The following is a 60,948-nucleotide window of genomic DNA, read 5'->3' on the forward strand; positions in this document are numbered from 1 at the left end:
CACCTGACTTGGATCACCTCTAGTCTTTGGAGTGTCTTGGTAGGCTGAGGCCCCCTGCTATCCTGTGTCCTCCCTGTAATCCCACTGTGAGGATTACATCAAAGGTTTCTGCATTTGAAACTTTGGTTTCAATAGGATCTTGGCCTCCGTGTCCTCAGAGTTCCCGTCAAAGTGAGCTCTCCACCCAGCCAGTGTCAATCTCCCCCAGAGGAATGGGGACCGTGGGTGCAGAGGGTCACCATCTCATCTCAGGAAACACATCATCTCAGTGTTTCCCTGAGCTGTGCCCATCACAAAGTGGTACCCCATGTCTCTTTAATACTGACAGTTCGTGGTCTTTGACGCAGTTGTGGCCTGGTGACGCTCTTCAGCTGCTCATTGGTGCTCAGAAACCAGCGAGCGGTGGTGTTCCCTGGCCTTGGTGCTCTGAGTCCAGCTCACAAACGCTGATAAAAATAGTTGGTGAATAAGAACTCCGAGTGGGCTGTGAGCCAGCAGCCAGAGACTGGCACAGGATCAGGAGAGCCTGCGTCTTCTCAAACATCATGGGACCACTGGCCACCTTCATCTCGCAGTCCGGCGTGGCCCCTCATCATCCCACATGGTCCCTGGGGCTCAGGGTGGCCCCGCGCGCCCCTTTAGGCATGAGCAGATCATTCCAGATCCAGCTTCCCCAGGCCTGGAAGGGTTTTCCTGTTTGTCTCAACCTCCCCGGAACCCAAGCCTCTCCCGGGTCACAAGGGCACTCCTGCTAGGGTTTCCCAGGATGTCTGCGGCCAGTCCCTTCCCGAGGCACAACTATTCTTTCTCTTCCGGAACCTCCCAGGCATCCACAATGCCTACGTTACCATTATTCAAATACAAAGGTTGTAAGTTTTCTCTTTTTCCTTTTTAAAGAAATTACATCCTGAGATTGCAAAATGAGGGGGAAAAGTTTGATCAGAAATGAACTCCCCGTGGCCTTGGCAATGCCTCTGTTAGTCCTCAGTGTGTCATTCCGCTCCAGTGATTTCACATTAACTGTTGAATAATTTAAGAAGGGGGGGGGGTAGCTGTGATGGTTGCCATGGGACAGATAGGACCTTGAACACAGAAGTTTGCAACGTTCTCAAGGCAACGGATGGGAGCTGCTGGGGTTTGAAATTCCCTGGCTCAGGATGACGCTAACCAGCAAGCTGAAGACACCATTTGCCTCATGGGTGTTTCTGTCTGGGAACAGCTGTGGCTCAGAGAGGTCAGGTGACTTGAGCAAAGACACACAGTTGGGGCATGGGATGAAGACTGGAGCTTAAGTCTGTCATGATTTAAGATGGTGCTCATTACTAGCCTAGGTGCCCAGCCCTTAGGAATGACAATTTATTTTAATTGCGTGGCCATAGGCTATCTGGTCATCTGTGGAGTTTTTCCTAGGAGCTCTGCAAATTCTTTCATTTCCACTTGTGTAGGGGCTGTGGTCTGTGCCCCTCTCCTTAAAGCTGATCAGACTCTGTGGTTTCAGCAACCTCGGAGAGAGGCATACCGCCAACCCCAGGTCCTCAGAGGCCTCCCAAGCCACCTGGTCCTCCAGGACGCTTGCGTTAGAGGCGGCTAGGCACCGTGGGAAAAGTGTGATCATCTGGCACTGTCCACTGGAAAGGCTGGATGGAGCCACTACAGCCAGCAGCCCAGCTGGGTTCCTCCCACCCTCCAGCCAGTTTCCAATGCCATTGTCAGTGTCTAGCCCCAGCCAACAGCTGACTGCAGCTAAGGAAGGGCCCTAAGGACAGACCCAACTGCACCTTCCCAGGTTCCCCCACCTAATACAGAATAGGCAAAAAAAAAAAAAAATGGGACTGTTAAAGATGTCGTGTGTGTGTCATAATCATAATGCTGGGTCAAAACATGTATATATGAATACAAACACACATCATTAACAACAAATAACCACTATATAACTGGAGCACCCCTAGCCAAATCACTATAATATAGGACAATTTGTTACACAGAAGTACTACCTGTGACATTCCATTTGAGAAATTTGTTTAGCTTCCCTGATGTTTTAACAAGAAATAAAATAGTTCTGAAGTACCCAATGTGCTCATCTTGTATAAAATCAGGGTCTCTAAATCTGCTCCAGCCACTTAGAGGCCAAAGTCAAGGACTGTCCCGGTCCATTTGGACTTCTAGAACAAAACACTGCTGGCTGAAGGGGTTGCACACAGTGGAGCTTGGGAAGTGAGGCTACCAAAGGCTGTTTCTCTGTTCATAGATGGTCTTTCCCTGTGCCCCCACAAGGTGGAGAAAGAAAAGGAGTTCTCCAGTCCTCTGTATAAGTCTGTGGGGATCTCACCACATCACAGCTCTGTCCCCATATCTTCTCTGGGTAAAACACTAAGACATTGTTGGGGCTCTAGCACAGGGTGCCTGGGTTGGGGTGCCAGCCCCACAAATGGACAACCAAGTGTGCTGTGGAAAAACCTTTGTACACTGTAAATATGTATTGCTCCCCTTGGTAATAAAGAGCTGATTGGCAGATAGCTAGGACATTCAGAACAGAGAGAATGCTGGGAAGAAGAAGGGCAGAGTCTCAGGAGATGCCAACCATGCACCGAGGAATTGGGACGTGTAGAAAATGAGGTGTCAAGTCACATAGCAAAGCATAGATAAGCGGGCTAATTTAGGTTCTAAGAGCTAGTTAGTAATAAGCCTGAGCCATCAGGTGAGCATTTGTAATTAATATAAGCCTCAAAGTGGTTATTTGGAAGCAGCTTGTGAGACAGAAACTTCTGCCTACACTTGACCTTCTACCTTCATTGACATGTCCCCCAGTGTCCCTATCTGTAAGCAGAGTTCCATTTTCCATTGGGCTGTGAGAAGTTGACCAGAAGCTGCCCTTGAAATTCCTGTGCATAGCTCCTGACACACAGAAAATGATTTGGAGTGAAGAAAGGAGAAGAAAGGGGGCAGGTTGGGAGAGAAGGCCAGAGGGAAGGGAAAAGGGAAACTGAGGGAGAACAGGAGGGAGAGCTGAAGGTTCTGGAGCTGGTGCAGGGATAGGCATGCCGAGGAAGACTTAGCATGGCAATCTGACCTGAAGATGACAGGCTTGTAGAATTCTTGGGTGGGGAGGGGTGTCCCAAGGACCATGCTATGCCATCAAGAAACCTTGCAAAGTTGCCATGAAAAGCACCAGGAGGGAGGTGGGGTGGGGCCACTAGAGCCTGGGACTTCTAATTGTTAACAAGCCCCTCCCACCCAAATGTTGAGCCTCCAGTGGAACCCTATCCTTCATTACTTCCGGTTCCTGGGTGGGTATGGATCTAGGTCCCAGTTTATCCTGTTCCCCTGCACCCAAGGCTTAATGGTCACAGGCAATGGCGACAGAATGGGCATAAGCACAGAGGCCCATGACTCAGGAATGTGCCCAGGGATCTCTGTGCCGGTCAGTCCCTTCATTCGGTAAAATGGGGATGTGGGCAGCAGCACCAGTGTCTGAGGATGGTCAGGCTCGGGTCCTCAACACCTGACTCCTCGGCAGCACTGACTCCTCTGGTGCTTGGAAGAGAGCCCAGCACGTAGCAGCAGGTGCTTACCTGCTTACTGGGTGCGTGAGTGTGGCTCAGACCATGATGCTCCCAAAACTGGGAGCAGAAAGGAAGGAAATTAAAAAGAAAAAGAAAAAAGGTGCAGGGTGGTGATGCCTCATGCCTTTAATCCCAGCACTTGGGAGGCAGAGGCAGCAGATTTCTGTGAATTCAAGGCCAGCCTGATCTATAGAGAGAGTTCCAGGACAACCAGGGGCACACAGAGAAACCCTGTCTCGAAAAACAAAACAAAATGAAAAAGAAAGAAAAGAAAGATAGTAACGTACATCTGAATTTATTGGCAAGGGGACCAATGCCAGCCTCTTAGTGGGTGGGTGGTCTTTTCCAACCCCACTTTAAGTGACTGAGAGTGGTCTAGGTGTCTCTTAGCTCTTTTGACACAATTTCCTCACTTGCCCTTAAGGGTTTGGGAGTCAACCACACCTAATTTCCCGGATTCTGACCTCTGGATACTTGCCCCAGGTAGGTGCCAAATGCCCTGAGGCACATGGTACTAAGCTTGTTGGAACCCGCTCGGGGGTTCCCGAAGAAGCAGGCATCCTCTCCACACGAAGTGGGATGCTGCCTGCTCCCTGTATTGCTGGGAACCTGGAGATCCTGTGTTTCCATTTCTTAACCTGGGAACCGGCAGTGGCGGATAAATCCGCACACCCGGGCTCTGCACATGCCTCTCGGTGGTCTGTCCCGTCCTCCACTTGAGTGGCAGAGCCGGGTGGGGTCTTTGGGCCACGTGTCCAGCCTGCTGCGCACAGTAAGCACTCAATGAAAACGACTTTTATGGTCACGGCTAGGGGCCGCGCTCTCCTTGAGCACTGTGGTCCTCAGCGCCTCCTCCCGCCCGAAGGCAGCAGGGCGGGGCGGGGCCGGCGCGGCGAAGCCCAATCAGTGCTGCCCGTGGGCTTGGGGGCGTGGCCCAAGGAGCTCCAAGCAGCTACTAGGGGCAGCGCGCCTAGTGCGGGACCCACTCGCAGCGCCCAGCATCCGCAGGGTCCCAGCGCCGCAATCTGCTCGCCCAGCTCCGCTCAGGTTGAGACCAGAGTCCTGCTCAGGTGAGAGGGACTCGGTCCCACTGCTCTTTTGTTTGTATGAGAACAAGTCTCTCCGCGAGCCCAGGCTGTCATCGAACTCTGGACTATTCCACTGTCTCAGCTGCGATGTACCCTCTTTCTGTCTTTTGCGACTCTCTTTCCCTGACTAGGGCAGATGCGGTGCTTCAGGGCTGCATGCCGCGGCACTCTGCCTGTTCGGGTGAAGGAACGGAAGCTCAGTTACGAAGCCTTTTGGCAGGGACTGACTAACAGTTAGGAAACTGAAGAACTGGGACCCCCAGCCTGATTGCAGGCAGCTCCGCGCTCCAGCGGAGGCGCGCGCTCTTTTGCTATCTCAGTGCTGTTTGCCATTATTTGGGGAGGGGTAGTGTGTTGTCAGTGGGCGTCGATAACTGGAACGCTGATGGCATGGTTGCATTAGAGGGGTGTTTCACCCTGTGCGAACAGGGTCCAGGTGATCACAGGGGCAAGTTCCTTTTGTCCCAAGTTACAGAGCCACGCCCCTTTCCAGTTTCATTGGCAACAGCCTGCAGTGAGGAGGTCTCCTCCCCGTTTCAGTTAAAAGTACTGAGGGTCAGAGTGGTAAAGTGATCTGTACTAGCAGGACGGGACTGGAACTTCTGACTGCTTCCAAAGCTTCCCATAGTTGTGTCCAGGTATAACACAGTCTGGCCTCCAAATCAAGTTAATCCTCCTGTCTCCGTTTCACCAATGTGTTGGGATTACAGTTATTTTAGAGAATATTTTAGGAAACATATTCCAGACTTTTTTTTTTTTTGTTAGAGTGGGCACCTTGAATAACTCCTCCTGTCAGGAGACTCGGCCCCAGGAACTTAGGAGGTTGGCTGCCCCATATGAGGAAAGCCAAGACCAGTTCCTTAAGGGGTGTGGGCAGACTCGGCGCTTTGGCGCCAGATGCCTGCTTCTGCAGTCCAGTTTGAACTGGCTATCTTTCCTGGGAAAGGTGAGTTGCTAGGGCAACTAAGACTGTGTGAGAGGCTGTCTGGATGCCTGGGTCTTCTGAGCCAAGAGTGGTCAGGTCACTGTTGGTCCTGGACTCCTTGCCCTGCTCAAGTAGGGTGAGTCCCTTTTTCCAGATGATCCCACACTCCACACATCAGGTCTGGAGTCCGACAGCTGTATAGAACAAGTCTGGACCGTACCCCCTGCCCCAAACAGACTGAGGGGTGTGCTAGAGTCTTGTGTAGCATGCATCTGACATCCTGCTTCTGCCACCATCTCCACCACCTCTCACCCCAGGAGGAATAGCAGGTGTGGGTGGGGCTATATTGCTTGTGCTGGGGTCTGCACCTGGGGACCTGGGTCAGCGCTAGCTCAGAGTCCTGCTTCCCGGCTCAAGGTGCAGTGTGGCTTGTGGTATTACCCCTCCCCCTCCCCCCAGACCTGGATCTAGATGTGAACACTCATGACTTATAGGTCCTGCCTTTTTTTAAAAAAAAAAATTGTTTTTATTGAGCAATATATTTTTCTCCACTTCCCCTCCTTCCTCTCCCCTCCCCTTCTACCCTCCTCCCATAATCCCCACACTCCCAATTTACTCAGGAGATCTTGTCTTAGGTCCTGCCTTTTTAAAGACAGCTCTCTGTCCCTTGCTGCCTCTGCTCCTCGACCTGACCTTCGCAGGGGACTTTATTTAAGGGGTCCAGGAAAAACAGCCAGACAAGAGAGGAGAAACACAGAGGGAGGTGCTGATTCTTAGAGGGAACGGCAATGACAGTTACCATAAGGCTGGCACCTGGCACTTCTCTGGAACATCTTGTGACCCACTATGTCCAGGGTTTCCTCGAGCAATACATCTCAGCCTGCCCTGTGAGTGGGCGCGCCCCATCCCCTGCTGCTTAAAGTGCATGCATGTGCAGAACACAAAACAGCTGAGCCTAGGGAGTGCTTCGCCTCTAGCTGGGCTCCCCCGACTCCCGGGTTCAGAGGAAGTTGCTTTGCCTGGTACAAACATGACTGTCACTGCTTCCCTCACTCTGCCATAAGGGTGCTTTTAGCATCTCCAAGCACTTGGCCCCAGGTCGGGGGTGGGTGTGGGGGAGTAGGGAATGAAGGGGCTAGACCGACAGGGCTCTTCCCCAGGGTGTGGTCAGCACACTAAAAGCCTTGCCTGGTGACCTGGGTCAGCGATGCTCCCAGATCCTGCAGAAGGGTGGGGTCGGTCTGCAGGAGCAGGGGGAGGACCTAGGTGGACAAAGGAGAGCGTGGGGACCTTCAGAGCTCCCACATGGCACCCGTCTTGCATGGACGACACTGGAAATGTCTACGGGCACGACCCTGGTGCTGACCATGGCATTGTGGGAGCTGGCGTGAGGCTCTTCTCTGTCACCAGTGTAATTTGTGCGTAGGGGAGGTGCCTCTGTGTCTGCTACTCTGGGAACTGGAAGCTTAATTTTTTTTTTAACTCACTGCATTTGATGAGTCCCAGATGTGCAGAGCCCGTGTCAGTCAAGAGGGCTGATGGCTCGGTGGTTTTTCAGGAAGGGAGGCTGCAGTGCAGCCAGGCGCCGTCATTTCACTGAATGGAGAGTTAGCACACGCAGCGATGTCCCCAATAGAGCACCCTGCCCCAGAGCAGGCCAGGACTTTTCTGAACCAGCCATGCTCTGTTTTCTTGAAAAAGTATAAAATATACATATACATAAAATCTGTCATTTTTATTTTTTTAATTTAAAAATCGTATTTTTTATTAAGTGTGTGTGTGTGTGCATGTATGTAGGTATGTACATGCTAGGGTGTATGTGCAGAAGTCAGAGGACAACCTGTGGGACTCCATCTTTCCTTTTATCTTTGTAGATCCAGGCATGTGATTGCATTTAGGTTTTCAGACTTGGCACAAACACCTTTCCCCATGGAGTCATCTCACTGCCCCATAATGAACCACTTTTGTTTGTTTGTTTGTTTTTTGAGACAGGACTTCTCTGTGTAGCTTTGAAGCCTATCCTGTAACTTGCTCTGTAGACCAGGCTGGCTTCAAACTCACAGAGATCCGCCTGCCTCTGCTCCCAAGTACTGGGATTAAAGGCATGCACCACCACCACCCGGCTCAGAATGTCCTACTTAAAAAAAAATACTTATTTAGTTATTTTTATGTGTATGTATTTGCATGTGGGTTTGTGCCCATGACAGTATTATTGCCCAAGGAGGGCAGAGAAGCCTCAGATCTGCAGAACTGGAGTTACAGATGGTTGTGCATCCTGCAATGAAGGTGCTGGGAACCGAACTCGGGTCCTCTGCAAGAGCAGCAAGTGTTCTTTCTTAACTGCCGAGCCATCTCTCCAGCCCTCCAAACATTACCACCTTAAAGTGCACAGCATTTCGTGTATTGGTAGTGTTGTGTGGCCAGTGCAACAATCTAATTCCAGAACATTCTCAACATTCTGTGTCCACGAGCAGTTACGCCTCAGGCTTCTCCTCCAGGACTTATCCCTGCTCGTCTTCTTAGTGTCTTTGGACATTCTCTCATCCTGGACATTTCTCACAGGTAGAGTCCTGCAGCCATGTAGTGTTTGTGCCTGGGCATTGTCAAGATCCATCCATTTGGTAGCATATATGTGAATATATTTACTGCATTTTTTTGAGACAATGATTTACAACGCAGCCTTGGACGACCTAAAATGTGCTCTATAGACCAGGCTGGCCTTGAACTCAGAGATCACCTGTCTCTGCCTCCCAAGTGCTGAGATTAAAGCCATGTACCAACATACCCGATTTTACTACTATTTTTTCCGTGTGCAAAGTGAAGGTTTCTCTATAGCATTTTCTTTCTTTTTGGTTTTGAGATGGGCCTCACTGTGTAGGCCTGGCTGGCCTGGAACTCACAATGTATCCCAGGCTGGTCAACCCTCTTATTGCTTGGATTACAGGTGTGCCATCACCATGACTCATTTTTGTGCTGGGGTTGGAAAAAGGCATACAAGACCAGTGTTCTGCTAGTGAGCTACATCCCAGCCCCTCACTGAGGGATTCTAGGCTGGCAGCTGCTCTACCTCTGGGTTGTATATCCCATCCTCCGTCGAGCGTATTTTTCTTCTCATACTTCTGCAAATGCCCTGCTTAGTATTCTGGCAACACTATGCACATGGTTCTGTAGATGTGTGTGCAGAGGAGACAGCAGGTCACATGCCCATTGGTGAGAAAGCTGACTCCTTCATCCACTGTGAGTAAGCACCATCAGTTTGGCTGCTCTCACCCAGATGGCAGTGAGCTCTTCCGTGGTGGGTACAGACAGACACTGTGGCCGGGAGCTCTGTGGCAGGGCTGACGTCTTGGCCTGAGTCACAGCAACCCACTGAGAGTCCTGTCTGAAACATTGCCCTGGGGGAGCCCTGCTCTGTTTCCCACCCCCAGATTGCAACTATGGTATTTTCGGGCAGACACCCCCCTTTCCAGGCCATGGGGACATGATGATCCAGCCAGAAGGAAGGTTGCTTGGCCTCTAGTGCTGTGTCAGCTTAGGAAAAACCCACAAAATTGGGAGCCGGGGAGGCCTAATGAGAGATTTTGCAACTTTTGGACCATCAAAAAAAAAAAAAAAAAAAAAACCCCTTGCAAACTATGAAAACCCGCATTTTCAGTCCAATTTCTGGAATGTGTCATGTTTGAATGCTGAATGGCAAAATTCCAGAAGAAATGGCAGCCACAGTTCCATTTTGCTTGTAGGCCAGAGGTCCCAGTGCTAACCCTGCCCCAAAATTCTCTCAGGCGGGACGAATCGCACTTGCTCTCGAGGACCGGGGCTGGCATCAAGCCTGTGTCTTCTGACCCTTCGTGGACTGGGCCCGGGACTGGGCCCGGGACACCAGGCCAAAGAGACCATGTTTCAGCTGCAGGGAAAGGGACTGGGCTGAGGGGAGCCGCTGACCACACTAGGCTGAGCTCCGTATAGGTCCACAGACCTGGGACGGGGATGGCCAGGGTGTAGGATCAGCTCAAACGAGGGTAGCCCAGGGTCTATCTTGCCACCATGGGTTGTACCACTGAGCAGCCACTACCTAGGAGCAAGTCCTTTGCCTGGGGATGTAGCTTTTTCTAAAACAAGTTCTGCTGCCACAGTCAGGGTACCCCAAGGACTCTGGGAATATGGGGTTTTCTGGAGCCCTGTGCTTATGGGGGAAGGGGTAAAAGCATCAGGAGGAGCCATCTGTGCATCGCGCCATGCCATGCCCTGACCTCCTTTGCCAACACCTCTGGCTTGTGCTGTGCCCAGCTGGCCAGTGGCCACTGTATGTTTGCTCTGATCTGATTTTATCCCTGAGCAAAATTCATCAGTCTTCCTGAGCGGTAGGAATATGAAATGACTTGAAAATATAAATCTCTTCAAACACTCAAAGCAATCCTTCCTGCATGAAATAGGAAGTACGTTCTAGGATTGGGCAGGTGGTAGAGGGATCAGCCGAACTCTGGAAATGTTGGGGTAAGGTGGGGTAAGGTGGACTGGGGAGGTAATGACTCAGTTGGGAGAGCGCTTGCCTAGAATGTACCGAGCCCTGGGTTCCATTCCCTGTACTCCATAAATAAGGGCATGGTGGCACACACCTCTAACCTTAGTGCTAGAGACGGAAGCAGGAGGATCATGGATTCAACGTCATCCTCCACTACATAATGAGTTTGAGGCTAGCCTGGGCTATGTGAAGATCCTGTCTGAAGCAAACAAATAACAGAACAAAGCCAAAGGTGGGGAAGGAGGAGACAGTCAGGCTCTCTAGAACAGCGATTCCCACAGTGGGTTCCCCAGACCAACAGCAACCCTTGTGACCTCAATAGAAACATAGGTGACCAGGTCCCACCCCAGACTGAACCAGGGAGTGCAGTTGGCATCTGTTCTTGTCTTTGAAACGGGTACTGCTATGTAGCCCAGGCTGGCTACATAGCAGGCTGGCTAATCCTCCTGCCTCTGGAGGAGCTTGATTCTTGAAATCTTCTCATGACCCCAAACCAAGGAGAAGGGTGTTTGGGGCTGGGGTTCCCTTAGCATTTCAGCATGTGGGAGGCCTGCTTTAGTAGCAAGCAATAAGCCAAAACCAAAACCTTTCTTGGGAAGCATGCCCCGCATGGTGGCGCTCCATGTGCAGAGCTGATTCCAGATGCTCTGGAACCCCGGCAAGTGTCACAAGGACCTTGGCATCCTTCCAGAGCATGCGTGTGCCGGGGACCTTGCTGGGTGCATCTACTTACCTGCTCTGAAGCCATCCTTGCACCAGCCAAGCGCTGCTCCAGCTGCAGGGTTGTGGAGACGGCTAAGTCGGCAAAGTGCTTGCTGCACAAGCCCAAGAACCCGAGTTCAGTCCCTAGAACCCGTGTAATGATGCTGAGTGTGGTGGCGTGTGCCTGCAATCCTAGCACTGTGGCTTGCTGGCCAGTTAGCCTAGGTGAATCTGCAAGTCACAGGCCAGTGAGAAACTGTGTTTCAAAAATGTAAATAAACAAATAAGGTATATGACTCCTGAAGAGCATCCACACATGCGCACGCACACACGCACACACACTAGGCCTATCTGCAACAAGTAGCATCGTCACCACACACACGCACAGCTTCCCCACACGTCCTGGCGGTCCTCCACAGCTGAACACGCTATTTATTTCCAGGACCTTGGCAGCCTGGTGAGCACCAAGAGATATTTTCATCAGGGCCTTGGCCATGTGGGACAAAGTGCCCTGCCAGCTAGGAGGTGAACCCAGCCCTGTCTGGGTGAGGTTCTGTGCTGCCTGGCGGACCCTTATCTGGACTCCTTCCTTTCCGTTTACTTTTCAGGGCTGTCGGGGTCAGTCCCAGCCTAGAGACCCTTGAGGGCCCAGGCGAGGGTGGGTGCGATTCTCCTCTGTGTGCTGGTGAGGTTTTTGAGTGGCTGTTCATGCCTCTTGTAATTCGTCTTTCAAACAGTCTGAGCAAACTTAAACAAACCTGGCTTTCATTGAAGCTCAACATCTAAGAAACGATGGGTCATTACTCATCCGCTGCCAGGTAAATCTCCTCCCAGATGAGGCCACAGAGCCCAGCCAGCCTACAGAGGTCTCCCGGAGCCCTCCTGTCACCCCACCCCCAGGGTAACCATATCCAGACTTCTAATGGTGCAGGCCAGGTTTGAACTTCACATGAAGGAACTGTGTGTGTGTTTAATCCTCAGAGTCTGGCTGGCTCTGTGCCACACGCAAAGGTGAGGCGTTGCTGGTCTGCTGCACACGGACAGGCTTTCAAAGTTAAGCCAGACCTCAGCCAGACCTGCAGCACTTACTTCCTGCAGAGGTTCCTCTCTACATTAGGCAGAAAGCAGGACTCCTCACAATGGCCTTCAAAGCTCCCGGCTGCCGGGCCCTGGCTGCCTATAACCTCACTTCTTTTCTGTGTTTGACTTTGGTCCATGCAGGTAGCATCGCCTCCACGCCTTCATCCTTCCTCCACCCCAATGACAGGGGCCACCGCCCTACGTCTTCAGGGCCTTTTCCAGCCTAGATCCTGGTACCAGTGTCGGCTGCATGTTACCTCCCTTCCTGTGGAGCCCTACAGAGGAGACTCCATGTCCCGGTCCTTGCCCTGCCCTGCTGAAGTTGTTCTGCCTTCCTAGGGGCATTGCAGTTCTAGGGGCTGTGTGGCTAGTCCAGGTTGTAGCCTGTCTCTCCGAATAAGGTCCATTTGGGATTCAGGTTCACCAAGAAGGAACACAGAAAGAGATATGGTGGGCACTGACCAAACAGACATTGATTCGTGTGGCCTTTGCACGCATCCTGGCCCAGTTTAGCTTTATTCCTAAGGAATAGAGTTGTGGAAAAGACCCTCTGGGAGGGTGGGATTTGAACCCAGGCCTGACTCAGACGTGTTTCTCGCACTGCCCATGACTCTGGCGCTAGTCATTTCCCTTTCCTTGGGGATGGAGGGCTCTTTTTCTTTATCCAGAGTTTGATATGAAGTCTTGTTGTCAGGGAGACCGTCACACATCAGCAGGAGGAAGTCAGACCTAGGAGTTACGCATGGGTTATTATTTTAAGAATACCCTAATTTATTATCTGGGCGCTTAATTTGGCTTTTTTTTTTCTGCGTTGATCATGCTTGGCTTCAGTACAAAATGGCTTAAACATTTGTTGGCTGAGTCTTATTTATGTCCAGAATTAGTCCAGAATAATGTTTTAGGCCTTGAATCCCAATTACTGGACAGACTGAGGGAGGAGGATTACGAGTTCAAGGCCAGCCTAGATGTCTTATTGAGAGCCTGGTTCAAAATGAAGAGTGAAGAGAAGGCCAGGGATGTAGCTCCACGGGAGAGTGCCTGACGACCACGAGAGAGGCCGTGAGCTTGTTTCCCAACACCACACAGATACTCCATCAAGTTGGCTTAGTATCTTGTGTCTATTAAGCATCCAGATTCATTCCACGAATCCGCTAAGGACTGTTTTCTTGCTGGGGGCACAGAGGACAGTATGTTGTGAGGCATTGTGCACTGCAGGCCGGTACCTGGCTGTGGAGAGTTCGGGTGGTGTCGGGGGTGGCCAGCAGGGCCGGAGCCAGCCTGCCATCTCCCTTGAGTCTGACCTTGATCCTGTCAAAAAGCAGACAGGATCCAGTGAGGAGGGGGAGACACCGCAGCCTGCTGTCTGCTGCTCACCCAGGCATCTGTAACGGGATGTTCTCTGCTTAGCCCTGGGATCACTGCTTGGAAGTGGGGCTGAGTGTCCCTCCTCCCAGCCACATTTCATTCCCGGGATTTCTGGGTGGTTTGTGGGTATGACTCTGATCCATCGTTGGCGTCCCCCTCAGATGGAAGCTCTCTCTTTGTTAGAGTTGAGGAGGCGCAGAGCCGGGGAAGCCCCGTGGCGTGGGCTCAGTGGCTGTCCAGTGAGCAGGGCTCTGGGCTGAGGCACCACATCCATGTGGGGCAGTGGGACAGAGCCGCTGCCTGGGTGAGACGGATAGATGGGAGGCTTGAGTATAAGGAATACATTGGCCCTGCTCCTCAGGCCTCTCTATGACCGTGGCCGGGCTGTTTGCTATCCTTATTTACTGACTTTAGCTTCCTCCTTTGTGAAATGGGCTTGTAAAATCAGTGACCCTGTCCTTTGTGGCAATGATGACACATGAGATTCCAGAAATGAAGGAGCGTGCACCACTGGGCCATCCCCACCCATCACACCTTGGCCAGGTCATCACTGTGGACATGGACTCACCCATCTTTGGAGTGCCAGGACTGGCCCATCAGTTCATGGGAGCTGACAGCTCAATTTCCCGATAGTTTGCAAATCAGATAACAGAACCTCCATGAAGGCGAATTCACACAGACTTGAAGAAGGCACATTTGAACCGAAGGCAGCAGAGTCTTCTGGCTCAGACTGTTTGGGTTGCATCTCACTGTCTGTGTCCTGAGCTGGCGGATGGCCAGTGGGCAACTGCGGTGGTTTTTCCTACAGACACTGTCTTCAGTGATGTCACACGGATGGGGAGCTTGAGATTGGCCACAGTGGCACCTATGCACCAAAGGGATGGGTGAGCGCCACAGAACAGGCCATTCGCTTGAGTGTCTAACACATAAGAAGCTTGCTGTAGTCAGCTAGCGGGAGAGGTGCACAGTGCAGGTCCAGTACTGGGGACCCAGCTCCCAGACAGACACAGGAGGGGGCTCCCAGATGATAAGCTTCACATCTGTGCACAGTTGTCTGGGTGGTTCCCAGCCAGGGGGTGACACTGAGCCTCCGGCCCGATGTCCTGGGACCCTTTTCCCCAGAGAGCCAAGTAGCTCAGACTAACGGCCATCCTGAGTCAAGAGTACTGGGGCTTCATTTCTCTCAAGCATGAGATGTTTAACAGGATTTTAAGGCTCCGTTTGGCTAAGGCAAAGGGGAGACTTTGAAATAACAGTTACAGGAAGACCTGTCTCCCTCTTAGCCCTTGGTCCCAACTGCCCTCTTTTGTTTGTTTGTTTGAGAATGGGTCTCATGTAGCCTAGGTTAGTCTCAAATTTACTATGTGGCCGAGGACGGCCTTGAACGTCTGATCTTCCTGCCTCTACCTCCTGAGTTGGGGGTGGAACCAAGAGGCTAGGCACGCTATTGGCTGAGTTGAGTCCCAAGCCCCAGTCTAAGCCTTTGAAAGCCTGTTGCATTCTATTTCCACTAGGACTAACTCATGTCTATCACTCGAAGATGTGGGACTTAGAGAGCCCCCCCCCCCGTATATGCAGATGAAGCCCCGAGAAGCTGATGCTTTGCCTGAGGCCACACAGCTGGTGGGGGGCAACATCAGGATTGAACCCAGGTTCTGTTTTCCTGGAAGCCCAGGATGCAGCCAACAGAGTCCACCGTGGACCACAGTCCTTATATGGCTCCTCTGATCCAGAACAGAGGAGGCATGCCCCTCCCCATTCATTCCATAAATATTTATTGAGCAGAGATGTGTCAGACAGGCTCTGGGACTCGGTGGTGAGAAGGCTGACAGGTCCATGGAGTGATTAATTCCCACAAGGCTTTCCAGGAAGGGGAGCCCATGGTGAGCAGAAGTTTACTGGCGGGCTTGGCAGCGGGCACGTTGGGGTCAGGGGCTGGGCTGAAGGAACAGCGTGTGCAGAGACCGGGCCAGCAGCTGGTGTCTTAGCTCTGACATCTTCTTGGCAGGCTTTCCCAAACACAGAGCAGCTGGGCCGCATGATGCAACCACCTTCCCCGTCGGCCCCTCGTTTCTGGATCAGGGGCTTTGCTGGCTTTCCATCAAAACCTCTTTTAGAGCTCTGAATGGCATCAAGTGCCATCCGGGACTGGTGGGGTCACTGGAGGGCTAATATGACGGCAGCTGCGTTGTCCTCAAGGCTTCAAGGAGCTGGGTTTCCAGCCTTGGTTCCCCCTCCAGCTGGCCACCCAGACTCCCAGACCTGATAATGTGTACAGGACTCAGCTTTGTCTGCTGTAAAATGGGGCTGCAAACCTTCCGTCCGCAATCATGGCCCAATGCATGCCCAGCCCTAGGAATGTAGGCATTCCAGCAGAGTTGATTTCACAACCCGAGTCTCACCATTGGCCCTGGAATCCTAAAGTATGGTCTAAGCTTCCTGTATCCCTCTTGCCTTGTTATTGTGGGAACTGGATGCTTTAGCTCCCTGGGGTCTTCTGAGTTCTGTTCTGTAACTCTGGCAAAAGAGAGTGAGATCATGCAGAAACCTTCTTGGCTGTGTGGGCCTGCAGCCCCCGGGGGGCAGTCTGAGTTGGTGAGCAATAGAGTGTCAGAAGGTTGGTAGGGGGAGGCTCCTCTAGAAATGGTGTTGAGAGTAAGAGGGATGGCTCAGTGTGTAAACAGATCCCTGTGCAAGCGTCAGAACCAGCGTTCGGATCACTAGGACCACTGTAAAATCTGGGCAGGTGTGGCAGCTACCTGTAATACCAGCACACAGGAGACAGAGGTGGAATCCCAGGAGCAAGCTGGCTTCACAGACTAGATGAAACAGCAAGAGCCTCTGCCTCAACAGATAAGGTGCAGAGGGATTGAGGAAGACCTCTGACATCAACCTTGGCACATGCGTGGATACCTGTGGGTATGCATGCAAACATGTGGGGACATACACACCCACCCATGCACACTGTATGCAGAAAAGGAAAGAAGAGAAAAGAAACGAGGCGAGGGTATTGAATTTGGTGAGGCCAGGGAGAAGCAGGTGAGAGAGAAGATACCGGGAACGTGAACCTTATCCCGGATGCTGGGGGAGCTGGGGCCCAGGGCCTCACTGCGTCCAGCTGAAAGACCGAGGGAATGAGGATGTGGCTGCAGCTGGAGAGGGAAGCTCACAGTGTATCAAGGACACAGCACAGATGGTACTGCGTGTGTGTCTGCCAAGGAGGGGCATGTCCTGGGCAAGTATCCCAGAGGCTTTCTTCATCTCCCCGGGGTGACACATTAGGAGTCTTTGGCTACAGAGTCACCACGTGCGCAGCTTCCCAGCGTCCTTCCTAGGAGGCAGGATGGAATGCCAGAGCCCCAGAGCCAGGCCTTGCTGCTATGCTTTTGGGTGTCCGTGTCCCTGATAGGATACATTGGTATTCTCCACTCAAAGAAGAGCCCTTCTGGAGAGTGTCATGAAACAGGGTGACCACCCCTGTAGCCCCAGCTCCTGTCTCTGGCTGTCCAGTGTTGGACAACCATCTTAACTCAAGCTCTGTCCCATTTGTAGAATGGGAGCCATAGGACCACAACTCTGGATAATGGAGAGCCATGGCAGCCAGGTGCTCACACGGCAACTAGAGAAGGGCAGGGCTCCTTCTAGAAGCCGCCAAGATTCCTTGTCAGGATCAGCTCAGTCGTTGCTCAGTTCTGGTGATCCAGGACAGCATGTGGGCCTACTTCACAAAAGGTTTTGGGGCCCGTGCGAAGACTTAATAAGTGGGTAACGGTGCTTGCTTCCCAGCCTGATGACCTGTGTTTGATTCCTGGGGCCCACACTGACTATAGCAAGTTGTCATCTAACCTCTCTGTGCACCCCATGACAAGCACATATGACACACAGATGAAAATGGTAGAAAAGGCAGATATACATATGTAGTACCGAGGAATGGGCAGCAAGTGGTCTTAACTATGGAGTCATTTCTCCAGCCTCTTAATTTTTTTATTTTGATACAAGATCTTGTCAAGCAGTGTAGGTTGGCCTTGACCTCAACATGTACTCCAGGCTGGCCTTGACCTCGTGAGCTTCTGGCCTTAGGCTTAGAATGCAGGAATATGCTACCACATCTGGCCCTGGTGCTAGTTTTGATGCGGCTGTTTGGGTAGTGCATGGGGAATGGTCCCCACAGGCTGGGATGCTGGGCACGTCCCTGTGTCCCATGCTTGTGGCTTACTGCTTTGACACCATGCACCAGGTCGTGGGGGTCTCTTGTCTTTCTCCCCCCCTCTTGTTCCTTACAGCTACAGCCCAACAACACCTGAGACACACCTCTTCCTGCTTCTGTATTGCCTGGTGTGTAATGGTCTGCTGTGGCCTGGTCCCACAGTTCACATGTCAGTCATGATGCCTGAAGCCAGGAGGCAGAGACGGAGCTGTGGGTGAATCTGGCTCCTCCCGGGGTCCTCCTTGGCTTGCAGGTGGTACTATCTCTCTGTGTCCTTCCACGCTTGTCCCTCTACTTGTGTTTGTGTCCTGATCGCTTCTTTTTTTATTTATTTTATTCTGGTTTTTCAAGATAGGGTTTCTCTGTGTAACAGTCCTGGCTGTTCTGGAATTCACTCTACAGACCAGGCTGGCCTCGAACTCACAGAGATCCACCTGCTTCTGCCTCCTGAGTGCTGGGATTAAAGGCGTGCGCCACCACCACCTGACTCCATGCTGTATTTATTAAGACCAAAGCATAATCCTAGCGGCTCCTTTTACCTGCTGTGTAATTCTCCACCCCGTTTTCCCTTCCTTGTCACTAGTCTATTTACCATTCCCCTTACTGATTGTACCTTGATTGTGCATGCCTCAGTTAGCCCTAGGTTTTCATCTGGTTGAGCAGAGTAGTGTCACCTGGCAATGGATGCTTTGGGCCTCTGGGCCCTGCCCTTTACGCTACCCGAGTGCAAAGCAACACAGGTGGGGCATTGCCACGGTCCCAGGCTGGACAGACAGTGACATGTCACTTTGACCCGACTCTGTGCAGGTGGAGATGCACCTATATAGTAGTGATTGACCTGAGAGGGCTTGGGCCCTCTGAATGGTCTACATTCTTGGTGGTTGGGCCATTGCACCCAGTGGGCCTTTCCTGGTCCCCTGGGTGAGCAGGGCAGACAGGCTTGACTCTGGCATACTAGAGAGCAGCTGATGGGACCCTGGAGAGTTTCCAGGGTGGGAGGTGAGGACTGTGCCTGTCAGGGCACCCTGACTCTGCCCTGCCTCCTGGGACAGCAGCAGCTCTCTCAGGAACTCTAGTTCATCTTCCATCCCCTCCCCGCCTCTGTTTACCCTGCCCCTGACAAGTCCCAAGCCCACGGGACAGGTGCATACCAGGCGTTTCTGTGTGAGCAAAGACTTTGGCCAAAGGGACGGAGCCCTTCCTATGCTGGTTTGGTGGTGTTGGGCAGAGCTGACTTAGTTCTAACTCGCTGTCTCCTGTTTCCTCTTTTCTTTCTAGAACTTTCTGGTACCCAGCCCTGCCTCAGGAGCCCAGGCTACCCTGTCCCCTTAGCGTGGCTGCAAGCGTGGGGGCCATGAGCTGTCTTCTAAGTACTGTGGTCCCAATGGGGCTGGCTCTGCTGGTCTGTGGAGCACAGGCCTTTTTTCTCCCCAACACCACGAGCCTGGAGAAGCTGCTGAGCAAATACCAGCAGGCCGAGCCACACTCCCGGGCACGCAGGGCCATCCCCTGGTCCGACCGCCAGGAGATCCTCATGCTGCACAACAAGCTGCGAGGTCAGGTATATCCCTCTGCCTCCAACATGGAGTATATGGTGAGTGCCCACAGGAATGATGGCCAGCTAAGGCCGGCGCGGTATCTCATGATTTCTTGAGAGGTCTCATGTACTTACTATGTGGTTGAAGATGACTCAACTTCTGATTGGTCCACATCCAGCTCCTTAAGTATCGGGGTTACTGGTGTGCATGGCTCCCTTTCTGACAGCTTAGGCTGCCTCCAAACTCAATGTGTAGTCAAGGATGACCTTGAACTTGACCTCCACCTCTCAAGTGCTAGGGTTGCAGGTGTCCGTCCACCAGCATGCCCAGTTTCTGCATGGATGGAGCCCAGGGTTTTGTGCATGCTAAGCAAGCACTCTACCGACCAGCTCGGCTACAAGCACGCTACCTCCCGGACCACACCCCACCTCAACTGTGCTGTATGTCTCGTTTCTCTCTTTGCTTCAGTGGTGTCGAGGCCTGGCTTCTCTCCCTCTCCAGCCCTGTCTCTGTCTTTGTCCCCCAGGTCACAGTCCCACATCCTCCATCAAGCAGCCAGTGACTTTCCTTTAGAGACCACTCTGGTACTGATGGGTCCTTCATGGTCCCATGGTCTGGAATGAGTGGATAGCTCTGTGGGCCCTGAGCAAGGCTACCTTTGGGGAACGTGGTACAAGCACCCATCTTTTCCCTTAGGAAATATGGGCACTCTTCCAAGATGTCAGCGAGCGAGGTGGCTGTATACATTTTTGGGGGTGTAGAAACGTAAAAGGGCACCCTGGGTCCTGGGTCGTCTCCCTTTCAGCTGGTCTTGGCTGAAGATGACAGAAGCCACAGAGGTCTTTCTTCCTGAGCTCTTGCTGCAAGCTGTTTGGGTAGCCAGGTGAAGTGGTCACTTGACCCTGAGTTCCAAGGTGGAAATGTCGCCCTTGACTGGGTTTCTCGAATCAGTGTGGGGATGAGGATGGGGAGAGGCTGGTCATGCACCACAGGGCCTCTTGTTGCCACTGGCCTGGATCCTCTACTTTGGTAGCCTTTAAAACTTGGAGGTTAAAGCCCCCTGTTTCCCAGGCACTGCCCGGGGAGGCTGGGTACCACTCACACGTGGATTGGGTTCCAGCGATTGCTCAGAGAGGCTATGTTGTCGATGGTAGCTTCAGGCCGTCCTCATACCCTCTTGCCAAGGCTGAGACAGCTCCTGCTGGGGGATCACGCCCCGGCAACACTCCCTGGGCAGGTGGATGGGATGGTGTGTCTTCCATCAGAGGTGCCATGGAGAACTGGGTCGGAGGTGCGAGCATGGGGACCCGAGGGATCCTGGTGGGAACCTGGGAGAACGGGAAGCATTAATCCCAAGCTGCACATGGGAAGCTAAACCCAGAGCGACTGATCTGGAAGGGTCTGGCCCTTGACATCCATGGCGAGGCTGCCTGTCCCCACACCTGCTGCTCAGGGGAGGTGTGCCGTGAACACAAGAGTGTCGGGGGACTGGGCTCTTCCCTACTTTTCAGTCCTCTGCATGCCTGAGGATTAGCTAACTGGTGAGTTCTGTGGAGTTATTGCACATATGTTGTGTTCTTGCCCAGAAGACCTTGTACTCATGAGACTGCTGACTAGAGGTGACATTGTGACAAGTTGAGCAGGCCAGGAGGTGGAGGGAACCCAAAAGGGGAATGAGGAACTCGAAGGCAGTTACAGAAGCTAAAGGCTGCGGTGGTTGCCAGTGGGATTAGGAAGAATGAGCTTGTAGGCAGGGAAGGGTGTGAGGGAACAGAATGGTGAAGCCTCACTACCTCCCACATCTTGTTCCCTAGAAAGGAAACAAGTGGGGTGCCTGTGAGGAGTTGCATAGTGCTTGGATTTCTGATCCCCCCAACATATCATGGGGCTCCTGGAGAGTCACAATGGGTCCCACAGACCTAGAGCCAGAGCCTAGCTCTGGACTAGCTGGGTGTGTGGCTGTGACTCAGTAGCCTGGCTTCTCACAGCTTTGGCTCCCTTTTCTGTAAAATGAAATAAGGCAGGTACTCTCCAGGACCATGGCAGGAAGGCAAGGAGAGACTTGAATGCACCCAGGGCTCTCACCGAGGGTTTGGGTGGGCTCTCAGCTCCTGAGGATGGCCCGAGGGTGACCAGGACGCTCACTTGCCCTCTCTGTGTCTGTCTGATTCTGTCCTTTGCCATCTCCTTCAGTTTCGCACTCACTCATGTTGAGAAGCTGGGCTCGCAGGCCTCTGTTAGAGGCACAGCCAGAGCTCTGACAGCCGTGGGCTGGGCTTTCTCCTTCCCCCTTCTGACGTCTCTGCCATCTCTGTCCCCTACAGACCTGGGATGAGGAGCTGGAGAGGTCCGCGGCAGCATGGGCACAGGAGTGCCTGTGGGAACACGGGCCTGCCAGCCTGTTGGTATCCATCGGGCAGAACCTGGCTGTGCACTGGGGCAGGTAAGAGCGGCCAGCGCCCCAAGCTGCAGCATCCCCCCACCCCGGGAGTGATCTGGCTGCTGCAAGGTGACTGGCACAGAGGGCTTGGCGATCCTGTGTGTTGTCAAATGTGGAGTGGTTGAGTACTTGCCTGGCAGGTTCGAGGTTCTGGGTTCTGCCCCCAGCATCATGAACACACAAACCACTTAATGGGGCAACCTGCAGCTCTGACAGGCTCAGCTCCTTGTTTACGGCCTACTGCTTGGCAAGACAGCAACAAAATTCCAACTGCCACCCAGACTGCCCCACCCTGGATGATATCCCTTTCCTCCTATCAGCCCGTTTCCCTCTAGATGCATGGTGTCTCCTCGACCGAGAATGGCTTGTCCATCTCAGAGACCCACATACAACCTTTCTGTCCCCATAGCTTTGGCGTGGTGCTTGACCCTCTTCTGAGGCCCTCCAGGGGCCCTGGGACAGGGATGGGATCAGAGGCACAGACTGTCCCATCCCTGATGGGTAGGTTTCCTCCCCTCAGACATGCTGGCACTGGAACAGGGTTGCTAGGACTGACAGGCAGATTCCTTTCTGCCCTAGCTCCTCATGGCACGTGCCTCCGAGGGGCTGACCAGGGTGGGAGGCTGTGTCCTGGGGACTTGCTGACCGCGGCTGCTGGTGCTGGGCCCAGGCAGTAATTGTTACAAGACCTCAAACTGCTTGACTGACCGCAGCGCTGTCACCGACGGTCATTCTCTGTAAACCACTCTGTTTACACTTGCTGGTGACCAAGGGACTGTGGGTTCATAGGCGAGTTATTCTTTTTCTTCCTGATGGAAACGAAACAGAACAGTGAGTGCCCGGTGGCTCATACCTAGAGTCCCGGTGCTCAGGAAGAGGAGGCAGGAGAACCCTGAGTTCAAGGCCAGCCTGGGGCAGTGGCCGCAGATCAGTGGCCTCCCCACAGTGTCCTAGCTGTGTGGCACTCCTCAGCTTCTCACTTAATGTCTGCCGGCCTTTACCTCGGCTCCAAGTGAACTTACAACATATGTCTACCATCTTTCTCTCTGTCTCCTTGCAAATCCCCCCTGTTTGGCCCTGACCAACCCTGTTTCTGTCCTCCCTCCCTCCCTCCTTATTTCTCTCTCTCTAGAGCCCCCCACATGTAATCACTATTGCTGAGCTGCACCCCGCCCCTTTTCTCACCTTTTGAGTCAAGTTCTCACTGAATTGCCCAATGAACTCACTCTGGAGCCCAGGCTGGCTTTAAATTTGACATCTTCCGACCTTAACCTCTGGAGTAGCTGAGCTGACAAGCCTGCCTGCAGCCCCTTGCCTGCCCTACACACATTTGTATCTTAAATTAAGGAGGTCCTGGCTGCAGTGTGTCTGAAGTCTTGGGTTCTTGAGTTGCTTATATTTCACCTGTTGTGCATGAAGATGAATACATAATTAAGGTGACACGGGTAAACATTTCCTGCTCACGCAGGCAGCTTGGAGGCTACCCAAGCAAGGGTAGTTTCAGGCAGGGGCTGGCAGGTTTGGGAGCCTGGGTTGGGAGCCTATGGACCACCTACCACTTTTGTCCCTATAGGTACCGCTCTCCTGGGTTCCACGTGCAGTCCTGGTATGACGAGGTGAAGGACTACACCTATCCCTACCCCCACGAGTGCAACCCGTGGTGCCCAGAGCGCTGCTCAGGTGCTATGTGCACCCACTACACACAGGTAATTTGGGTGCCCCAGACCTGGGGTGTGTGTCTGCTAAGGCGAATGCAGGAGCGCTTACTGCCTGAGGTCTTTCCACTAATTTGGTGCTTCTCAGAGCACACTGGTTTGGTCCCGCTGTCTGCTCTGGCTGAGTTCACGGGAGGAGAAAATTGGAGTATTCTCTGGAAACTTCAATTTACATGACTGAGGTTTTCCACCATTGTGCGCATATAGCGTGTTATGAACAGGCAGCGTGCACTCCCCCAGTGGATGGCTCTTCTCTGGCGCCCTGCCTACCAGAGTTGCCCTAGGACACCCTGCCCCTGAGCTGTAACACGGTGCTGTCTTTTCAGATGGTCTGGGCCACCACCAACAAGGTTGGCTGTGCTGTACACACCTGTCGGAGGATAAACGTCTGGGGAGACATCTGGGAGAATGCTGTGTATCTTGTCTGCAACTATTCCCCCAAGTAAGACTGTGTTGTCTGGGTCACACAAGCCAGCTGGGATGCATTTGTGTGTCGCGGGGGAACTAGCTGAAGCTGGTCTCAAGAGGGAAGCTTTAGTTATCTCCGTCACAAAGAGTCTAGGAATCCCTGCTTCCAGGTGAGCGAATGGCTCGGAGAGTTAGCAAGGACTTGGGCCCCGTCTAAGGTCCTCATGGCCCCAAGGTGGCTGCAGAGTTCCAGCACCGTGTCCTCCCATACGATTCCACTTCACATAGCAGGAATGTAGGAATGGCTTGTCTCCATTGGCATTTCCCCACAAAACACCATTGGCCAGAATTAGACAAGGGGGAACCACAATTACTCTAACTGGTTTTATGAGTCATCTCCCAAGGCCACTTGTCCAAGTGTGAGTAGCTGTTGTCTGGCTGGGGGAGGGGAGACAGAGTGGAGAGAGAGGAGGGCGAGCAAGAGAGAGTAAAAGATAACGGTGGTGGTGGTGGGGTGAGTAGTGAGTGTTGTTTTCTCTGAAGTGGAGCCACAGACTGGCTGGTTTGTTTCAGCTTCGACTTCCCTCCCTGAAGAGGCCTGAGCATCTCTGTTACAGCGTGTCGCTCACCCAACAGCTCACTGCACAGATCTGTGCAGAGCACATAGCCACTTACCCATTGGCAGTCTGCGGTTTGAACAATGATGCTGGCCGCCATCCTGGCACGGGCACAGGCGCTGTGGCAGGCTCTCTGGCACACTTACTTACTAGAGGGATAAAGCAGGTGGCGAGAGGAGGTGGAATGAGGTGGGGATCAGGAGCTGTGGGCTTGGGAGGGGAAAAACTGTGGAAAAACCATGGCGCGTGGCTTTGGGGTGTTGGGGCTGTAGCTGCACAGCCACACTCCAGAAGGCTCTGGTCCCTGAGGCAGTTCCTAGCACAGCTGAAGGTGGAAAGCGAGGGCTAGCTTGGATTAAATATGTTTTAAAAATGCCAGTAGCTCTGGTCAGAAACGTTAACTCTTGGGACCAGTGGGATGGCTCAGCAGGTAAGGAGGCTTGCCCCCAAGCCTGATGTGATGACCCGAGTTTGATCCCCAGGACCCACGTAGCAGAAGGAGAAAACCAACTCTCTCATGCGCACACAGATGCACACTAAATAAATGTAAAAAGATTTTTTAACAGAAATTAAACTTCCAGCTCCCCAGGCACTCTTCTCTCCTCCTTCCTGGTAAAGGCACTGTATCGTCACTGTCTTCTGCTTAACCAGCCTGGGACCTGTAGTGGCCACCTCACGCCAGGGCCCAATGGCAGACACTTGCTCGTCCATGTTTGTTTGGGAGGGACGTCTGAAATGGAGGCCTAGAGGCATTTAATCTTGGCATGTAGGTGTCCATCTTCCTGCCGTGTGCCCACGTGGCCATGAGAGACAGCAGAAAGTGAGCACGCTCTTTGGGCCTCTTCTCATGAGGGCACTGGTCCTCGGAGCAGGGCTCCACTCTCCTGATTTAATTAACTTTAATTACTTTCCTAAAGGCACATGTTGGAATGTGGCTACAGGGTAGGTTGGGCTTCATTGTGACTGAGGGAGGCATTGCCTGTGAGACCCACCCGCAGTCAGCTTGTTCGCTAGTCACCTTTGACTGCTGTAGGATAACCCCTGCTGCCCATTACCTTTTCCTTCAAGAGGGGTTCCCAGTCTTTGAGCTGGTCAGACTGCCATCATGGAACCAGGGAGGGAACAATGACCATGACCTGGGAATGGTGCAAGGTGAGCGTGGCTCTTGCCTGTATGGCCTCATGTGTAAGGAAGTGCCATCCATGAGCTGGTCAGAGGTTCTGGAGCCTGGATATCTGCTGCCTGGCTTGAGAGGCCAGCTAGCCTCTGTGAACTCTGGTGTTTGCCCTCATGGGCCTGAAAGCCTGGAGGTATGGCCTCTGGTTGAGGAAACAGAATCAGTGTGCTGAGGAGAACTGGTCTTGGGGAGTAGCACAAACCCCTGTGGGGCCTCAGTTTCCTGGGGAGATCGAGCTCTCCCATGGACAGTGAGGGAGAGTGTTTCAGTCCATGCTTGATGTCCCACTGGGGTTCATCTCAGTGTCCCCCCCACTGTGTCCCCAGCACAAATACTTGCAGGGCTAGAACTATGGGGTCCACAACAATGCCCAGAGGTTGTTGTAGCTGTCTTTGTGGATCTATAGAGAGGAGGGTGTACTGTGAAAGAGGCAGAGAAAGAGGCAAGACCCCTCCCCAGTGTGGGCCACTTCCCTCCCTGACTCAGTGATGTCATCACTCTTTGGCCACTGTAGAGGACCGCAGAGTGCACGGACGAGCCTGTGCAGTCTCTCAGTGGCTCTGATAGGAGCCCCTGCCTCCCTCAAAAGCAACCACAGACTACCCTGGTGGGCCACTTTGCTTTATAGATGTTTTTATCAAGAGCTTTGGTCAAGGACTGTTCTGGAGACTGCCCACTGTATGATTAATGAGCCATGGCTCAGAGTAGGGGACATTGTCTGAGGTCGTTCAAATAGGTTTGGGGTTGCATATGTCACCCAGGCAACCATTCCTTAAACAGTCCTCAGTGACAAGGTCTCATCATGGTGCCCAGAGCCCCCTGGCTGACTGGCACTGGAGAGGGAGGCCAAGGAGCTGCCTTTCCTATACCAGGACTGTGTCCTTCTACCAACATCAGAGACTCTGTTTGAGGTCTCCTAATGGGCCCCTGGGCCTAAAGGATGGGGCTCATGGTGTTTCTGGTCTGTCTTCAGGGGAAACTGGATTGGTGAGGCCCCTTACAAGCATGGGCGTCCCTGCTCTGAGTGCCCACCCATCTATGGAGGCGGCTGCCGGAACAACCTATGCTACCAAGGTAGGTGGCTCGGGGGACTCCAGCCCTGGTGTGGCTTCTGGCCCTTGGAGCCACAGGCGGTGATGGCTAAAATGGAAATGGAGTCAGATTCAGACCCAGCCCTGCAGCCACCCTGCCACCCTTTAGGTCTGCACCCCTCTGCTCTCTGCACTTGGTCCCTGCCATCTGCAGACCCCACTGTCCTGAGATGCCCCGTCCCCCAGGTAGCTTCTTGGCCTAGCCCCAGTGGACAATGGGTATGGCCTTGGACTCAGACTCCCTCCACACCTTCCTCAGCATGTCTGCTTAAGACAGAGGGTTGTAAGTCAGAGGTGGTGGCTTATGCCTGTCATCCTGGCACTTGGGTAGCTGAGGCAGGAGGATTGCCACAAATTTGAGATCAGCCTAGGTTTCATAGAAATACTCTGCTTGACCTCTTGGGAACTCCCCAAAACAAAATCTGCACATAAAATCCAGGTGATTTTTTTAATTTTTTTTTTTTGAGACAGGGTTTCTCTGTGTAGTCCTGCCTGTCCTGGAACTTGCTTTGTAGACCAGGCTGACCTCGAGTTCGCCTCCCACTGCCTCCCAAGTGCTGGGATTAAAGGCATGCATCACTACTACCCAGCAAAATCCAGTCAATTAACATGAAACAAGTGACTTGAGTTTCACCCAGTCAGCCACAGGCACTGGTGCCCTCGTCCGGAACCCATTCCCTTATCCTCTTGATAGTGACTGCTGTCAAGGCTGCTTTCTGCCTGTGACTGTTGACTCCCAAAGGGCTTTAGAAAGCATCCATTTTTCCTCCCACCATAAACACCACACATTCTTCAGCTTAAAACACTCTTGACGTTCTGGGGTAGTTCTGACTCTCAGAAGGTTGGTGTCAGGGGTGCCCCAGGGTGATATCTGTTCTGTGTGGTTCTAATAGCTGCCCAGGGCTGACTGGATAGGGAGTGGGCAGACTCTACTGCATGGGATGGGGGTGAACCTGCAGCAGTGACCCTCTGACCTTTTCCATCCCTGAGATGGACATGGGGGTCAGTCTGTTGAGCTCTAGGATGTGAAATAGCAGAGATCCTAATTCACAGAAGGCCAGGCCCTTTGCCACTCCAGCTAGCAGATGTGAGGGACACTACCAGAGGACTGGGACAGAGACAGGGACAATTGAGACCCCTGAGAGCATGATCCTGTCTGCAGTCTGTCCCATGAACTGCCTTGTGCCAGGTCCCCATGATAGCTCTTCCCTGGAGGCAGGTCTGATGTCCCCATCTTCAGGGAGTCTCTGGGTATCAGACAGACATGCACCTGCCACCAAGTTCTCGTGACCCCCAAACTCCTCAGGATCTTGGCTGCCCCGTCTTACAGCTGCTGGCACACTCCAGGGCACTGGGCAGGTGTGTCCTGTGTGCTGGTGGATAAACAGACTCTCCCCTCCACAGAGGGCTCTTTCAAGAAGTTAGAGCACATGGAGGCCCCAGACACTAGCTTACCCATCCCACGGTGCCCATGTGCGTATTTCTCTATTTGTGCTGGAAAACACCCAACTTTGCTTGGCAGACATGGTCGTTTTCTTAGCTAACCATGCAGAAAACCTCCCCTAACTCAGCTTATCTACATAAGCCACTAAATAAGGGTGTGCCGTGGCACCCTTAAGGCCATGACCTATAATGGGGACACAAGGATTTAAGGATAAGGATAGACGTTTCCTTTTATCCGGTACCCTGTAGGGGATAACAGGCCCAAGAGGTACCCAACTTTCTGTCCAGCTACATCCCAGCTCTGTGAGCCCAGATGGGTCCCTTCTACATCCCCTTGCCTCTCTGAGCCTCAGTTTCCTCATATGTGAAGTGGTTGCTATGTCTCTTATGGTAGAAAGATGAGGTGTGGGGTCAGGGCCTGGATGCTCAGATGTCGCCAATCACAAAGCCAGGGGAACCAGTGGGATGGCAATACCCTGGGTCCTGAGACCCTTGGCTTGGAGCAGACTGTGTGTTGAATATCCTGGGCATGAAGTGACCCTGATCTATGCAGTTATGGTTACCAGACCAGGAGGTACCCAAGTCCCTTTGGGTCACACATCCCTATGATATAGTACTGCCTGCTCTTGTTATGAAAGAGTGAGCTATCTTAGACCCTCCCAAACTAGATTCTCTCAGTAAAGCTGGCCTTTTGAGTTGTCAGATCCTTAAGCCAATGGAAGAAACCCAGCTCACTCCCAGACAGCCTGGCTGTCAATGAGGGGCCCGTGAATGGCTGCATTGATGGAACAGGCCTTGAGGCTCCTTGTGCAGCCCAGGGGCTCCATGGAAGTTCAGGCCAGGGTTGGTGCTCCTGTGCTTTGGAAATTCCAGCCTTGGGAGCCTCAGTCCTTGTTGGTGAACGTCCTTTCTCCTTGACTCTCAGGGGGTGGGGGTTGAGTCTCTCGTTCACTTGGGATTTTATTGAGCTTCTCCTGTGTATGGGGTGTTGCGGGTACAGTAGGTCATGAAGCTGGGGCTCCTGGGAGCAAAGATGAAATTACAGCCAGCCATGTGCCTGTCTTTCCACCTCCACCTTCCCTATCCCTTCTCCTCTCAGGCCTGGGCTAGCCTGGAATAAATCAGTCTCCACACTGCCCAGTGCGCCACCTAGAAAGACAGGGTGCCTCACTTGCTGGCCCTTCGCTTGGATACCTGTCATGGTGGCAAGGGACATCAAGACTCAAGATGTCCCTCTGTGAAGACAGTCCCTTGCTCCAGGAAAGTCAGTAGCCCTTGGTGATGATGGGCCTCTGTGGAATCACAGAGGCCTGTGGGTGCTCCTTGAAATAGTCTTGGCCCAAGCATATTCACTGATAGTACAACTCTGTACTGGAGATAATATTTTCTTATGAAGGAGACTGCCAGTCTGGAGGGTGGGGCACTCACCCCCTTCATTGGCCAACGGGAGTGTTAATCAGCAAGGCTGAGGTGGGTGGGCTGAGCTGGGAGGTGTGTTCAGTGGGTTTACTGGCTGGCCATCATGGAGCTCCCCTGCCTTCTCCTCCGAGGTGTGTGGAAGGTGCTTCCTGGTTCTGCCACACACACAGACACTTGGGCCTGCTCTGGAGGTCACAGTTTGGTGTCCTGGTGGTCCCACTTCTTTTGCCCATCTAAATGAGAACAGAGGTTAGCGAGCTGACGCTCGGAGGCACAGTCAGCCCATGAGGTGAAGCGCTCTGGAAGGGGCTGGGGCCGGAGCATGATCATAGGGATGGAGGAGCGTGTGATGTCCTGGGTGGAAAAAGATGGAGACTGAGTAAGCTGTGCTCTTTTAAACCAGGAGCTGGGGGCTTTAGATAGCTCTATGTACCAGGCCTTTTGAGATGGGATCTCGTTATGACTTGAACTCACAATCCTCCTGCCTCAGCCAATGTAATGTGAAGATTGCAAGTCTGTGCCGCACATTCCACCCTTTAAGTTGTTTGAGACAGAGTATGCTGGTTAGGCGTTGTTTTGTTTCGTTTTGGTTTTGTCTTTGGATCAACTTGATCAAGCTAGTGTGGTCTGGGAAGAGGGAAGCTCTACTGAGAAAATGCTCCTGTCGACTTGGCCACTAGGCATGCCTGTGGGGGCATTTTCTTGATTAATGACTAATGTGGGAGGGCCCACTGGTGTGGGAGAATTATCTGTATTCTGTCAATCATGTATTTTAATAAAACGCTGATTGGCCAGGTAGGCAGTATAGGCGGGTCAACCAGACAGGAAGTAGAGGCGGGGCAAAGAGAATAGAATAAGGTTACGAAGGAGGAAGGTCCCTCCGGCACTCCTGTGCAGATCACTGAAGAAGCAACATGTAAGCTGTCACATTGGAAAAGGTACTGAGCCATTATGGCTAACATAGATGAGAATAATGGGTTAATATAAGTTATAAGAGTTAACAAGAAGCCTGACCTAATGAGCCAATCAGTTTATAACCTGATGTAGACTCCATGTGATTTTCCTTGGGACTTGCTGGCTTGTTGGGGTACTGGGCGGGACAGAAACCCCAACAAGCTGGCCCTCATGCTACAGCCCACCCTACTGTGAGTGGTACCACCCCTGGACGGGTGATCTTGAGTTGTATAAGAAAGCAGACTGAGCAAGCCACAGACAACAAGCCAGTAAGTAGCACTCCTCCATGGCCCCTGCCTCAGCTCCTACTCCCAAGGTACTTCCTTTGGCTTCCCTCAAAGAACTGTCGTCTGTAAGCCGTATAAACCTTCTCCTCCCTGAGTTACTTTTGACCATGGTGTTTATCACATCAATAGAAAGCCAGCTAAGGCATAGGGTCTCATCATGTGGGCTAGATTGACCTTGAAGCAATCCCCCTGCTTCAGCCTCCTGCTTGCTAAGTTTACAGGCATGAGCCACTATGTCTAGCCAGGTCCAACGCTAAGACAGTAAATCTCTATTGCTGAGCCATGGCTTGAGCCAGGTAAGGGGTCCCTGTCACTAGGGATAGAAGTGTGGTATGAGCCTCTGCGACTCTTTCCCAACAAAATCAGAAATCAGAGGGACCTCGGAGAGAGCTACAGCTTTGAGGCTACGGTTAGGGACAGGGACAGATGATTGTGTAGAAGAGGCGGTGGGACAAGTGACCATTCTGACCTCCAAGTGTGGGTGCTGCACCCCACCCACACCTAGGGCTACTTCTCTGAGGTCCAAAGTAAACACAGAAGCGAGCTGACCATCCATCCTCCCAGGGCTGGTAGAATTCCACCTGGGCAGGCCTGTCCCCGGAGTAACCTCCTCTCTCTAGCTGAAACGAGTCTTTGTGAAGCCAAATCTCAGGGCTTAGTCTGCAGGCTGCTTTTTCCAAAGAGCCTTTAAGAGATGGCTCCAGGGGCACCACCCTTTAATCCTAGCATGGGGGAGGCAGAGGCAAGTGGATTTCTATGCGTTTGAGGCCAGCCTCATCTACACGGTAAAATCCAGTCTTAACAACGAAACAAAGTCCAAGAGTGTTGTGGTTGAATGCAGCATGTTCTCTCTCTTCCCCCTTACCACCGTTAGAAGAGCCCAACAGTCGGAAACCGGAGGTGGATGAGATGAACGAGGTGGAATCGCCCCCTGCTCCCGAGGAAAAACATGTCTGGGTTCAGCCCAGGGTGGTCAGACCCTCGAAGCCCAAGAAGACCCCAGCCATCAGCTTCATGAGTGAGTGGTGTTCCCAGCCTTTGGGGTGCTTGCCCCCAGATCCCTTTGCTAGGGGCTGGTGGAGAAGGGGAGCTTGGTACCTGGCAACAGGAGAGGGTGGGGCAGACCTAACTAGGGCACAACCCCATATTCTTATTTGAAAATGCTGTTTTTAAGCCACATAAGTTAGCCTGACAGGAGGAAACTTCTTCTTTCAGGCAGAATGTTGTCTTTGTTTGTTTGTTTGTTTGAAGGTAGTGTCTCCTAGAGCCCCAAACTGCTCTTAAACTTGGCGTGTAGCCAAGGATGGCATTGAACCCCTCATCCTTCTGCTTCTACACCCACCATACCTAGGACATAACCAGGGTTTCCCCACACACAGGGCAACACTGTACCCACTGAGCTAAACACTCCACCCCAAGGCAGATATTTTCATGTTAGATTTTCCTTGGGTCTTTCAAAGGGAATCTTGAATGATGTTGGGCTTCTCTCGGCCATACTGGCCACTCAGAAATCAGTGCCTGTAGGCAGGTGCAGCCTTTGCCAGGTTCTGTCTCTCAGATCAGGCCATTTCTCGACTCTTGGAGGCTCCATTTCCTCATCCTTACAAGGGGGTGACCGTATCTATGACAGGCTAACTGCAAAGATGGCTTGCAGCAGTGTGAAAAGCCCCCCAGAGTCAATGGATATCTCCCTGCACTTGGATACCAGTGCGAATAGTTTCCAATCCCCAGGATCCATGTATCCAGGCTGGAATGAGGACTCTTGCAAACCCTATGAGTCTACCCGCTACAACTAGCCCTTATATAAACCCCACCCCTGTGTATGTATATTCCACCTCCCACAAGCCATGCCCCTTGTACTTCCCATCCCTTTGAAAGTGTTACTCAGAGCCAGGAGGAGCTATGGGGATTGAGTTTGTGTCAGGCAACCTTTATAGTCATGTGACTTTTTAATTTGAAATGCTCACAAGAGCCTTCTGAAGGTGGTCACTGCCCCTCTGCTCCGGCCGTCTCCCCAGCTTGAGGGTAGTAGTTGGATCTCAGTAGAAAGTAACTTGTGTAAAGTCGCAACTGTCTCTGGAGCTGGGCATAGTGCTGGAGGCCTGTCATCCCAGCATACTGAGCAGGAGAATTTCAAGTTTGAGGCCAGCCTGGGCTAATAGTGAAAATCTGTCTTTTAAAAAATGACAATAAAAAAACAGAAATGAAGTCTATTTATTTCTGCTGTTCAAGCCATAGAAGCCCAGAGCCAGGAGGCATTGCTCTTTCTCTAGTGATAGTGCGGATTTCAGAGCATTCCAGAAAGTCCCTTGGCATGGGGGAGGGGTCTTCTAACTCAGTTTTACCCTCCTGGTCTCATAGTCCCATTCCCATGTCTCTCCTAGCCCAAGTGGTCCGCTGTGACACCAAGATGAAGGACACGTGCAAGGGATCCACATGTAACAGGTAAGGTGGGCTGGGCTGAGCTGAGTTGGGCTGGGCTGAGCTGAGTTGGGCTGAACTGGGCTGAGCTGAGCTGGGCAGGGCTGAGCTGGGCTGAGCTGAGTTGGGCTGGGCTGGGCTGGGTTGGGCTGGGTTGAACTGGGCTGAGCTGAGCTGGGCGGGGCTGGGCTGAGCTAAGCTGAGCTGAGCTGGGCTACACTGAGCTGGGCTGGGCTGGACTGGGCGGGACTGGGCTGGGCTGGACTGGGCGGTACTGGGCTGGGCTGGGCTGGGCTGAGCTGGGCTAGACTGAGCTGGGCTGGGCTGGGCTGAACTGGGCTGGGCTGAGCTGGACTAGGCTGAGCTAGCTGCCTTTGGGACCCTCCTGAGACACAGTCAGTCACCTTATCTGCTAAAGCCTTGCTGCCTTCTCTGAGCCTCCCATTGCATGGGGCAACGGTACTCACACTGTTAGCACACCATACACCGACTCAGCTAGAAGGTACCATACATGCCATGTGCTAATTAGACTGACCATGACACGTCTCAGTCCTCCTGGGTGTGGCATCCTGCTGTCTCCCAACCATGACACCCACTGTTACCCCTGACCACCACCTCAGATTGACTGACGAATGGTCTGTCTCTGTTATATGTCACCAGAGTTTCTCAACTGTTGCTCCTAGGGTACATGAGACATTAAGACATTATTAAGGTGGGATACCCTGTATATTAGAGAATTTTGAGCAACCTCCAAGACCTTGATCTCTACCAAATGCCAGTGGGGGACAACCAAAACTGGGGATGGTATCCTAAAATAACCAGGGTATCCTAAAATAACCCTGCTGGGCACTCATTACTGCCAAGTACTTTGTCTCTGATCCAGAGAGGCTGCTACACCCTGCGGGGGTGGGGGGAAGGACTTGCAGTGCATTATGGGAGTAGTTGACATGAAATCTCTTATTGTAGCCAGTGTATCTCAACCCTGATGGACACCGGCGAACAGGCTCTCATTTGAGTTTGTGACTGACGCCTTGGTGTAAATCCTGCCATTAGGGCTGATTTCAAACTACCTGGAATTTAATCAGCAGCTTGCAGTCTCTAAGGATTTAGCAGGATGCCCTCCCTAGGCAGAACATGAGCCCTGTTCCCTGAGGGATGTTAGCCTCGTCTAGGGGAGCATTTGGAGAGTGTCGCTGAAGGCCTCTGCCCAGGGCTGCCGGCACAGTCTGAGTCCACCAAGAGCTGAGTGGAATTCTTTGGGGCTGGAAGGAGAAGGTGGCTTCTCCATATCACCCAATGGACCTGGATGGAGTCCATTCTGTGGGAGAGGCCTTCATTCACACATGGAGCGACATGAAACAGTAGCCAGGATGTGGCTGTCTCACGGGCACACCCATTGGGTGCCCTGCTCAGTTATGGACGTCTGTGTAGGACTGTCCTGTGGGAGGAAGCCACTGAGTGTTAGAGACACAAGCCAGATGTGGTGGGGGAATGACCACACCCAAACCCAAGGCGGCATCCACCGTCTGCACTGGGTGAACTGGGTAGAGAGCAGGTATGTTTAGACCACATTTCACGAGTGCTCTGGAGCCGTCTAAGCTCAGAAGATGGTGAGGTGGCATTCCCTGGGCAGGACGAAGCTGTGGGTCTCTCTACAGCGGCTCCAGAGGCCTCTGGGCAGCCAAGGTAACTCAACCCAAATCATAAACGATGGCAGCCTGGCCTCACCATAGAAGTAACATCCGTGAGGCTTCCCCCACAACCCCTGGCTTTAAAAGGCATTTTAATTCATTGTGTAATGCATAAAACAATAATTCCTTAAAAAATCTAAGCACCCTCAAACCCCCTCGGCTTCGCATGCCCCCCTTTTTATCCATGTGGCTGAGGCCAGTCCTGCTCACGTGTTCACTGATTATTCTCCAGAATCCACCAGCATTCCTCAGACCCTCCACTTTTTGAGTAGCTACATAACAAGCTGACACACGGTGACACAAAGCTATGTTTGACTGTGCCTTTGTCACCTGCTGCCATCTGTCTAGTCCTTACGAGTCCCGGTATACTTGATGAACAGTTGGGTAACTTACTGACTTTTTTTTTTTTTTGGTTTTGGTTTTGGTTGTGATTTGTCAAGACAGGGTTTCTTTGTGTAGCCCTGGCTGTCCTGGAACTCACCCTGTAGAGCAGACTGGTCTCAAACTCAGAAATCCGCCTGCCTCTGCCTCCTGAGTGCTGGGATTAAAGGTGTGTGCCTCCACCACTCTGCGAACTTGCTGACTTTTTACCTGGCAGGTACAAGGGAAGTTGCAGGGTCTGTGGACATGAACTTGACAGCATTCCTATAGGTTAGACTTTAGTCTGTGGTGAACAGGAACTTCATTGCTCTGTTAACTTCATTAAACAACCACAAACCTCAGGCTGGGGAGATGACTCCGTACAGGTGAAGGCTTGTTCTGTAACATGTGAGAACCAGAGTTTTAGCATCCATGACAAAACTGGGTCTGTAACCCCGGGGCTGGAGGGAGGAAACACAGACGGGGAATTGCGAGGATTTACCGACTACTAGTCCACCTACCTAACTGGTGAACTCCAGGTTCAGAGAGAGACTTGTCTCAGAAAAATATGATGGAGAGTGGTCAAGGAAGACAGCCAACACTGACCTTTGGCTACCATTCTCCTGCACCCCCCCACTGGGTACTGTATGCCTGTCATCCTAACACTGAGGAGCAGAGGCAGGAAGATCATCACATATTTGAGGCCAGTCTCAACTACATAATTGTTGGAGGGGGCTGCTTGTTGGTTCTCGGCTGCCTAGCTAGCTTAGACCCGAAATAATCACACAGAAACTGTATTAATTAAATCACTGCTTGGCCCATTAGCTCTAGCTTCTTATTGGCTAACTCTTACATATTAATTTAACCCATTTCTATTAGTCTGTATATTGCCATGTGGCTGTGGCTTACCGGGTAAAGTTCCCAGTGTCTATCTCTGGTGGCTCCATGCTTTCTCCCTCATTCTGCCCTCTTTCTCCCAGCATCTGCTGGCACCCACACCCACAACACATACACACAGAAGCACACATAGCTCTCCGACATCTGCTGGCATCCACGCCCACAACACGTACACACAGAAGCACACATAATTGTTCATAGCAGTGGGATCCATCAGTGACATTTCTGAATTCAGTAAGAAAGCTAGTGAGGAAACACGGCAGCGTCACTGGGCTCTCTCACCAATGAGCTTTTTTCCCACCCATCAGGTACCAGTGCCCCGCAGGCTGTCGGAACAACAAGGCGAAGATTTTTGGATCTCTGTTTTATGAGAGTGTGAGTGTGGCCAGTGTTTCTGTACCCAGCACATGGGAAACCCCCACCAGGTAGCTTAAAGCAAATGAGATTCATGTTCTGTTCTTACTCAACCTGGACCATCTGAATGGACCCATCTGCATAGTCTAGTGGCTCAAAAGCTGCTGAAGCCACTCCTGGGAACTAGGACTGAATATCACTGTGGGACTGGAGTCAACATGCTTGGCTAAAAGGGCTTAATGCAGCTAGGATGAGCTCTTCAGCCCTCCAGGAACAAGGGTGGGGCTAAGGACAGCCGTGAATGGATGGTTGGGTGGGGTGTATTTTGGTCCAACGTTTTGACTTTTGGTTGGCTGGGGTCAAGAGCCTCAGATGGTTCTGGGAGAGGAACACTACATCTGTGTTCTCTTCTCTGCTCTGTAGTCCTCCAGCATATGCCGGGCTGCTGTCCATCATGGCGTCATCGATGATCAAGGTGGCCTGGTGGATGTCACCAGGAACGGGATGGTCCCCTTCTTTGTCAAATCTCAAAAAAATGGCATGGAGTCCCTGAGGTACCTGCCCTGTTCTCTATGGGATGGAGGGGCAGAGGGAGACATCCTGACAGTGTTCTCTTATTGTAGAAGTGGTGTTGAGGGCCAGGGAGATGGCTCAGTTGATAAAGTGCTTACCGTGCAAACCCCAGGGCCTGTGTAAAAAGCCCTGTGTGGGGTGTGTACTTGTAATCCTGGCACTGGGGCGCTCAGTGGCAACCTAGCCTACTTGCTGAGTTCCAGGCAAGTAAGAGCCCCCCCCCAAAAAAAACCGTGAATGGTGCCTGAGGCTGATCTCCAGTCTTCACACATGTGTGCACACACTTGATGTGCAGCCCACAAGCACACACCCCTTCCCACCCCTCACAAGCACACTGTCATCCCCACATGTTATCGAAACTCTGGCAATAGTCTAAGAAAACAGGAAAACAAAAGCCACCCCATGCAGCACAGTTGACTAACTCCCGGCTGCCAGCTGATTCAGTCAGAGGTCTCCGAGGGTTGGGCCACCTGGTGACGTTCTGGATCTTACGTCTCTAGCCTTCTGACCACTGGCTCTGCTTCATATTATGCATTTAAAAACCTTTATTCTGTCTGAAGCAGGATCACCGTGAGTTTGAGGCTAGCCCACACTTCAGTGACCTCTAATCCTCCTGAAACATACATAAAGAAACCAAAAAAAAAAGTGTATTATTCTAAGAAGGGTTCTGGTTGGGCAGTAGTTGTGCATGCTTTTAATTCCAGCTCTTGGGAGGCAGAGACAGGAGGACCTCTGTGAGTTCGAGGCCAGGCTGGTCTACAGAGTGAGTTCCAGGACAGCCAGGGTTGTTACACAGAGAAACCTTTTCTTGAAATACAAAACAAACAAGTAAACAAAAACGCCATGCAGTCCCACTCTGGAATAGTCTAAGCTTCAGGCAGTGTGAGGCATGTGGGCTGTTAGTACTCAGAATGCCCTGACTCATGTTTTCCTTTCCAGCAAATACAAGCCTTCTAGCTCCTTCACGGTGTCCAAAGTAAAAGGTAAGCCAGCCAGGCCCCGAGGGAGAAGGATGATGTGTACGGAGCCTGGGGTTTCCCAGGAAATCTCCCTTTCTTCATCTTTGTTTTGTAGTTATCATTTCAGCCTGCACCATTGTTCCTAAGAAAGGCTGTCAGGAGAGGGCGTTTTTCTCCCTGGCTTCTTTTTCTTTTCTTTTCTCTTCTTTTCTTTTCTTTTCTTTTCTTTTCTTTTCTTCTCTTCTCTTCTCTTCTCTTCTCTTCTCTCTCTCTCTCTCTCTCTCTCTCTCTCTCTCTCCTTCCTTTTCTTCCTTCCTCCCTCCCTTCCTCCCTTCCTTCCTTCTTTCCCTCCTTTCCCCTCTCCCTTCCCTTTCTTCCTCCCTCCCTCCTTTCCTTCCTTCTCTTTTTCTTTATTTATTTTTTCTTTTTTGGTTTTTCCAAGACAGGGTTTCTCTGTGTCGCCCTGGCTGCCCTGACACTAACTCTGTAGACCAGGCTGACCTGGAACCCAGCAATCCGCCTGCCTCTGCTCCACCACCACCTGCTCTCTCACTGGTTTCTAAGAATATTTAGCTTTGAACTTGGCTATAAATGGCTGAGCCAGAAACACAGGGGCATGGCTGCCACCTGAATACCATAGACATGGTCAGTGTCAGGTCCGCCGGTCAAAGGCCTTGATGGGCGGAATCACTGTCCTGGCAGGGGCAGATGCCAGGGAGATGAGAAACTGAGGCAGGAGCTAGCGATTGGGCCAGTGTGGCCACTAGTGTCCCCCAGCTTCCCTGTGGGTAGACATAGAATTACGCCTGGGATGGTCAAAGATGGCAGAACAGGGGGCAGGTTTTGAAAGCAAGCATCAGTTTTCAAATGGCAGCATGGGATTCTCTCATGGAGAGACCAAGGGAGAGGTACACACGGGCAGACACATTGGGCTGTGGGGCTGTCTCCACTCTGTTGACCCGACACTTTGTCTCCTGTCCTCAGAGCAGAGTGTGGACTGCCACACCACAGTTGCGCAGCTCTGTCCCTTTGAGAAGCCGGCCACTCACTGCCCGAGGTAAGAGGAACAGATGCCCCTCGCCTGAAGTGTCTTCCTGCAGGCCTGCCTCCCCTCTGTCAGGCATGTGTAGAAGGCTCTGTGCAGGGCTGGACGCAGAAGTCAGCCCTCTATCTAAGCTGGAGATATTTAACTCCCACCGTAAGTGGGGCCCTCCCCAGACACCAGAGCCTCAGTGGAGAGAACTTTGGACTTGGGAACTTCTCTATCCAGTTTTGGTGAAGATAACAAAGCCATTGTGTCTGACTGAGTCTTTACTCACCACAGAGGGCTCTTCTTGTCCTGGGGACCCATGTCTCTAAAGGTCCCCCAGAGCCCCTTGGAAGGGGACACAGAAATGCCCCCCTCCTGGATGCAGCAGAGCCTGGATTTGCCTGCTGGTTACAAGTTGCTCCCCTGTCAGATAATACAGCAAAGAGAAGATGACCTTTGGCCAGAGCAGAGCTCAGCCCCACCGTCGCTGTGGTGTGGTGCGGTGCGGTGCATATCCAGCACCCTGAGCTGGACAGCCACCTCTAGTGCGGGTGATATGCCGTCCTGGGAGCCCTGGGGCCTGGAGAATAGATTCTGGAAGGGACAGTGGGTAGAACCCGGGGGTCTGCACAGGGGAGAGCCTGCGAGGATGCTGTTATGGAGACAACTCTGGTTCAAGCAGTCAAGAAAACATCGCAGCAATTTAGTGGATTTCTTGAGTGTTACGGAAACAGAGGGAAAGGGCAGGGTCCACATGCCCAGGCTGCTTTCTGGCCCGACACCACCAGGAGCAGGTTTGAGAGTTTTTAGACTCTTAAACTGTTTTTTAAAACATACTCCATCCTATACACAACACATACCACACATACCACACCACAAACACACATACATAAAACACATACCCTCCCACACCCCATACCACGCAATACTATACACATACCATACCACAAAGACACATACACACATACACACACCACACATATTATACACACACCACATACCTATACACCACACACAGACCACATAAACACACACACAGCACATACACACACACACACACACACACACACACACACACACACATGCACACACACACTGTTTCCCTGCCTGTTCCTTCCCTTCCTCTTCAGGAACTGCCTCAGTCTGGCTGGTTGGCTTCTTTCCTGCCAAGCATCCTGCCTGTCTCTGGGCCAGGTGGCTTTCAGCCGCCATCTTGGCTTTGTGGTCCCTGGGCTCAGCCTGTGGTAAACTGTTCCAAACAGACACAAAAGGCCTTTTCTAAGGCAAAGTTCATGCTTTTCTTCCTGACATGGGGCTTGCCAGTCACCTGGGCCCACGCATTTCCAGTCTGAGGAGCCCTCTTCTTCCCTGGGGCCATCAGTTGGGCTGAGGCCACCATGGCAATCTAACCCTTTCTGCCTCAAGTTTTCTGTGCCATTCTTGGAATATTCTGAGTCACTGAGGTGAGGGCCCTCCACCCTTCCTTCCCGCATAGGGAAAACTCACTGATAACGATCTATGTTCTGCACCCACGGCACACCCCGCCAACACCCAGGAAAGGAAGGTGCAATCCCACAGCCCAACCTGCCTCTCTCTCCTGGGGCCTAATTCCTCTGCTTTATTTCTTTGGAACCGTTTCCATGGGATTTTCAAGTTCTATATGCATGGTTAAACAAAGACAAGGATGTGTTTCTCACAGCCATGGTGTGTGTGTGGGGGGGTGGCGGGAGAACGACAATTGTCTCCTTTGCTTTAGTCAGTGCTGGGCTAGATCCTTGGCCCTAGGTGTACAAGGAAATGTTCCACCCCTGAGCCATGATTCCCAGGCCTCTGTGTTGTCTGTAAAGAGCAAGCTGGAGACTAACAAGATGGCTCAAGGGGTGAGGGCTCTTGTTGCCAAGCCTGACAACCTGAGCTCGCTCCCCAGGACCCATGGGGTGCCAGAGCAGACTCCTGCAGCTTGAGCTCCGATCTCTACACATGTGCCATGGCATGTCAGAGTTCACACACACACACACATGCACACACACGTGCACGCACACACACATGTACACAGAGCAGATAAAAATGTGATGAGAGAAAGCAAGAGAGTACGGTAGCTTTGCTTCCTCATCTAAAGACTGTGAATCTGAAAACTCAGACAAGGGGTGAGGCCAGGACGCATCTTCTGCTGGTCCTCCATAGAATTCCTTCTCATTTCCAGAGTTCGGTGTCCTGCACGCTGCGGAGAAGAGCCATCCTATTGGGCCCCTGTGTTCGGAACCAACATCTACGCTGACGTGAGTAGGGCCAGCTTGCTCAGCGGCCACCTCAGAAACCCTGTCCCAAGGTGTGGAAGCTATGACCTGAGATCCCATGCCGTAGCCTCTGGTTACACTTAGCCCACCTGTGGCTACAGCCATGGCTCCAGTGTTCCATCCATAGAGGGGTCGGACTCCCACGGTCTGTCTTTATGAATGGAAGCCCTAGACTGTCTCCCCACACTTGGAAGGCCCTTCATGATTTGAAGGTCTTTGTGTTTGTTTCATAGCTTCGCTCTCTCAGATATTCAATCACTGACATAGTTAGGGTTTCTTTGGCTGCCAAAAGCCAGTTGGGGAGAAGAGGGTTTATTTCAGCTCACAGCTCTCAGAGTTCACACTGTCCCTGAGAAAAGCTAGGACAGGTGTCTGGAGGCAAGAGCTGACTGGCCACTGTTTACTGCCTGGCTCCTGGTGGTTTGCTCGCTTGCTCGCTTTCTCATGGCTTAGGAGCACCTGCCCAGGAGTGGCACTGACCCTAGTGATCTGGTCCCTCCCCCGTCCATCATTAGTCAAGGAAAAGACCGAGTGACTTACCCACAGGCCAACCGGATGGAGGCATTTTCTCAGTCGAGAGTCCCTCTGCTCAGATGACGCTAGATTGTGTCAAGTTGACAGCAAACTAGCCAGTACAACCACCTTTCCATTCCTCTCTTCCCTCCTAACCCAGATGTGAAGGCTCAGTTTTCCTAAGTTGGTTTTCAGAGCTCAGTGTGTTCCCTCTGGTGTCCGGGGCTTAGGGACACAGTGACCCAGAAGGTTCGAGCCCACCCCCCATCCCAGCAGCCCACAGGCTGAGGCTCCTCTGAGGAGTTCTTTTCCTCTTCGTGAGTGGAAATCCCAGAGCCAGCCAGACTTGTTCCAGCCCAGGGTATCTACTAGCCCGAAAACCTGCCAGCTGGTCATACCATCTGTCTCCAGCTAACGCATCGCTCACACTTTCCCCATCCTGTTAATGGTCCTCTACCCTCACCACCGCCATCTTTGCTTCCATCTGCCTTCAATTGTCCCAGATTCCTGTAACCGTGAAGTCACTTGGTTCCATAAGGCCACAGTGGCCTCCTTCATGACTAAGCTTTTCTTCTTGTCTTTTTTTTTTCTTTATGAGCCTTAAAAGAAAAAAAAAAGAGTCTGGAAAGTTGTTTAGCTGAGATGAAGTTCTAAATGTTACAATTTTTCTGAAGAAGTAAAATACCATGCATCGATTGCTGTGGTTTACCTAATATGAAGCCCCGAGTTCCGTCCTCAAAACTAAAAGGAAAATAAAAAAAAGAACAAAGAAATGAGAAAAAAAATAAAATAAGCTCCAGATTGTGATTTTAAAATGTTTTCAAAATAAAAGACTGGACAAAACTATTTCAACCAGATACAAGCCATTTAAAAAGTTGCATACTATTAGCTGACCAAAGTTAAATGTACTGAACAGAACAGAACGATTCTTCATGCAAAAGCACAAGAGACACAGTTTACGAAGATATAAAAATCAAGTCTGTATGCACAAAATAACATGGCAATTAAGCACATAAAGCAAAAAAAATTTAGAAATCAGAAACTTGGGTGCTCCATTCTCTTCTTCCTACATGGAGCTATGTGATAGTAAGACCACAAAGCTTTTTCTTTAGTACCTGCTGTGTTTCAAGTTTTTTTTTTTTAAAAAAAAAAAAACACCTGTTTAAGAATCCTTATCATTTTGCAAAGGGGGAGGGGATTAAGGCTTAGAACAGACTGGCTCAAACCCACAGTGAACACATAGAGAGATAAGATGGGTTTGCATGCTCCCTTTCTTCTTATTCTGCCTCTGTCTACTTACCTGTACCTCCACCCACAGGAGCAGGCACGTGTGTGAAGGAAGCCTTTAATGAGTGTATCCACTTGAACTATAAGTCTTGGAAGTGGCAGGGCTTCTGGCTTGGCACATAGTGATGGCTTAGTATTGAACAACATCCAAAAAAAATAATAATACTGTAGTCATTGATGCTAAAAACCCTTTGTAAAGAAGGTAGTAAGGAAGGAGAAAGCAGAAAGGTGTGTGTGTGTCAGGGGATGAAGATGGAGAGAGAGCTGTAGGCAGGAGAATGGAGGAAGCCTGTGTCTCCATCCCCAGGCACTGCTGGCCTGTGTTTCTAGGTCACTTTGTATTCTGGGAAATGATGCTGCCTCTTGGAAAATGTCTGTTTAGCTAAGAGATTTATTTTGGGAGTGTAGTCTCCAGACCTTTGAAGGGCCTCCGAGTGCCACGGATACAGCCTTTTAGCAGAGTGCCTGTCCTGGCGGCAGCTCCCTTTGTGGTGAGCTACAAGCAGGATTGTCCGGGTGTGGCTCAGACAGCAGAGCCAAGGTCAGGAGGCCCGAGCTGGCCCCAGCCGGGGGAGTTACCCATGTGGATGTCTTTTCCCACTGAGCCTCAGTTTCCTTTACCCATCCTTCTGGCCTCATCTACTGCTCAGACAAACCCCCGTTGTTTGGGCATCAGGATCCTGGAGAGGAGCAGTGTTTAGATGGGACAACCCCCTCCTCAGCTGTCCTGACCCAGGGGACCTGAGGAGAGCTGCAGAACCTGTGTTTGAAACCTTTCCAAGGGGCATGGCTGTTGGTGGTTGTGACTTGCTGCTGAAGGTCCTCGGTGGTCAAGGACAGCCCTTGAGAGTTTGGGGTCCTGGTGATGGTGACAGTAGGCTTGGCAGTTACTGGCCTTTGCCTATGACAGTTACTGTGCACCAGGTCGTGTGCAGTTCTGAGCCTTGCTTTGAGAAACACAGTAGCCCTTTCTGCTTTACCATCCTTGTCTGTGGGATCATGGCTCTGTCGTCCTTCTAAGTGACTGTGAGTAGGTTGTTTAGCTCCTGGCCCTCCCATCTGCTGGAAAGGATTGATAATGACCATTACCTTGGGGGACCATGAAGTCAGAATAAGTGACAGGCTGGCCACAGCTCCAGTATTACCTGTGCTGTTCCCACCAGGCCATCGTGGGTCCCACAGCTCCCAAACACCAGGGCTGGCTGATGAGCCTCTAGGCTCACAGAAGTTGTTATGAAATGGCCCTGAATTAATGTTGCGCCAGCATGAGCAGACAGTGACCAGCCCCTACATGTGGCAGGAGAGACAGAGGGAGGAAGGATGTGGGGAGAGGAAAGGAGAAAGAACGTGTCTGTCTAGCAGTAGACGGAGATGTGAGCATCTCCAGGCGTGAGATGTGAGGACAGCCTGCCTTGCATGAATGCTTCATCCAGGAAATGTGGGCGTCATGGTATCTGGAGTTTCTCCAGGGAGGGGGTGAAGAGCTGTCCCTGAGGCTGCAGCCTTGGCCTCTTGGCCTCCAGGGAAGGTACACCTCCCTTGGGGTGAGTGTGCAACCCCAGGGGACTTGGGGATACTAGGAGGCCTTTCCTGGCATCCGCCCCAGTGGAAGCTGATGCCTTGCTCCTGGAAATAGCAGTCCCTAGACAGGATGAACATGGCTGGGGGACAGGCACAGTGATTGGCCAGTTGCCAATCAGAACAATAAGCCATTTATACTCCACTTGTATAATGCGCCTCCAAGAAGTAGTTCCTGGGGATTCTGGAACTGAATGATGGCTTGATGTCACCAGCATCTCCTCGAAGACAAATTTGATCTGTTGCCACTTAACCTTACAAAGTACAAACCTCTTAGGGCATTGGAAGTTGTGGATCCTTCTTCAGGGGAAGAAAATAAAAAAACAAACAAACAAACAAACAAAATGCTTCTCCACAAAGTCATAAGGACCAGCCATCCTGCTGTGCTCAGGATTGGAGCCAGACCTTGCCAATCACCAGCTCTTCCTGGTCTCCCAGGCTCTTCCCAGGACCACTTGGGGCTAACCATCCTGTTTGCACCTTTTGTTGGTTGAAGAAGACTAGACATGTCCCCAGCATGTTAAAGAGCAGCTCTTCAGTTTTTTGAGCCTTGGGTGTGGGAGTGTTCAAGGACTCCTGGACTCGAACTTTTGACAGCAGATCTAACTGGCCAGCGGGGAGGGTAGCTTTTCCGAGGAGGCCATGTGATGTTGATTCCCCAAAGTGGAGAGGTCGCCCATAGACCAAAGAAAAAATTCTATCAAGGTTCAGCCTATGAACCAGTGAGTTTATTGGGGTTACGTACAGCACTATGGGTGACTCACAGTCCACCAGGAAGTTATAGGTGTTTAGGCAGCCATACATACCAGTAAAGAGTCCCCCTGGGTGGCACATAATTATACAGGAAGAGACCCCACCAGTCAACTCTTTATCTTCTGAATAACCTCAAGAAGCAAGGAGGTCTCTCAGAGTTCTGGGAACCCCCTTCCCCTCTTTCGGGAATGTCCACATGCCAGATCACGTGATGCTCTCGTATAATGATCCCAGCTGCTCTGACTGAAGACAGCTATGGTCGAGCCAACCTGGAGAAAATGGCCACGTGTCTTCTTAGGCATCAGTGACTCTTGAGTCTCGTGGTTTTGGAAGATGGACACCAACCAGGCTGAAGAAGGCTGTCCAAGGAGTACCTTGGTCACGGTTCTGGGAGGCGACACTCCCTGGTGTGAGCCTCCATTCGCACACCTCCGGAGACTGTGGGGCGTGTCTCTGACTCCATCCTTCGGTGTGGCAAGAGGACAACCAACAGACCAATGCCCTGGCCTCTGCTGGTCTCTCCAGGCCACCCGTGTGCCTTGGCTCCTGCTCTATTCAAAGTCAGCAATGGCTGGAGGAGTCTGACGCGCTCCAGCTCTGAGCCCCTCCCTGTTCCAGGACTCTGTGGTGTCACTGGGCCACTGGGATAAACCGGGTAATCTCCCACCCCCAACCTCCTTAACTTAATCCCATCTGCAAAGCCCCTTTTGCTGTTCACGGCTCTGGGGATTAGGCTGTGGTCATCTCTGGGGACAATTGTTATGCTGACCGCAGGAACAGACCCTGCCCTCACCCTGGCTTCAGTTGGCGTCGACAGTTCTCAAGTGGCTTTGGCAAAGTGACTGACCTTGTGTGCCAGGCTCGCTGGCCCGAGAAGTGGGAAGAATGGTTAACACCCGCCGCGTTAGGACAAACGGGATCATAGGCCACAGCCGGGACTGAGAGTCATTCAGGGATAGCATGCGTATTCTCATACTAGGCTGGAGATGGCTCAGCCCTAGTGCAGCCGAGACCTCCAGGAAGGAGGTTAAGATGCCTGGGCACCATCTTCATGACGAGACTGCATGCAGTTGGTCCCACGGTGCAGCAAAGACAGAGACCACAGTTTGGGAGTGCAGTTCTGAGGCAGGGTAATTGGTCGGTGCACACAAGGCTTCAGATTCAATTTCCATGGAGCACACAGGAAGAAAAGATGGAATCCACAATCTACATAGGCTGCTCAGCCTGAGGAAAACACCATGGCCATGGCTGTGGAGGTGACTTGGCAGTTCTTGGCCTTAAATGGACCTCAGTTGGGATCACCCTGGATGGTCCTGCCTCTGGATGGAAAGTAGATGGATGTGTCCCTCCTGTCTTCTACCCAATGTGCTAAGACCCCATGAGCTTGAACTCAGAGCCTCATCAACCGGGTCTGCATCACCTGAGGTCTAAAAACCAGAACAGCCAACACCAACACTGAGCCTTAGTGTGTACGAGGATCCGAGAGTGCTCACCTGTGTTCACACTGCCCTCATCCCAGCACGCATCCCAGCCATCCTAGCCTCCTTTCTCCTCCTGGGACATGATGTGTTCACTCCTACCTCAGGGCCTTTGCATAGTCGGCTCTCTCTGCCTAGAACACCACGCTTACAGATAGCAGCCACAGGACTGTGACTGGAACTTCTCTGTCGCTAGTCTGCCCAGCGCTGCTCTGAAGCAGCCTCTTCTGGCCCATTTGCCTCCTGTGATCTAATTTTATTTCCCTCATCAACCTGTTTGTGTGTTTATTCGCTTCCTCAACTCCATAGAAGCAGGGTCTTTGCTTGGTACCTGCTGAGACCCGAAACCCCGCAGTGACAGCTCAGACTTGTGGAATGAGAGTAGAATTTGTGGGTGAGTGACAGTGGCCGTTCTCTGAGGGACGCTCAGGAGCCAAGGCGGTTTGGGCTGTTTCCTGGAGTCAGTGTGATAGGCGGCACCAGGTGTCTGGGTGCTGGCACTAACCACGGCCTCCTGTCCTTGCAGACGTCCAGCATTTGCAAGGCAGCTGTGCACGCAGGTGTCTTCAGCGACGAGAACGGCGGCTACGCAGATGTGATGCCCGTGGACAAAAAGAAGAGCTACGTGGGCTCGCTCAGGAATGGGGTGCAGTCAGAGAGGTAGGGCTGGCCCTTGGGTCCAGCGGCTCCTTATGTTTCAAAGCTGGTTCGCTCTTTGTCTCCACAGTGTCCAGGTCGAGTCTGGGATTCTCTCTCCTGATTCTTTTGTTTTCCCAGAAGTTTTCTTTCTCTATTTCTGATACATGCTTTGTGGAAAGTGTAGAAAGTTTAGATATGCCCAAAGCAAAACATCTGTCTGCTGCCCATCATCTAAAAACTGCTGCACATTTTTTTGGGTATGTAGGCTTCTAACTCTTTCTCCTCATGTGCATTATATGTGTATAGGTGTACGTGTCTGTATGTGTATATGTGCATGCGTAGATTGGTATGTGTGTGTGTGTGTGTGCGAGCATGCTCATTTATTCCACAAGACTTTGAGGACCAAAGTCTAGTATCCCCAAAGCTCTGAAAGCTGCATACAGATGCAGGGCCCTGCAGACTGTCATGATCTCCAGCATTGTCTGCAACCTGCACCTGCCTGTTGCTTTGGGCAATGGTCACCTCAACCTGAAGGCTGGCCTTGTCACCTCAGCCTGGAGGCTGGCTTCATCACCTCAATCTGGAGGTTGGCCTGTCACCTCAGCCTAAAGGCTGGCTTCATCACCTCAGCCTGAAGGCAGCTTCATCACTTGTGTCTGGAGGCTGGCCTGTCACTTCAGCCTGAAGGCTAGTCTCTCGCCTTAGCCTGAAGGCTGGTCTTGCTAAACTTTTGTTTATTTTTTTTTTAATCTCTGTGATAGGAGCATAACAGTGCCCAGTGATTGTAACACCCCCTCCTCCCTGAAGATGCATCCATGTTTGGTGGTTTTGCCAGCTTCTCTAACCTCATAGGATTGAAGACAAGAGTCATTGGGACAGGGCCTGGTGGTGACAGGCAGGAAGTAAGGGTCATGCTGACTGTTCCGGGTTTTCTCTTATGCAACCACAGACCTGACTTCCTGCCTCTGGGGTGTCTGTTGGCTGTAGTAGGGAGCAGCACTGGGGGCGCATGGCTCTGGGCAGTTTCCCACTAGGGCCATTTCCACTTTGAGGCCTGAGTCACAGCGATGAGCACCCTTCTTGTGTGACACCGGCACACACCCCAGGTGCATTCTCAGATCCCTTACTGACATCTGAGTCCTTGGCATGGCTTTCTAGAATGTTCTCCAGAACAGCCTCTGCTCCAGCCTACCAGGCTGCTTTGTTCATGTGACCCTATTCTGTGGAAGTGAATTGCGAAGACCCATTTCACTTGCAGTTTCCTCTCGAGAGCATTAACTTCAGAGAAGTGAACCCCCTGCAGCCTTGGCCTATAAGATGGGCGGGATTGTCTAAAGACCTCCCTTGAGGGGCCTGAGTAGAGGGCCTGGTTCACGTTAGTACACTCTGACTGCCATGACCTTTATCCCACATGATTCTGGAGGCTGCAGAGCTGTGAGCACGCTTGTTGTCTCTTGAGGCTGTGGACAGTTAGTTGCTTCTTGTGTTTCCACGTGTCCCAGGTCTGTCTCTCTCCCAGGCTGTGGGAGGGGCCTCGTGAATCCTGTACCTCTCAGGATCTTCCTAAGCCTTATGAGGCTCCTTCTTCCCTCCAGGAGAGAAGGTTCTGGTTGGGAAACAAAAGCTGGAGCAGGTGGCCTCCAGTAAGTGGATGATGGGGTCCAGTGGCTGTGGCTGCTCACATGACTCTCTGGTTTGTTCCAAACCCTAAGACACTGGGTCCTTTTCACAGAGCCAGATGGCTCTAGTTCAGAAAACACCCACGTGAATTGGCTCTCAGAGGGGTGCAAAGCCCTCACACACACAATCCCTCTTCCTGACACCAGTGGACTTTTGTTTTGTTTTTCCAAGACAAGGTTTCTTTGTAATCCTGGCTGTCCTAGAACTCGCTCTGTAGACCAGGCTGATCTCAAACTCACAGAGATCTGTCTGCCTCTGCCTCCTGAGTGCTGGGATTAAAGGTGTGTGCTCTTTACTCCCTACTCACCAATGGGGCCTCCTCCATATGGGAAGCCCTTGCAGTCCCAGGCACTGGACCCAGCAAGGAGCATGACATAGGACCTTTGTCCTGTGGTGCAGGCCTGCTCACCCGGTAGGAACAGACAGAAGTGACATGCAGGGCAGAGGACTGGGATCCCTGGGCCCTCCTTGGCAATGAGGCTGCAGCAGAGACCCTGTCTTTGAGTGTGGCAGTGCCCTGGCCTCCTCTTGTGTCTAAAGACCTCAGCGACCCTTGATACATGAAGTGATGTGGTTGGCGGGTCTCTATAACCAGACCCAGTGAGTGGCAGGAACTGGTCAAAGTCAGAGGGCAGGTCTGTTCCCAGTGGTTGCTGAGACTCTGGAGCACAGTCACAGATAGTCCCAATGGTCATTAAGGCATAGGACATTCGGTGGCCAGTGTTTTTCAAACATCGTTTTAGTCCTAATTGAAATAACTATTTATTTTTATGTTTATTGTGTGTGTGTACATTCGTATGTGCCCCAGCAGTATGAGGAGGTCAGGGGCCACTTTCAAAAGTCAGCTCTCTCCTCCATCACGTGGGTCCCAGGGATGGAATTCTTGTCATCGGGCTTGGCAGCAAGTGCCTCCACCTGCTGAGCCATTTCCCCAGCCCCTGTTATTTTCATTTTGTTTATTTGAGATCGGGTCTCACGTGAGCCAGGCTGACCTCCAACTTACTGTGTAGCTGAGGATAACCTTGAATTTCTAATCTTCCTGCCCCCACTTCCCAAATTCTGGAATTATATAGGCCCATGCCACCACTCCTAGCTTGGAAAGTGGCATTTTAAATCCTGAGTGGCATGGGGTGCCGCTCGCACTGGCTGGTGTGACAGTTTTGATTTCACAACAGTTTCTTGGAGAAGGAGGTTTCCTGGAAGTTGTGAAAGGTGGGTGGGTAGAAGTGAGACTCTGCGGGACAGTCTGTTCTCTCTCAGATGTGGGGCCTAGGCTGGCTAAGCCACATCCTCAGAGAGAGCAGGCACTCAGGGATCTTCTTAGACCACACGACAGAAACATTCCTGGGATGGTCACAGGGCTGGGCACACCTGTCTACCCAGGAGAGAGCTGCATATATGTTCCTAGAGCCAGTCAGGGCCTCCTCCTTTCTCTTTTTCCTCCCTCCCTTCCTTATTAGACTGGGATGGAACCCAGTGTCCCATGCTAGGCCAGCACTCTTATTGCTGATCCACATCTCCAACCTGTCTTTTTGCATTTTATTTTTGAGACAGGGTCTCACTAAGTTTCACGGATTGAGCTGGAACACGCTCTGAGCCCAGATAGAGTTTGAACCAAGGATTTTCAGCTACAACCTCCTGAGTAGCTGGGAGCACAGGCCTGTTCCACCAGGCCCATCTTCAGTATCTCTTAGCAATAAGAACAGAACCCCACCTTCCCATGGCCAGAGTCATGGACCTCTCTGTGTCCCAGGATTCTATGATTCCCTGAGGCCAGCCGCCAACCCATAGAGGCACAGGCCGTGCTGCTCCGGAACCAGCTGTTCCCTCTCTCACTCCAGGCTCTGCTGGAAGGTTCCAGATGGCAAGAGCTTGTCCTCTTAGAAGGAAACTCTGCTGGGCTGCCCCTCCTGCCCTGAGGAAGGCCTGATTCCCCAGACATCTCTCAGCAGCTGTGCCCTGGCCTTCAAGAGGGCCTCCCTGCACCTCCCCCCCCTTTTTCTCCTTCAGAGGATCCAAGAGTTTTTGTTTTTGTTTTTTGTTGGTGGTGGTTTTTTGAGATAGGGTTTTGCTATAGCTATCCAGGCTGTCGTGGAACTAGCTCTTATAGACCAGGCTGGCCTCAACTCACAGAGATTCACCTACCTCCGGAGTGCTGGGATTAAAGGCGTGCGCCACCACTGCCTGGTGGAACTAAGAGGTTTTTAAGAGGCAGTAAAATTAGGCGCTCGCTCTCTCTCTCTCTCTCTCTCTGTCTCTCTCTCTGTCTCTCTCTCTGTCTCTCTCTCTCTCTCTCTGTCTCTCTCTCTCTCTCTCTCTCTCTCTCTCTCTCTCTCTCTGTGTGTGTGTGTGTGTGTGGCCAGAGGATAAATGTCGGGATTCAGTTCTTTCCTTTTGAGTCAGGGCCTCACTTGTTTCTGCTGAGTAGGGTACTCCAGACTAGCTGGCCTGTGACCTTCCAGAGACTTCTTTCTCTACCTTCCATCTAGCGGCAGGAGTGCAGGGGTTCCAGATGAATCCCAGAGCACCGGCTTCTTACTTGGTTTCCAGGGATCAAACTCAGGTTTTCAGGCTCCTGTGGCTAGCTCTTTTACCTCCTGAGCCATCTCTTGGCTCTGGGAGTGGAAATAATTTTTTATTTTTTCGGCAGGGTCTCACTGTGTAGCCCTACTGGACATGCTTCACCAGACTGCCTTCTGGGTGGCACGGGACACTCACTCACGTGGCAGGCAGACAGCTGTTTGTTTACCAGGATGGCCTCATTGTTTACCAGATGGCCTCATATGCAGCTGTTTCCTTCCTTGTTCTGATTGCACTAAGCAAATGAGGAACACCTTTGCACAATTCCTTAGGCTCCCAGCAGGTCCCTCAGGTTGCTTCCTTTTTGAGAACAGCCATAGCCACCTTCTTTGGGCTGCACCCGCCTCCTGTGGAGCCCCTTCCCACCCATGACTTCCTGCTGTACTGGGGACAAAATCCTCCTGTCGGCATCCAGACATGCCTGCTCTGCCTGTAGTCGCCCGCCCCCCCATCCCGGCCATCACACCCCTGCATTTCCACCTTGTGGTCCTTTCTGTTCCTGGGACTTGCAAAGGCCGTTTCTACCCCAGGCCTTTTGCACTGGCTGTCTTCTGTCCCTGAGCCTTCCCAGCATCCTGTGTGCCTGTGGCTGATCATTCCTGCCATTCCGATCTGAAGACAAGTGCTGTCTCCCCGGAGGCATCCTTCTTCCTCCTGACATTGCCCGCTCCAGGTCCAGCCTGCCTGTTTCTTTCCTCAGTCACCACTCTGTGGCATTTCCTTGCGCATGTTTGTCTGGTGTAGGCACCTTGAATGCCAGACTCCATCTGTTTTGTTACCACCCCCACCATACTGAACCTGGAGCCTGGCATGTGCCTGGTCTGCAGGACACAGTAGTTGAATAATAGGCAAACTCTTGGGTCTACCAAGTCATTTACAACTAGCTGAGAGGTTTTGATGTCTTTTATCAAAATTCTTGGTATTTGAATTTTTTATTTTGTTTTGTTTCTTGAGACAGAGTTTCTCTATATAGTCCTGGCTGCCCTGGAACTCAACTCTGTAGACCAGGCTGGCCTCAAATTCACAGAAAATCTACCTCTGCCTCCTGAGTGCTGGGATTAAAAGTGGGTGCCACCACTCCCTGGCTATCTTTGATTTTTATGAAATCCAGTTATCCCAAGGACCAAGGAGATGGCTGGGTAGGTAAAACATACAAGCATGAGGACCCAAGTTCAGATCCCCCGCACTCACATAGAGCTGGGCGTGGTGGTGCATGTTATAAAGAAGGTGGAGTCAGACGAATCCCGGAGGCTCGCTGGACACCTTGCCTAACCTACAGGGCAAATTCCAGCTTCAGTGACAGACCCTGCCCCCAAAATTAAGGTAGAGCTGGGTGTTGTGGCCCACACCTTTCATCCCAGCACTCGGGAGGCAGAAGCAGGCAGATCTCTGAGTGTGAGGCCAGCCTGGTCTACAGAGCAAGTTCCAGGACAGCCAGAGCTACACAGAGAAACAGAAAAACCCTGTTTTGAAAAAACAAAAAAACCAAACAAAATTTTTAAAAAAAGGTAAGGTAGAGAAAAATTGAGGGGGACACCTGACGTCAACTTCTGGTTCATACACACCCCTAAACTCCCCCCCCCCAATTTCATAGAAACAGCCTGGAAGTGCTTTAACTATACTGTCCTCAGACATATGTGGGGGTCATGAGTTGACCCATAAAGAGCATCTGAGGGCCAGGATTGGGAAAAGCAGGCTGGGAAAGACTACTTTATGATTTACCACAGCCTATACACCTTCCTCAGACACACAGCAGGTGGGCGACTGACCTATTTAACGAGTGTCATGGCTTCAGGAAAAGAGCAGAGGGGCAACATTCACATGGACCCCTCTCTCGGGCTCCCTGCTGCAAGGTGGGCAGAGTACTCTGAGTGCTTGCTTCTTTAGTTCCAGGCAAGATGTTGGGTGCTCCAGGGTGGAGCCTCCCACCTGGTTGGCAGCCTCGGGGCTCTCTTGACAGGGTTGTGCATACCAACACCCAGCATCCTACCAGAACCCTTTCCAGCTCCCTTGTTCTTTCCCCCACGTGGCTTGTTCACACGTGGGGCAGGCAGGGAGCACGTGGCAGTGGGTGGTTCTTAGCTGCTACTCAGTGAACAGAGCCCTGGGAGCCCTTCAACCAAGGAGCAGAAGGCACTTTCCAGAAAACAGTCCAGCTGCTGGGTAAGCCTGGTCCTGGGTATCCGTCCATCTATCCCTACTTGGCCTTGGCAACCTCTGGGAGCATCCCACCGTGTCCTGGTCTCTTTGAGCATGCCTATCGGATACGTTTTTTTCAGGGTTCAACCCTGGGGTAGCCAAGAGCACGAGGCTGCCACGGGGAAGGCAGAAAAACAAGCAGGAATTCCAAGCAGCTGTTCCCGCAGGACTGGAGCTCCCTGGGCCGCCCAGGGCCTGGCCAGCTGTCAGGTGTAGGGGTTTGGTGCAATCTGGGATCTCCTGCTCTCGGGCGGAGACCCTACAGGAAATAGCATTGATAAATCACGGACGGGTTGTTTAGATCGAGCTCAGGCATTTTCATAGGCTGCAGTATGTATGCTGCAACCGTGGACACTTCGCCACTGAGAACGGGACCTCGAGGGTTAACCGGCCACCCTGCACGCCTCCCCCAGGAGGTATCAATTAGTGCGATGTCAACGAGAAACATTTTGGCAGCTATCAAGATCTCCGATGCACCCATGTTTTTATTATTATTATCATCACAAATTACTATTATTTGTGGTGCTGAGGATGGAACCCAGAGCCTTGTACATGCTAAGTAAGCATTCTGCCACTTGCTGTATGGCCATGACCCCAGTACTAGTGCCCTCTTTACCTCTTGGAGACAGAGTCTTGCTCTGTAGCCCAGGCTAGCCTGGAATGCATGATCCTTCTGCCTCGGCCTCCCAAGTGCTAGGTTATAGGCATACACCACCCCATTCGGCTGACATCTGGACTTTGATCCAGCAATTCCATTCCCAGGGCTTCAGGACTTAGAAGTGGGTGTGTGACAGTGACAGCCTTGACTGCCGTGAAAAGACTAGGGAGAGCTCAATCTCCACCTGTGGAGTCCCAGATAAAAAAAATAACTTCAACCTATCGGAGTACTCTGCCGCTGAGAAAACAGAATAAAGACATTCTAGCAAGGTATGGTATGGCCCGTGCTTGTAATCCCAGTACACAGGAGCCTGAGGTAGGAGGATTGTCACAAGTTTGAGGCCAACCCGGGCTACCCAGCCACAACCCAGCTACAAAAACAAAAACAAAAATAAAAACCCGAGTTCTGTTTCTGTTAAGTGGAGAAAGCAAGATTCAGATCTCTCTCTCTCTCTCTCTCTCTCTCTCTCTGTGTGTGTGTGTGTGTGTGTGTGCCGCATATGGTTTGTATGTGGTCACATCCATAAGATGTCTGTAGGTGGGATATGATAACCTAAGCAGCAGAGGCCTTTAGGGGAGCAGAGTTCACTGTGGAGCAGCAGGACAGGAAAGGAAAGGGTTCGCTCTTTTTCAGTCTAGAACTGTGTGCAGGGTGTCCCACATGACAGCCAGGACTCTGCCTTTCCATTAAATAGCTCTCTCTCTCTCTCTCTCTCTCTGTGTGTGTGTGTGTGTGTGTGTGTGTGTGTGTGTGTGTGTGTGCCCTTGGCCGCCAGGACTTTTACCCACTGAATCACCTCACTGGCCTTTATTTTCCATTTTGGTGTAAGAGGCCTCCCTAGCTGAAAATTGACAGGCAAAATTGTGAAATTGGGCCAGGCCTCCTACCATGTATAAAGACAGACTCAAATGAATGGAAAGCCTAAAACTTACAAAGCTCTTAGACCAGATGAACTTAGGCTTGTGTGATCATAAGCTAGGTATTGCTCTCTCAAGCATAGCACCTAAAGTGTAGGTGTGAAAAATTGATGCATTGGGTAATTTTAAACTTTTGGGTTTTTGCTTTGTTTATTTTTTTTTGTTGGTTTTTCAAGACAGAGTTTCTCTGTAGACCAGGCTGGCCTTGAACTCACAGAGATCCGCCTGTCTCTGCCTCCTGAGTGCTGGGATTAAAGTCATGCGCCACCACTGCCCAGCAACTTTCGTTTTTTTTTTTAAAAAAATATTTATTTATTAATTATGTATACAATATTCTGTCTGTGTGTCTGCAGGGCATCAGATCTCATTTCAGATGGTTGTGAGCCACCATGTGGTTGCTGGGAATTGAACTCAGGACCTTTGGAAAAGCAGGCAATGCTCTTAACCGCTGAGCCATCTCTCCAGCCCAACTTTCGTTTTTTTTAAAGACACCATTAAGAAAATGAAGAAAAGGGGGATGGAGAGATGGCTCGGTGGTTAAGAGCACTCACGACTCTTGCAGAAGACTGGGTTTGGCTCTCAGCACCGAAACTGAGAGGCTCACAGCTGCCTGTAACTCCAGTTTCAGAGATTCTGACTCTCTTCTGTCCTGCCCAGGCACTGCAGGCACGTGGTACACATATAAATACTCAGGAACACACATAAAATAAAAATAAGAAAGTCTTAAAAGAAGAAAGAAAACCAGACACCAAATGTATATGTACTGAGAGAGAGTAAGCTGTGTGACAGCCAGTCAGCAAGATGCCTGGCTAGGAGCTGGGTGTGGTGGTGCCCACCTTTCATCTCAGCTCTCTGGAGGCAGAGACTGGGGGCCTCGGAGTTGTAAACTATCCTGGTCTACAAAGAGAGTTCTAGGGTAGTCAGGGCTATCCTGACACAGAGAAACCCTGTCTCAGAAAACAAACAAAACATCCCAGCTGTCTGCTGCCAAAGAGTGTGGCCTCACAGGAGGGCTTTGTGACTGGGCCCTAGAACTGCAAGAAGACAAATTTTCCCCTCAAGGGAGGGGAGGCGAGGAAGGGTGAGGGTTAGGAAGGGAGAGGGGTAGGCAGGAAGGCTAGCTACAGAACGAGAGAGCAATTTTGCAAATTGTATATGTACTAAAGAATTTCACACCACAAGTGGGCATGCTGTGTGTGTGAGCATGCGTGTGCCTGCATGTGAGCACACCTGTGTATAAACTCAAGATTGAGATAACCTGGTTGACTTGGAAGACGGAGCGCGGGGCTGCAACTCTTGCTGCCATTCTGTGGTAAAGTTCTCGCCTAACGTGCACCAGGCCTCAGGTTCCATTCCCACCACCATGTTAGAAAGAATTGCCAGCGCTCTGCGATCCATCTGCCTGGCCACATTCGTTCCTTCCAGGGACAGCTGCTGAGCCATGGGGAGCAACTCAGCACCTGGAACACTAGTGAGATGCAGATTCAGGCCACCGTCCCTGGAACACCTGTAAGACGGCCGGCCAAACACGACCTCAATGTCAGTGGGGGCTCTGGGGCCTCCAAAACACTCAGTGCCCTGTGGATGGGCATGGGATACAATGTGGCCACTTTAGAAGAAGCTGGTTTTGACGTTGTTCAAAGGTGAATGGAGTTGAACAGAAATCTACCTCCCAAGTGTGTGACTCCGTGGGCAGAAGGCGTTTATCACCCAGAACAGGCAAATCCACAGAGGCAGAGTGGCAAGGAAAGAGGGAAGACCGGGTGGGGGGAGGGGCATCTTTGTGAATGTTTATTCATCTCGTGTAGATACATACCACAGTCTGGCATAGAGGTCAGAGGACATGACTGAATTTCACAGTGCGTTGTAGCCCAACAGCAGAGTGCTTGCCTGGCATACACAAAGCCCTGGGTTCAATCCCCAGCACTGCATAAACTGGGCACGGTAGCACTTGGGAGGCGGAGGCATCAGGATCAAGAGTTTAGGGTCGTCCTCATCTATGTAATAAGTTTGATATCAGTCTAGACCGCATAAGACCCTGTCCCTGAAGAACTTGACTCCCATTAGAAGGGCATGAGTTTGATTAACTGTGGACTCTGGCTGGGCTCTTGATTCCTTGCTGTCTATGTGTCTCACCGGCACGTACAGACCGTAACGATAGCCCTGTTTTGGAAAGGATATTGGACCCAGGATAACAGATTCGCGTTGCATTCAGTGTGTGTTCCCCTCGTGCCCTCCTTTAAATCATCTGTCAGCCAGATGTCTGAGATAGATGTCAGCAAAACCCATGTGTGGGGTTTGGGGGGGGATGGCAGAGGCGGAGCTCAGATCCAGGGCCTGGGGACCCAGAAACCCTTGAGTCAGGATGTCACTTTGAAGCCTCAGCCTGGACTCACACTGCAGCTCCCTGTTAGTACGAGTGGGCTTGTCCAGCTGGGTATGACTTCTGTGGGCTCTGTCCTCACCATGCTGGCCCTATCAGCCATCCCCCTGCCCACAGCTCTTGTAACCTCCTACTCTCTCTTCCCTTGCAGCCTGAGTGCTCCTCAGAGTGGAAACGCCTTCCGGATCTTCGCTGTCAGGCAGTGAAGAATGTGGAGACCTGGGGAGAAGGGGCCGTCATCTACCGGGTTTGGGGTCCTGCTTTCTATCTGTACTTTGTCCTTTGGGGTGGGGGGTGGGGTTACAGAGAGTCAGGAATCTTTCTTTCTGTGTCATCGAACGCCCTATCCCTTTGTGGCCTTTGGCAAGGGTAACATGGCGGCGTCAGTTTGTGAACAGCTTGTCATGGAGTCTCGGGTGGACAACCAATGCCCAGACTGGCCAGACTGCGGTCCCCATCTGGTTGCTCATGTCCTTTCACTGAGGCACTCCTTGCCATGTTTGCTTTGGTGGGGGGAGGGGGAGGCGTTCGAACCCTTGAGGATACAGGTTTGAGGTGTGTCACGAGTGGGACTCTTGTCTGGGTAGAGACGACAGCCCTAAAGTCACGGTATATCCTACCAACAGAGAAATAGGTTCTATGTTTGCTGGTCAGACAGATGGGCTGCAAGAGAGGCCCGGGGCAAGACTTGGGCTCTGCCCTGGTGGTGTCCTTTGCTTGTGTCCCCAACCCTCTTGGCAGTCACGTGCTTATGTATCCAGCAGAGCTGGTCTATTTAAAGTCGGCAGTACTCCAGAGATTTATCTTGTCTTTGTCCTTGTCCGTGTGGCCTGTTTTCACATGACCTTTGGTCTCATGGAGGACCGATGCATCAAGAGCCTTCCCTGTCTCCCCATCCCATCACCCTGTGGCTTTTGCCCCACCCCAGGCTGGTCTAGGTGTCCTCCCCTGGGACTTGGCTTTGCACAAGGCTCCAGGTCTTAGATGTCTCCTCACTCCTTAGAACAAGAGCTGTCTCCCTGTTGCTGTTTGAGTGACAACTCAATGTCACCTTCCCCTTAGTTTGGGTGACCTAGTTTTTTAGCTGTGGGAGGAATGGATTCCTGGAACATTCCTCATGGAGGTTAATGGAGTGGCTTGTGGTTGTAAAACCGCCCATGACACGCCAGCCACCAGGGAGAGGGGCTGGGACACACAGGAAGGACTCCTGTTCTTATTGGTGGAACTTAGCTCCTGCCAGCATCCCCACAGCTCCAAGAGTGTGGTGAGCCCTGGCTTCCATCACTTAGGAGCCTGGCCCAAACCCACTGTAAAATGAAACATGCTTTTGTAAACAGCTTACTCTAGCGAAGGTGAAATCCCACCCCAGTCCTGAGGATGTTGCAGATTGCCCGTGAGTGCCGGCTTCAAATGGAGTTTCGTGGTCCAGCCAACTATTTCCTAGGCAAAAAGAAAAAAAAAAAAAGAAAAAAGAAAAAGGAAAAGAAAAAAAGGAAAAACAGAAAATAAAATAAAACGCTGCCCTCAAGGTACAAACGGGAGAGTTGGTTTGGTGGCTGATGACTCTTGTGGCTTCCAGAAGACCTGAGTTCAGTTCCCGCCTCTCACAAGCTTTTCGCACACACCTGTAACTCCAGGCGATCTATCATCCCCACAAACATACACCTGAAGAAAAGTACAAATAGTTCTTTAAGAAACCTAAGGAAGTCTGAACAAAGCTCCTCCCACAGGGAGCCACGTGGACCTAGTTGGGTTAAATGTTGGTTTATTGGTTTGAGACAAGAGTTTTATTACGTAGTCCAGGCTGGCCTTAACTCATCATGTAGTCCAGGCTGGCCTTAACTCAGAGTGCTGAGATAGCTTTCCTCAAGTTCATTTCTTCCAGGGAGTTTATAAAGCTAGCTTTCCCTGGGCTTTTTCCACCTCACCTGTGTGAGTGTGGCATCTCTGCAGGCATCCACTCTTCTGGCCCGGATGTCAGAGCACACATCTGCTCAGCCTCTGGAGGGGACTCCTGGTGGCTACCAACCATCTGGGAAACTCCCAGCCTGCGGGGCAAGGTTGAGATGGTAAAGAAAATTGCTCCCCTCCTGGGTTTCTAGAAGAAGCGATCAATCCCATCTCCAGGGGAATCTTGCTTTGAGGGTCTGCATTAGGGTCTTGTGTGCCGATCCTCACCCATAGTTTGAAACTGGAAGACCCTTTCTTCAGGAAAAAAAAAAAAAGGTGGAAACGAAACCATGAATGATCTTGATGTCAGAGCACTTCTGACCCCATGTGCCCATCAGTTCTCCCAAGTTTAAAGTGACCACGCCCATGGCAGCTGCTTCCCCGCTCTGTCCTGTGATAGCTTCCATTTGCTTCCAAGTTGTGCCTGGTCTGTTCCAAGGGGTGTGCTGACTCTCCGTGATCTGTAGGCTCTCTTGGCCCACAGTTTACTGTGTGCTTTTTTCTATGAAAAATGATATATTTTACAACTTCCTATGTACAAAAGTTTATTGTAAGTTTTTGTGCTTTGCATGAATAGGGCCACACTGGTTGTTGCTATGGTTTCAATAAAACTGATTTGATTTCTAACACATGCCTGTAGCACGTCTTTTCCAGACCCGTCACTTGTGAATTCATTTGTCTTGTTCCCCCAAGTCCCAAGCAGCCGGAGAGACCCAGGTGGCATTGTGGGGGACCTCAGAGACGTCACTGGAAAGTGTGATCAAGCGACTAGTGACCTAAGAAAATGTAGGCTCTGGAACACAAAGCAAGGATAGGAGTCAAGAGGCTGTGTTTCCCATAAGCCTCAAGATTGCACTTTGAGCAAATGCCAACCACTGGGTCCTTTGTCAAGGATCTGTCAGTGAGAGCTACAGTGACAAGACTGAAGACTGGGTGAGTGGCTTTAATGACAGAAGGGGGCAGACATCCAGCATCAAGGAGTGGGTAGGGCTGACATCCTGGAGGCCTCTAGCCATGGTTTGTAACCTCTCGCTGTGCCCTCCATGGCAGGGCCTCTGTGTGTCCACCTGACATCTCCCTCATCTCTGTAAGAACAAGTCATGTCATGACCGCACATCCCCACACGTCCCCTTCAAGGATTGGAAATCCAACACAGGAGCCTAGGACAGGATGCACTGTAGTCCCATCCTGGCCTCCTCTTCAAAGCATG

At 51.7% G+C, this 60,948-nt stretch overlaps 1 protein-coding gene across 1 annotated transcript; it reads left to right on the forward strand.

Annotated features, from left to right (window-relative positions):
* Positions 1–4,477: 4,477 nt before the first annotated feature.
* Positions 4,478–60,365, forward strand: Crispld2 (cysteine rich secretory protein LCCL domain containing 2). Its single transcript, XM_087900470.1, has 15 exons — positions 4,478–4,633; positions 18,731–19,046; positions 21,315–21,433; positions 23,004–23,136; positions 23,472–23,587; positions 26,321–26,421; positions 31,416–31,559; positions 32,926–32,986; positions 36,219–36,285; positions 36,688–36,818; positions 37,777–37,820; positions 38,781–38,853; positions 41,030–41,105; positions 47,259–47,392; positions 57,940–60,365. The coding sequence occupies exons 2-15, from the start codon at positions 18,807–18,809 to the stop codon at positions 57,992–57,994; spliced, it is 1,494 nt and encodes a 497-aa protein (XP_087756596.1). The 5' UTR covers positions 4,478–4,633; positions 18,731–18,806; the 3' UTR covers positions 57,995–60,365.
* Positions 60,366–60,948: the final 583 nt, after the last annotated feature.

Source organism: Myodes glareolus, chromosome 22, assembly GCF_982192425.1.
Source record: "Myodes glareolus chromosome 22, mMyoGla1.1, whole genome shotgun sequence".
Lineage (NCBI taxonomy): Eukaryota > Metazoa > Chordata > Mammalia > Rodentia > Cricetidae > Myodes > Myodes glareolus.

Excerpts from the sequence above, each read along its gene's own strand:
- Crispld2 (XM_087900470.1), top strand. The coding sequence starts at position 18,807 with ATGAGCTGTCTTCTAAGTACTGTGGTCCCAATGGGGCTGGCTCTGCTG. Across the intron at positions 38,854-41,029 it reads CCGGCCACTCACTGCCCGAG|AGTTCGGTGTCCTGCACGCT; the intron begins GTAAGAGGAACA and ends TCTCATTTCCAG. Across the intron at positions 47,393-57,939 it reads AATGGGGTGCAGTCAGAGAG|CCTGAGTGCTCCTCAGAGTG; the intron begins GTAGGGCTGGCC and ends CTTCCCTTGCAG.